Genomic DNA, 72,089 nt, shown 5'->3' on the forward strand with positions numbered 1-72,089 from the left:
ACCATAAATCATTTTTGCAAAGGAAGAGAACAAGAATATAAGAGAGATAATTAAATGTGACATTTTCCACAAATCAAATCCTTCCTGTCGGTAACATCACAGAATAGCAAAGCCTTCCAAATTGCTCTGGTGTTTACACTGATGATCGTCATCTCTCTGAGGCTCATTTGAGGCAGAGTATGATATGCATTGTACGTTACCATAATGTAGAATTGTCACTGCCAACCTAAGAGGTAATTTCACTGTACCTACTCCAAATCCTATCAACAGCTAACACCACTGCCTTGGCTGAAATAAATACTCACTTGAAATTGTTCCCCTCATATGCTGAACTGCAGGTGATGCCTAGAATCTGTTCATAGCCTGGTCTACGCTTTGAGATGCAGGCCGAAAGAGAAATTTTGGCTCTTCCAAAAGCCCATGTATGAGCCAGGTGAGTACATTCATCATAAACTCTAACACAGGACCTAAAAATTGGAGTAAATTGGGCAGAAGCTAAAGTAGTAAAGCATGGACTACTTCCTTTCAAAGCAAGACTAGATTTAACTACAACGTTGATGCTTAGAAGGTTAGAAAATACCCTTCAAAAATTAGATAAATGCTCATAATCCACTTTAAGTAAGAGGTTTAGTTCAGTTACAAATTATTTTAAGGTTTTCAATCTGGTGAAAAATAAAGGCTTTCACTGTGGGGTCCAACATGGAGGATTTTTTGTTATCATTTTCCCAATTTAAACATCAAAATGAAACAAAAACAACTCAGACTTCCCACTGTCCCTCTATAAGCCTAGCTGGAATTTCACCCTGAAGTATCATTTCCTTTAGATTTAACAGGCTTTATCTTTTTAAATCAACTTACAGCAAGTGAAAAATCAAGCATGTGGCTCCATATCAACATATTATTACTCCCCAAATAAATTCTGGTTTGTGGTGCAAACAAGCAAGACAACTCAGACTCTGACTCTGTAAATAGAGACATAGTTTAAGTGCCAGAAGTTAGGTTTGGTTTCACTTTGGGGATGCTGATACAAAAAATCTAGTATTTAAAGAAAGAAAGTCTATTATGATAAAAGAAAGGTCATAAAATGTATGTGCTTGATATTTGAGCTCTACTTCATCAGCTCACAGCATCTGCAGCCTAGGATGAAAATCAGGCTAAAACTAAAGTAAGTTTGCTTCACTGCCCAATTTGACCAGGATTTCAGATGAAAATGAAGAACAGATGAAGAAGGAAAATGAAGTCAACCGGAACAACTATTGACATTTGATTCCCTACTTGAGATTCTTTATGGAAACTCCAAAGATGACTCAGCAGTTTCTAAAAACTGGGGGTATCAAACTGGGCAAAAGCATTACCTTCAATGGCTTATCATAATTTTTACCAAAAAAAAATATTTTAAATCTATCTGTTTTTATTAAAACTAAGATTCTATTTTTAACAAAAATAAATAAAACCAAATGTATCTAATAATAATAGGATTTTTAAAGACTGCTTGCAAACTTCCCCACAGTTTCAAGCCACTCAAACCAAAAACAGTATAATATTTTTGGGGGAGGAGGGAAAGAGGGGAGCAGTGGGAAGGAATGGATATTAAATGTTAACATTTTGGATTCAGCTCTAAGTACATTTACTGACTATACACTAGAACAGCAACGGATGACAAAATTTTAACCTACACTTACTTAGTTATCAGTTCTCCATATGTTGTTGCTCCATCTAGAATTCCTGCAATTTCTACATTGTGAAGAACAGCATTTCTCTCTCTCAAACAACTAAGAAATCTTTAAACACTGGTGTTTTGATAAACATTTGTAGAAAAATAAGGGATAAGTGTAGCTATAGATTAATTTACCCATTCAAATAGGAAGCTATGTTCCAATTCTGAAAGATTCAGAGGATTTTTCATTCAGTTTACCAATCTTCCTTTGTTTCATACCCTGAGCAATTATGTGCGATGCAGTTATATTTTTATCCAGACTTGTGCTGTCCTTGAAAGAGATTATAATCCTCTCTTATTATGGTACTACTGCTGTTTAAATGCTGCAGTAGCCCACAACTATACAAAACAGCATGTTCTTCACAAGTGACCTGAATAAGTCTGCAGAGGATGGCAGATCTAAGCAGGTACAAAGATCCCTTTATGAAACCAAAGAGCAAAATTACTCTTGAACACTCGTTGTGGTTAATAAGATTAATGACTGAATTGGCCAAACCTACAGGATCCCAGCTCCTTCAGAGAAAATTCCACGTTTTTTTTTATGCCCCAAACCAGTATGTGTCTCATCTCAGCAACTCATCAGGTGGGACAGGCATGTGAACATATTCTCTCTGTTCAATGACATTGGGAGGTCTTAGCTAGAGCTGTCAACTGAACGAAAAACATGGTAATACCACATAGCTGTAAAAATTTTATAGGGATTTGTTATCATTATTTTCATTAGAGCCTCTTTGATCACATTGAACCAAACCTGCCTTATATACAGTACACTGAAATAACCGAGAGAATGCTGCAACATTGGTACTTTATACCCCTTCATCTGCTGACTATTTCTAGTGTGCAATGATGAGTGCATTGGCTTTCCTTAGAGGGCTGCTTGGTCCCAAACCTGCCTTCCTGCACACTGCATAGCCCAAAAAGCAAACATGAAAAAGAAATGTTATTTGTTATCCTTCAGAACATTATGGCTTCTCATCTTGCAAATAACAAAGCACAGACTCATTCTGAATCTGCTTGTACTGTATCACTACTGTCTTCTAGGCCGTCTTTGGCCCAGGAGGAGATACATAAAGCAAACTTTACTTACTAAATGACTATCTAGAGAGTTTGCTAGCTCCATGTCCCCCACCAGCAGAGGTGTTTACCATCTGTACACCAGTCATCAGAAGGGACAGAGAAAGCCAGTCTGATCTCTGTACAAGGTCAAATTCTCACAAGCTTCAGGAGAAACATAATCTGTCCAAGAAGCCTGGGTTAAAAACGTGTGCATGAAAGTGCAGAATGCATTAAAATTTCACTTGGAGCCTTATTATCCAAGGCAAAGAGTACAAATCCTTCACCACTTTCCAATAGGCAAAGTGTGAGGAGTTGAACACCACTGAAATCAGGAGTACCTGTGGTACCCCTCATTAGTTGAAAGTCTGTCAGAGTCTACGTTTTCCCATGCTGGATCTCAACATTAATATCCCCTCCACAGAAGCTCCAGGACTGTCAATCATCTTTTGCCAGAGGTGCTGCTCTTCTCCTTGAGAGTCCATCCAGTCAACCTCCTTGCCATTACTTACACCTGGCAATTGCAAAAACACAAACCATTTTGGTGTATTAGTGAGCAGTTACTTAATATCATTGCTCATTCACTCCTACAGTCTACAGAAAGATGGCAAGCACTTTACACCCCTGCCTGTATACAGATTTACTCTCAGAGAGCACCAGTTTGTTATTCAACTCCTTTGTGGTACATGGATAGCTGCACATAAACCTCCCCACTCCGCACCACAAGCAACCTTCTCCTAACTGAGGAGGAACGAATTCACATCTCTTCCAGAGAATACCACTGTCAGTGGAAAGGCTGCTGCTGGTTAAAAGTAGTTTCTTCCTCCTCAACAGGATTCTGAGAAACGCTTCCAAGCTATTCCTCGTTCTTCTAGGCTTCTCAGAAGTGCAATTGGGCACCACATTTTTGTGTCTCACTCAATGAAGGAAAGAACTAAATCATCTGTATAGATGACGTTGCCTTCTCTCCTCCTCCAATTTCCCCAAATTCCCATATACTATCCACACATTCAATAACATTTCTATCCCTCATGTACATGAATCACTTGGGGTGGGAAAAGAAGAGCAAGATAAGAGCAGAATAAGAAAAGCAATCACCAGTTCGATGGGACCTTACCACTTCCAGTGCTCAAACGGACACCTCCCAGAAAAATATTACTGGAGAGCGACTCCTTGTCCCACACAGTTAATTCTAGGCAGACATTATGTATATCCCGGGAATTCAAGCCACTGAAAGCAAATGTATGATTCCACTGGGGGTTCACATTCTTTTTTATTATGGGAGTTTTGTGTTTTGTAGCTTTGCTGTCATCTGGGAGCAGGTATCTGGGACATATAGAAATGGAAAGTTGAATATGTCAATAGGATGTCATATAATATCAACAAAGAATTATAATCACGTAGAGATGTCATATAATATCAACGAAGAATAATTATGTAGAGATCTCAAATAAGATCAAGAGCCCATTTCCCACTGTAATTAAGTGTATACCAGAAGTGCATATGTTGCATTTGTGCTCCATTTGTTCTTAGAGTTACAATGTCAGCTATCAGAAAATGAAATTACGTCTCCTTGTCCCACACCTTTCATTTTTTATAAAAATACTTATTTCAGTGAGACTAAATACAGACAGAATCATAAAATTGTTGGCTAGAAGGAGCCTCTGGAGTCACCTTGTCCAGCTTTCCTCTCAAAGCAGGTCCTCCAGAAAGAAAAAAAAAAGATTGATAAAGAAGGAACTTCAGAAGTTTGGCACCAGTACTTTGAATTGCCTATCACCCTACTGAGCGCAGAAACACTAATACTGTAAAGTCTGACATGCTTTTTCACATCTGATTTTTTAGTGAAGAATTCCCTTAGTGAAACTAAGTAAAAATAATACTCTAGTTTCAAAATCAGAGTTCAGTACAAATTTTCACAGTCTGTACCTTCACATTTTTCAGCAATGTTAATAAAATAACTATGGAGTTGCACATGAATATTAAAGGGTCAGGCATACAAACAAATTATATCACTAGACCTCAATCAGGCTTCCTGTCCAGGCTTTTACTTGAGAACAAACATGAGCTATTTCATTGCAGCAGGCTATTAAATTACTTTAATTTAGTCTCAAAATAGCAGTGTGGATCAGACTACTGCTGTACCTCTATGGGTTCACGGCAACGTTGTTATGCATTTAGCCATGACACGACAGACAACCAATCAATAGTCTCAGGAAAACAGACGCCTGTTTCACCACACTGAATAATCCATGTCAGCAAGAGCAGATGCCACTAACTAAAAATACTCCACAGAATTATTGGCCACACATTGCTACTGCTAATATAAAAAGGCTTTGAAAACATTTTCTCCCTGAAACCTGTTGCAAGCTTCAAGTGGAAAAAAGCCATAGCGAGATCAGACACTCTATTTTTCAATAAAAGGAAATGCCCTCACATGTAACGGAAGAGAGATGGCATAGGAGAACAAATGCATACAAAGAATAGCTCAAACTTTTTCTATATGATGCGTATGAGCTCAGTGATTGTTCGAAGCACAGTAAAGACTAGGACAAACTCTCAGCTCTGCCTACGAGTCAAGGGCAAGATGTTTTGTATGGTCACTGTTTAGTAAACAAGACTCAAACCATTACTGATAAACTGGAGCATATCTAAAAGTCACCAATTTTCAAAACTAGCACCGAGACCAAAAACTGGCAAAGAAAAATGTTTTAAGCTCATTATTTCCTTAAATTATGAAAAATTCAATATGATGAGGTGTGCAGGATTATGCTCATTTTATTCAAATGCAGGTATATCCTATATGTAGCATTTTAAATAGTCTGGATTTTGACTGTCCAACAAAAATGCTGCTTATTGAATAAAAAAGATGCAAATATGTATTTCACATTATATACATATATGTACATACGTGCATATAGGTGTACAAGAGACACAGACCCAACATTATTCAGAAGAATGCATCTTTAAAATCAAACCTAAAAACCATTAGAGCAGACTTTTTAAATGTCTTCTGTCAAATAATATTAAATGTTAACAATGAGAAACAATTAGAGTTAAGACACTGTTTGAAGTCAGTGATAGACTTTCTGGGAACCCTTAGGACTTAAATGTGCTCGTTGACGCGGTACTGCATGACAAAGATCTTCCCCAATTAAACACTAAAGAAAAAAAAAACTACTTACAGTAAAAGAGAGAAAAATCTTCTCATTTAGCATACTTATTTGACTAAGAACAGAATTTCCTCACACGAGTTTTCTCTTTCTGCATGTTTCACAGTTGACATCCACTAGAAAGAACCTCAGTGTGATGGAGCAAGCCATCAAGCTATTTGCAGTTTTATAAGGAATCCCAACAGACTTATTTCTTCCTGAAAACAAGGTTATTTCTCCTAGTCAAAAATATATATATATATATGTATTGTTTCAATTTGCTGGAAACATAAAAGTCACTGTCAGAACAGGTGTCATCTCCAATGTGTGAACCCCAGTTTACATCTTCTTGCCTTCAGGAATAACCAATGTTCACCTACCTTTCTCTGCCAACTCAATGGAAGTGTTTTGTTTATATTCTCTAACAGTGTGCACCTTAGCACACTGAACACGTATGTTTGAATGGAGTCAGTGATACAGATTAAATACTGTTTCTTGACTGAGTCCAGACATGCTGGTATTTAACCACTGGGACAACTCATACCTCTCTGCCCTTAGCCAACAGCATCCTTCGCCATACCATTTCAAGGTGCCAGTTGCTTTTCAGTATTGACATCCAACACATACATATACAGATATATTGAAAAAAATAGGGTCAGACAAAATACTCTTCAGTGGAGGCATTAAAATGCGGAGGAAAAAAAACACTGACCCTTTCACAAAAGTGTCTGATGTGCCTCCTGATTTCACCGCTGTTAAATTCTTAGCTTCTTTGATGAGGACTTCTAATATACCTCCAGATGGCAGATGAGTCTCTCTCTTTTTTCCTTTTTTAAAGCTCTTCTTTCCTACATACACAACAGAGTTGCAACATCATTATCACAATCAGAAACTATACACTGCAAAACTGATTTGGACATCTAAGTTCTCTTGGCTGGATTCTTTCACTCATTTCCTTCAACAGGATTAAAGCATTTCTTATGAGCAGATCCTGATTGTCAAGGGTATAGAAACTGAAAAGTCAAGGGCAGGAAATCACTCCATACTTGATAAAGAACTTGACTGTCTAACCAGGTATCCCTTGCTGGACACAACTGGGTATCCTAACTGAAGTCCTTTCTGAATGTAATCATTGGTGTGGTACTATGCTGAACAGAAAGAACAGCACATCCTGTAAGCCCTGCTCTCTTCTCAGAATCCAATTCCATCACTGATGTTAAAGCAGCCTGACACCACAAGCAAGGTATGTAACATCTGTCCTAAAATTTAAAATGCAGAAATATACTGTGTATATTCCTTTTGTAAGGATAAACTGCTCCTCATAGTCCATGGCAAAGGACACAGTGCTCACTGACACACTACTGCATTTGAATGGCTACATGAGGACGCATACTTGTTGCTGTGGATTCTAAGGGGTATATCATCGGGGATCATGCACATTGTCTGGAAGTGGAAACATCAGAAAAAAAGGATGAGGAGTGATGTTAAAGTGTTACTAATTAAAAAAAAAAAGCGTATATCTGTACTTTTCAGACAGCAATTAGTTTTTGAGAGAAAAAACCTTGGGATTGCTTCAAGCAGAGAGAATATCATTTGTCAAGAAAAGAAAAAAGAAAGAAAAATAAAAAAGTCTAATATACCTATCAAATCCTAATGCTAAACAGCAATGTTGTCACTAAGAAAGAACTCTTCTTGGACTACCTGTACCTGGTACATCTCTCAGGTGCTATCCAGTGACTGCTTTCTCTTCAGATGATTGCTGTTCCTCATGCTACTACAATGCAAGGAGTAAGTAACGGTATTATCCCTTGCTCATTACTAATGAAAATAATGGGTTACCCCAAACAATTCAAATAATATTTTACAGGATTGAATTAGAGATGTAATATGACAAAACTGAACAGAAGTTAAAGAAGCATGAAAAAGACTTAAAATGAGGAGATAAGTAAAGTTATGGACAATTAAGCAAGAGGAACTAAGGGACGTTTGTTACTTTGATCAGCTATACACTGTATATAGCCAGCTGAACAAAGAACACACAGACTACAATTTAGAAGATTTATTTGTATGTGGCTGTCCTTGATCATATTAACTAATGTCTGAGCATTTTTTAATTAGCTAAAATCCATGCACCAGTACTTAACTATGGCACACTCCTCTTTCCCTTCCCTCTCCTTAAGTCCAACGTAATAGAAGAGGATGGAGGAAGAGAAACATACTCATGACTCCAAAGTTACACAGATAAAGACAACTAATATATTTAAGTGCAATTTCAATCTTCTCTAATTCCATTACTTCACACTAGTTGAGGATTTTTAATACTCAGAGGGATGCTATCATAAATTGCCATTAATGTTTGCTTTACCTTGAAACTGCCCTAGAGGAAGCATTAGGTTTCTGTCTGGGGGAATGTAACGTAAAACAACTGTCAGTTCTCCTTTATACTGAAGCCCAACATCTGTTGCAACCTCCACCTGAAAGGAAAAAAAATTAATCAAAAACCATAAATCCAGCTAAGGTTAATCATTCACTTTCTCCATTTGATATTTAATTTTATTGTACCAATGCTGTTTGAAATGTTTCTTAAATATATCAAGACTTACCATCCTCCTTTCACATAATTTAACATTTCAGATTGAATACGATCACATTTTAGAAAACTTTATGAATCAGGGAATGCAAGCTCTCAGAAGAACAAAGCCACATGGCATTAGACACAGTGCAGAAAGGAGAGATCTAGCATGAATGAGTGACGCAAATAGACAAAGAACTTGAACTTATTTCTGAAGAAATTGTAGCTAATTTAAGCTGACATTCTGATGCCCTTATTTACACCAAATAGGTTTTAAATCCATAATTGGTTTCATGTATTTTAGAAGAGTCACTCTCGAGTCACTCTTGAAATAGAGATATGGGGAACTATGGCAGCAGAAGAGAGCAGAGTCCAGCTCTGAAATAGAAAACTGAAAACTAAGGTTATTCTTAGTGTCCTTTTCCACCCAATAATATTTCTGGTTCCTTCTCTTTTGAAATGTTTGAATTTCACCCAGAAACAACACATTCAGTAGTCTTCAGAAGTACCAAGATGGCACCAGTGTCTGATGCCAGTTGCTAAAACGGAGGACAAAATAAAAGCTGTAAATGGCTGTGGAATAATTTTAACAACAAGAAATTATTATTTAAATCTTGCTAGTTAGGCAGTTCACTTAGGGCCTAAACTATGTAGGTTTAGCATCAGATTTCCCATAAAGTCAGCAAGGATTACTTTTTCTGTTTTTCTGGTGGACAAATGACAGCATAAGTTCTTACATCAGGAACAATTTGCAAACCTTCCCCTCTCCAAAACCGCGTATACCGTGACTCTAGACTCTTCCCCCCTCTTCAACCACAGAACTATTTTCTGATTTAACCATGCTCCTCTTGAAAATAGGCCACGCAGTGCTCATAGAAGAAATAGGTCTTAAGTCTCCAACATTTTCATTAAGGCAGCTAAATGATTCATGATAAAACAAAGCAATGTAGTAAAACCCAGGGAACATTTCACTGCCATTCCTTTCTGTATCATGCAATTCATGTGGGAGAACAGCATGTAACTTTTTTGTATGTTAACCTGTACTTTTTTTTAAATTTCAAAATGCAATAATTAATCTTTCAGAAACAATATTATCTTTGCCAGACAACAATCTTAGCAGCATTTTAAGTTCAGAAATATTATTTGTAACAACTTAGGAAGCAGACAAGACCAATTTTGTGTTTGCTTTCTTTGGTAAAAAAGAACTAGTTTAAAAGTCCTTTTAATGGGTTTGGAAATAATCAGACAAGACCTTCCAGCTGGAATGGCTTAAATGCTTAACACATCATTACTATTTTTCCTGAGCAGGACTATCTCAAGACATTTTTTTTCCTGTTAGATTAAAAGAAACCACCCATACCCATACAAAGCCCCCAGAGACTGAACTGAAAAGACAAAGAGATTACTGCATGAAAAGACGCTCAATTTCAGACCAATGTTGCATACAAACTGTAAGTGAAACAAATACAAGATACATCGACCACGGTAGAATGGTTGGTACTAAATAAGAACAACATCTAACACCAGCCAAGGATACAACAGAGGTGCAGCAGACATTTAGTCTACTCCAAGAGTAGACCCAACAAAAGCAAACTACATGATACAAGTTGGGTGAAAGTTCTGCAAGCTTGTAAGAAGGATGGTATAATCCTGGCCTGGACACAGCGCTGACTGGAGTTTGTTTGTCTTCATTGGCCACTTTCTCTTCCTGGTATCTCACGCCCCTTTTGGGCTATGAAGGGAAAGCTGATGGTCACTCTCATTAATAAAGCTAAACAAGGAAACTAGGAATGATCTTCCGTGCCAGTTTTAAAGCGTGAGGTGTCTGAGTGTTAAAAGGAGACCAGTTTCCTTATGTATTTTCTGGCTAATTATTTACTGAAGTATAAATTTGTGATGGCTTAGCACCAAAAAGGGCTATACCAGGAAATTATAAAGCAATCAGACTCATCTGACATTTGAGGGTAAGACACAAATCAAACAGTCCCTCCTAAACCCCAAATATAATATTTCTTTAAATATAATGAACATGGAACAAAGGAGTCACCTGAGTCTATCTCCACGTCATCTGCAATACAGTCCTGGATTTTTCTACAACAAGAAAAATAAACTTTCCGAAATAGCAGTTTAAACCCCTGAAATTCCTAGGGATCCCAGCTGCTGCAGAAGCAAGCAACTGAGAAGCCTTTAATCCTCGAGCTTACAATGGCTCTTTGAATCTCTTCCAAAAATAAACACCTTTGCCAAAGCAGGGGGGTGCCCTAAAGACAGAAGTCATCCTATCCTTAGCTAATTACAGTGAAAGTCCTATTTCATAAACCGACTGATTTGCCTGATGAGAAGCCTCATCTTATACCTTCCTAGTCAAGGTAAATAAGAGATTAATAAGTCATTTTGTTACAGCTGAAAAGTGTGAAGCACACTGAACTGAAACAAAAAGGTCTTTTGCTTTATTGAACTGTTGAGGGTTGGGTAGAGGGGAGCGGCAAAAAAGCCATTTGGTTTATCTTCTATTTTCTGGAAGAAAAAATAAATCAATTTCTTTACTAGGTCATTTTTCCTCTGCAGTTTGTTGCAAGACAAACTTATATATTATTTAAGGTGCTGGGTTTTATTTGTTTAAGTGGCCAACCAGATAAAAAGTTTTCATGAAGATTTCAGGAACGGTGGGTTTTGACTGAATAAAGCACAAAGATACTATTTTTATTGTCACATTAGACAATCACAAAGTCACCATTTTAAAAATGTGTTCCAAAGGAAAAATAACTAAGCCTTGGTAAATTTGCTTCTCAGCAGTTTCATTGGCCCCTGGAAGTCCTTACCTTGGGCTGGAGCACAAACCACTCATCGCCCTGATTTTCAAAGTTCCAGGAATCGAATGGAATTTCCACTTCTCCAAGAAAGCTGTTGCGTCCAAATCTGTCATAGTGCCAGACAGAAAGCTGCAGGGTCCTGGTTTCTAGCTGTGTATGACTGATGACATACTACCAACAGAAAAACAGAAAAAGGAACCCTCAGAATAAGCACAAATAATAGTTTCCATGGAGCCTTTTACAGCAATAGCTAAATTTCATGAAGCCCACAGCAGCTAATAAATGGAGCATGAAAGAGAGATTTGTTTTCATTGCAAATAAGATGTCTATAGCTAGAAATCTCACAGGGAACTGTTAAACTTCTTTTCTTTTTTTCTGTATTACTTATTGGGTATTTATGGCCATAAAGTCAATAATGATGATTAAAACAATCATCCCGTTAATTCCTTACAGCTTATGTAAAAGAAGTAGATTGACACCAAAGTTTATTTTGTAAGAAGAAACCCCACTGGATCTTTCATCCCTAAAGAGAGGCTGCTGTACACTGTTTTCTAGAAGCAGTGTTTTCTTCTCCTATTCAGTTTTATCTTTGTAACTTGTGAAAAATGGTTCTGAAAACAAGTAAAACTATATCTGCAAAGCATTCCCCAAAATGCCTCAGTAGCACTGTTGGTGCAGCTTGGTTGAAAGCTATTAAAAAATTGATTGAAAGCTATTAAAAACTCCTCTGAGGTAGCAACATATCCTAGCAAATATATAGAAAATTATAAACATCTGGAATTCTAGCTCTGCTTTCAGGGAAAGGCCTAATAATTCCATGAAATACACCCTTCTTCTAGTGTTAATTGAGGAGATCCAGATGTCTTCTTTTTTTGTTTGTTCTCAGGAACAATGTCTGGACACAGACGTGTTCTCCAGAAGCTGAAACAGTCAAGTCAGTTGGCTAGCCACACAAGTAGGCTATTAATGCATAGATATGTCTGCAATGCTTATATCTTAGATGCCAACTGTGAGAGCTGCACTGTTCAGCAATACTAGAATAAAAGCCAAAGATGGAAGATATAGATGTATTTTTTTCTTTTTTTTAATGGTAATACCAGTTGCAGCAAATAGATTTAGCTCTCGTTTACCTACCAACAATACAAGTAAGCCCTCTTGGACACAATCTGCATTTTTAGCAAGCTGCTAGGTCCTATTCCTGCAGTTCCCTACTAGCAAACACGTTCAGTGCTAACTACATTCCCTGCTAAAGAGAGTCTAACACCTTTTTTTTTTTTTCCCCTTCAGTTCAGGCAAATCTTAACTTTACTAGAAACCATTTAAAAATGAGGCTGTGCAGGACACTCTTCCTTGGAAAGCAGCCTGGTCAGACCAAGTATGTGTAAGTTTGCAAAATAGTTTTGTAGCCAGGTTAGGTCAAGTATACTGGCCAACGAACATCTATTAGCATCTATTATATGAAACTTATTTAAATTTCTTAATCACTGAATTTCCCCTCAGAATATTTCAGGATAATACAGAAAAGTTTCTCGCTTCATGACAGCTGGCTGGGATGACTCTTGACAGTTGACAGGAAGCAGAATCACCAGGAGCCTGCGGTCCAGGTGCCAGGCAGTGAGCTGGGCACTCACACTCTGCCATTCCGCCCTGCACCACAGAGCCAAGCAGGTAAATAAGCAGCTTGTGAGGAGCACAACATCTTTCCAGCCTCTGTAGGCTGGACATGGGTATGAGAAAAGAATGGAAAGATCCTGGGCACTTGGGCTCCACCAGTCAAGGCAGTAATCTATCATTTTCTTTTGCAACACAAAATACACTTCAGTCAACTTTTTAGGAACACAGTAAAATGGCAACAACAGCTTCACTAGCTATCAAAGAGCTTTTACTGCAAAAGGTTATCTTCTCTGAGAAATCAGTTAGAGAGGATTTTTTAAGCTAGTTCTACCTCAGTACAGTTGCAACTTGGGGCTTGCAAAATCTTTAAGGTGTGCTTAAGAACTCTGAGCTCAGGTTAGATGGGAACATCAACAGTTTTGAAAAAGAACCATGCAAACTAATGTAAGTTTTACCTGTAGAGGGGAGAACCAAACAAAAACAATTCCTCGATGCTGAAAACCAGAAATTAAAACTCATAGGATTCCTAGATGTTTTGCTTAAATACCTTCCCTTTGAGGCATCGCTTCCAAATTCTAATCCCCATACTGGAGCACTTACAGAAAATGCCTGTGAGCACAAGTAGAACATTCATCACAGCCCATGAGAGAGGCAGTGTTCTCACCTTCAGCGTCTCATTAAATTCTGGATTGGTGCTGTTACTTTTAATTTTGGTCTTGCGTTTACTTTGGCGGGACTTATCAGGTAGAAGGTATGCTTTGACATATCTGCAGATCAAGTAGTAAATTATTAGCAAGGAATAGAAATGACCAGTTTGAGCAAGGACTTGCCATTCCAGCATCAGTAACATATATGAGGAAATTAATTTTTGCAGTCTAAAGAACGTACACATGTAAGAGACTTTGTGAAACATGGAAAGGTATGGACTTTATCTAGAAACACTGCGATGTTGTTCTGATAGGCTCAGAGTAACAAAAGGGCTAAATTAATTTACAGAAATAATTTGCAGAAAGCTTTCCTAGCACTTCAGCTTTTGTAGTATATGATTACTGACTGACTACATATGACAACACATACACTGAAAATACAGGAGAATTAAAAACTTTATACCTTACAACAGGATTAGACATGATTAGAGATATAAATTATTAATTCCTAACTATGAGAGAGTTTACATTATATACTGAAAACTAAGAATACACAGAAAGCTAAAAGACTCTCATAAAACACGGTCCTTGAAAAGTGAATCTATGGATTCACAGCACGAAAACCAGAAATCTATTTCCCTCCCTCCCTCCGAAACACCATCATATACTTTAGTGTTGCTTCTAAAAGTAAGAAATCAATTCAGTCTCCCTATGCATTCATATTTTTTGTCATTTTGAAGAGATTGCTAGCAAACAGGTTGATAATGGAAGTAATATTATTGTTTCCCCAGAATATGTCCATGCTGCCCTAAGGAATATATTAGAAATGCATTTCACATAGGGAATCCAAAACCAACCATCACCCAAACGCTGGTTTGTAGCAACTGGATCTTATGAATTCTCAGGTTTGTATCACAACCCCAGGCTACATCACTGATGACTACAGAGAGTGATGTGTTAGAGGACAGCCTTAGCAGGGCCTAAAAAGGAATCTTCTGTGCTTACGGATCAGTCCTTTGCTTTTTCTCATCTGCAACAGCCAGGTTTCTGCAGCTTTTCACCAAGATGTTGAGGGCACCTGTTTTGTAGCTGTAGTTGATTTGGAGCAGGATTTCACCACTGACCTTCACGTTGCCATAGTCACCAGTTTCACTATATACACTCAGCATGCTGTTAATGCTTGTCTGGAGGGAGAGAGAAAGAAGCTTAAACAAATTATATTTCCCGAATCTGCTCTTTCATGCAGCCACAACCCTGCAATACTGTCTCACTTGTTAGGACTTGCTATGAAAAGAGACATAGGATAGAAGAGAAACACTACCCGAGTCTATTTGATGTAAAGGGAGCAGGAACTGCAACTAATAATAGCATAAATGTCTAGACTGTTGATGTTTTTTACACATGGGACTCAAATCTATTTATAAACATGACTAAATCTAAATTACTGCCATTTAATTCATGCATGAGCTGAAGAGCAGTCAGGCTACATAAACCGTAAGCTCACATAAGTTCTAAGCAGATAAAAATGACCTCACTGTCTCAGCTGTCCACCTAATTTTTACTGAGTCTCATGAGATAACTACTGACAGAACCATTAGAAAAAATTATGATTCCTGTAATGAAGATGATAAAAAACATGTTTGGTTAAAGTGACACCCATCCCTCGTTAGTAATTCTAAAAGAATGAGCAAACTTCCAATACCCATTGTTTCTGCAATTTTCCTAACGCCAAAAAAGGTTTAGCAAAAATCCCACAAGATTTTCCACTGTGGCATAATATATCACAACCCAATCTCTTGTCACTGATACCCTATACCATATTGCTATCTGGATATCCTCTTTCAAAAGATTACAATTAGAAAAGAACTAAATGTTTTTAAAGAAAATTGGAGCAATGTGCACGCCCCTGGAACCAAAGGCATTCTAGAAATCTGGCATACATTTTGGTTTGAGTCCTTGAGCAAGATTGCTCAAGAACATACATAACCATATAAATTCTATCACACAGGAAGCTTGCAAGACAGACAGGCACAGTCTTGAACACAGAGGGATAAAAGAGAGAAACCTTCAAAGTTAAGCAGAGGATTGAGGAGAACTCACAGTATCACCATCTGTTTCAGGCACATTTAAGTAGGTCCATTTTCTGTCAGAGGCTTCTGAGAAGTTCTTTAAAGAAGGCAGTGGAAAAGGTCAAGAGAAAAGAGCATTAGGTAGCTGTAATAGGAAAGAGTAAGTGCAGTGAAAAAGCTTTACTGATACATCAGGTAAATAAAGTTTGCATTGCAAAGCCATAGTGAAAGAAAAGGAAAAAGGCATCACCAAATCAGAGAAATGCAAAGTGTTTTCCATATACATCAAGTATTGAAGGGCACTGAAGGTAATAAAATAGAAGTGAAGTATCTGCTGTATCAAAAGAAAAAAAAATGTTTTAGAACACCAACTCGGCAGATTTGGGTTTGTATTGGACTGTATTTGGATGTATAGAATCATAGAATATCCTGAGTTGGAAGGGACCCATAAGGATCATCAAGTCCAACTCCTGGCAATGCACAGGTCTGCCCAAAAGTTTAGACCATGTGACTAAGTGCACAGTCCAATCTCTTCTTAAATTCAGACAGGCTTGGTGCAGTGACTACTTCACTGGGGAGCCTGTTCCAGTGTGCAACCACCCTCTCTGTGAAGAACATCTTCCTGATGTCTAGCCTAATCTTCCCCTGCCTCAGCTTAACACCGCTCCCGCGGGTCCTATCACTGGTGATAACAGAGAATAGGTCATCTGCCTCTCCACTCCCCCTCATGAGGAAGTTGTAGACTGCGATGAGGTCCCCCCTCAGCCTCCTCTTCTCCAGGCTGAACAGGCCAAGTGACCTCAGCCGCTCCTCATATGTCTTCCCCTCTAGGCCTTTCACCACCTTCGTCACCCTCCTCTGGACACTCTCCAACAGTTTAATGTCCTTCTTGTACTGTGGTGCCTCACACAGTACCCGAGGTGAGGCCGCACCAGCGCAGAGTAGAGCAAGACAATCCCTTCCCTCAACTGACTAGCAATGCTAGACTAGCAATGCCGTGCTTGATGCACCCCTCTGCTCTGATTTCTCCCCTCTGCTCATTTGAGCAATTTCTGGCAGTCTAACTAATGAATTCAAGGGAAACTACATCTTGAGCTACCTCGTTCCCTAGCAGCTAGAGGGAGGAAGGAAGAACAGAGTTGAAAGGAAGAGCCACACAAAAAGAACTGGTCTGTGACAAAACGCAAATCTCCAACCATCTTGTCTAAAGGCTCCACAGCAAAGAAAGCTGGAGTGATATGGCTTGTGTCCATATGGTGAACATCAAGAGAGATTAAGAAACTAAACCAGCAATCATTCTTAAAAAAAAATAAAAATCCAAAAAAGTTAATTTTATACATCATGTAAGAATAATAAACAGCAAAAAGTTCATAATTTTTGCATTTATCTTTTTTTTTTTTTTCTAATTTGGGCTAGTTTTCTTTATCCTTTCCTTTAAACAAAAAAAAAAAAAGAAGAAATATAAAGCTTGTCCTTTTATTACCTTGTATGGTTGACTGAGATTCCATGAACAAGACTGCAGGACAATTAGCAACACACACTGACAAATGTGTCATATTTCTTCCTATTCTTAACACACCTCAAGCTAAATTTCAGCATTTACCATTTATGCATTCCCACCTCTAGCATAGATAAAATGGGTATCCTTGGACACTGTTAGTGAACTCAAAGATCCCAGTACATGATACAAAATGCCAACATTATCCCTGTAACAGGAAAATAACAATGCATGTGCCCACCTTAAAAAACTAACAAGGTTACACCAACGTGTGGAGGGAGAATAGTTATTCTTCTGAATCCAAATATTCTTTTTCTTGATCTTTAGGTACATTGGCAGTAAAGGGACAAATGATTGGGAAAACAAACAGTCAAAACAAACAAACAAATAGATGACCTCTGATGCTAGAATTTATGCAAATGCAGTTTCTGAATTGCATTCAGAAAACGAATCCACAAATGAAACAACACATATTCAGTAGAAATATTTGACATATTTGACTTCTTTCCCCACAGACTCTGTTCTGTGGCATTTACAATGGCCTTTATATATGCCAAATGCAATATCCTTAGGAAATCTACTCATTTTCCACTTTCATAAGTAGTGTACAACCACTACATATGGAGGTTGCTGAGCCTCACTTCAGTCCATCACTAAGAATTACATTTGTTTTGCATCTCTTATTAGTGCAGTAAGACACTGGAAAAGCTCAGATTTACTGACGTGATGGACCTTGACAAAAACGCATTAATGTGTTTAGGAGAGGAATCAGTGAAGGATGCAGGGAAAACTCAATACAAAGTTCATGTATTAGCTTTGGGTAAACACAGACAACAATACCCTAATGCTGAGATGCAATTCCTGTTCAGTGTCACCCTTCATTCGCATTTTTGCTCACACATGATACAGGCAGATTTAAGTGTCTTTACCTTCTTGAAATATTTCCTTTAACCTCAAATGCTCATTGTTAGAATACCTACACAGTACTTTAAATTCTCATATTTAATAAAAAAAGATGCAGTCAGAACCTACTTTTCATTAACAAAATTACTTCAATGTGACATAATAATGTAGATAGCCATTTGATGGACAAGCAAAATACAGGAAAAAATTCTGTACAATGCAGAAGGCTCAAAGGCATACAACAAGCAGAGAAAAGGCAAAAATAAGAGAGAGGGAATAACTAGTAACACATACTTAAAGAAAGTCACAAAGAACCTGTAAAACCGACCTGCTCTAGCAGGGAGCAGCAGCTTTGCCATTCAAAACTTCTCCATTAGCATAGCATGCAGGGACAATAACAATCATTTCAGGGTGAATACAAAGAAACAAAAGCATTGAGATCTGAGATTACCTCAAACCTACAGCAGAGGAAAAGCTGTACTCTGCTTAAGAAAAAGGTTGAAGGGAAATCTACAGAAACAGACAAAACCCAATGCACAGACAGAATACAACCTACAGTACACAGATGGAAGGTTCTCTAAATACAGTTCCTCAGTTAATGGGCTAAACTGAGAAAGCACTTCAGCACCTGCAACCCTCATATCAATATTCAAAGGAAAGAAAAATAATTCTGCCTACAAAATCAATGGGGCCAGCAATGATTGGAGACAGTGAGTCACAGTCAACCTCAGGGAAGTGGGTGGTGTTAGACCAATACCAAAAAAGCTACATTTGCTCAGGTCTGATTTGGTGCAAAGTGCCACACATCTCTGTTGCATCTGTTTCTTTGAATTACACAAATTAGAAGGGAAAACAGTCTGAACATGGCTAGATCTAAGATACCAAAATGCTCTGCAATGGCAATTCTCTCAGCTCTTTCTCCTCCCCAGGTAAGCTGAGCTTGGGTTCAGCCAACACCATCTCTTTGGGATCGAGAATTGAAATGAGCATTCCCTGGGTGTTACCTGCATGGAGACTAATGCGGATACAGTCTAGAAAAGGACAGCTCATTGATTAATGTCATGGACCATATTTTCTCTTCCCTTCTAGCATAAGACTCCTCAGGTCCCTTCATCCTCCTGAACTCTCTCATCTTCTCCTTCGTGTTTGTTGCAGCTTACTAGTACTCTATGTGCTCGCCAGAGCTATTCTTAGCACAAGGCATGAAGCATAGTGGCCACAGAGGGCTCCGTGACTTTACTGAAGGTGCTACGAGTTGCTCACATCCTGAGTGTCAGACCCCAGAAATGTGCAACACAGCAGGTATTTATAAGCATGTTAAAGGCTATTTTTATCAACCATTTTCTTTCCCAGCAAATAACAGACTGTAAAAAGAGCTACAGAGGGCTTGTTACACCAATTTTGTTGCATCTCAAGCACCCGTAACAACCTGAAAATGCAACCATCCTTTCAAGACCAACACTAAGCTGCAACAGTTAGATAACCATGAGACTCAAACAGATGATTTGCATTATATAGTTTGTAGGCATGACCAAAAAAAAAAAAAGGTATGGCAGAAAAAAATACAATTATTTCAGGAAATAGAAAAGTTGTCACCAATCCACCCTCCCCTCCCCCCCCCCCCAACATCTCCCTCCTCACTGTAAAGAGAATAATTTTTGAGATGGGGGTGGCATAGCAATCATGTCATGGAGAATGGGAGAAGCTAGGCTGGGGGTGGACAGAAATGGCATGCATGCAAATGCACAAACAATTATTTGTGTCCCAAGAACCTTAAATTTCAGAAAGTGAAATGAGATGAAAGATCACATCACAGCCTTGTTCTCTTCATTTCAAGTGAATTAGGATTAGTATGTGACTACTCAGTTTTGCAGAGGAGCACTTCCTCTGCAAAACTGAGTAGTCACATACTGCAAACATCTATAGTTTGCCTTCCCAAATATCAGCTTGGTAGTAACTTGAATGTGTGGAGAAATCTGCAGATGAGTACACAACATGGTTCTTGCTTTCCATGTGCTCTGCAGAACAGCATCTTAGCTTTGAACAGCCTTAAAAATATAATAGTCAGAAAAACTATCTAAAAGTTAAAGGATGTTTCTCAAGTGCAGGATGAAAAGTGATCAGCTATAAATTGTTAGGAAAACTACTAAAATATGAAACAGAATGCTGATAAGTGGTATGATGTTAAACTCCATTTTGGAAGAAGAATGGTCTTATGTGAGATGAAAAAGCATCTGTTTTCTACTCAGGATCTTACTCTTGATAATGCACTTGTCAGATGTCCATGTTTCCTTGAATAACGAGAGGCCACTATGTCATCAATATCTTCTTCTGTTTCATCCAGGTAATCCTAAATGACAAAAACAAAACAACAACAAAAAAAACAAAACAGGGAATTCAGTCATTGTGTTCTGCTCTATATTTGGTCAACCAAATTGGTTTTGTTTCATGTATTTTCTGCTTCAGGAAGATGGTACATGATGCATTCAAAATTCCAATCTCTAGAGGAATTTTGATTTACATTTTCCACATCTTTGCACATAGCAGAAGGGGAAAAGAAGTCACCAGGATTTCAGGTTTCAATTGCTTAAGAACTGAAAAAAAAAAGTAACACACGTTTCCTGACTTCTTCTGTAGACGTATAACTCTGTATGTCCAATAACTGTATAAATAAACAAAATCCACTTCCACACCTGCTAACAATCCCCTTCAAATTACCTTATTTTACTTAGTACTATTTGCATTCAGGAGTTTGGGTTTGGAAATGTTAAGAGGGACGTAGTCAGCATTTTTCAAATCTTAACAAAAGGAACCAGTAAATTAAGCTCTGATGTCAGTCAGGGGATCACTGATACTGGTTTACCTGAAGCCATTTGTAGTCAGAAGCCACCACCAATAGATGACTGATGTGGTTACAATCCAGGTTCCATGTTTTTATTGGATGTATTTTTACAATCCAGTGATCCAGCTTTCAGATTATTGTCTACATTTATATCAGTCACACTCTCACACACTAACAGACAAGCTTACAGGTAGTATTACACTTGCACCCTTCCACGTTATCTTTGGTGACAGATGACGATTCTACAAACACAATCACAAACATGGACATGCTTTCTAACAGGCAAGGCTGAGAGTCCCAGGTTATTGTCAAATCACACGGAAAGAAACTTGTCCTGACATCATACACACTGAATATATTTGAGGTGTAAACAACAAAAACAAACAAAAAAAAACCAACCAGATGTGTATATTTTTATAATTATTACATTTCTATATTATTTCAATAATAAAAACTGCAGAAAAAACAGTAACTGCACACCTTCATACATATGCTTGAATTTTAATAGCACTGAATTCTAACGCCTCTCGTTTATATTCAGGGAAAAAATATTTTCATTTCTAAAACACAGCAATAAAGTAAAACCCAACATGAGACTTAAAATCCAACTGATAGTCCTAATAGGACTGTTAACTTGAAGTTACAAGAAAAAAATCAGACAGCTATCATCCTATTGAAAGTAGCTTGGTAATTTCAGGTTTCCTTAAGCCTTGCGGCAGGTATTTTGAGGACTGCTTTCAGTTTTAACTGAAATTGAATGTTCAAAGCCCTTATATCTGCTTTGCAGCTATGAAGTCCCATGTGGTGACCTACCTCACTATTGCTCACTCATTCTCTCCCTCCCTTAAACTAAGCAGAGATGTACTGTATTTGAAGTCAAGAGTCTCATACTTCTGTTCTAATCAGGAAAAACAGAACAGAAAAGAAATGCTGCAGGAAAGTTGAACTGTCACAATTTTTGTAAAGATCTGCAGACCATTTACTATTAGTATGACTAAAACTAGCTGTTATTTCTCTTCTCCTTTCCTCCAGTGACTGTACTGAAATAAAACCAGCTGAAAGCAATGTAAAATTTTCTATTACTACTTTCCAATTGCAATTGTGAATATTTAATGTTGAGCAAGGGGAAATGAGGACAAGCCATCACTCTATTTGGGACCAAAATTTACATACTGAAGCAAAAAATCATCTTAGCTTCATGTTTTTGCAATGAGCCTCTTCTGTTGGTCTCTTTCCTTTCTGCTCTGAATACAGCACCCCAAAGAACAAAGAAAAGTCACGGATACTTCATACTCTAAGGAAAAAGTCCATGGAGACGCAGCAAACTATTCTGGGGAGACAGATTGCCAAATCCTTCAAAAGTAAACAAATAAATCAAAACAAAAACAAAACAAAACAAAACAAAACTTCTACTCTCGTTATTGATTTTGTTCCTGCCAATACATCAGGAAGAAGCGATTCTGGTAATACATCCTAAATTTTTTCCTTTACACTGCTGTATATGTATATGTGGACTTAAAAATAAACAATGCTACATTTCGATTGCTGTATAATTAAATACAGAACAAAAAAAAAGTAAGGTAACATCTTCAAGTTGGGGTGTTTCAGGTTTTGACACTCAAATACTGACGGCGCTTCACAGACAGCTAGCTGATCACCGATTTTTGTCTGCAAGCAGATATATAACATTAAGACAAATGGTTAACGTTTAACATAAGCTCTTAAATCATTTTGCACTACAATGATTATGTTTCTCAGGAGGTGTTACAGAACAGCAGTGACATAATCGGTTAGTTATTAGCTTATAAAAGCCTATTAACGTTAGAGCTGGTAGGACATTAATCTCAAGGTCTCCAGCGGGGGTTATAAAATGCACATTATCCAATTATTCCTAATAAAGCAGCTGAGCATGTAATGAACACTACTTGGTCAGAAATTCAGCACACACCTCTCTAGAAAAGGTGCTCGCACTTCAGCGCAGCCCTACATTTAACTGGTTCCCTGTACTCCTTGAAAAACACCTCCCACAGTATGCAGGTTTCTGGAGATTGTCCCTTTTCACTACCAAGAGCAGTTAAAGAAGGAAAATACCCATTCGGTCCTCCAGCTCATCTCTCTGCAAATTTAAGGGGTTTTATTGATAAAACTGGGAGCAAAGAAGCTAAAAGGCTTTTCCAACCCTTTCAGCTGACAAATTCCAGCAATCTGCTTCTCCTATTGACATGTGGCATCTCCCACACCACTGCTGCCAACTCCCATCACCCAGGAGTAAGAGGCTAAAGGATCTCAGCCACATCCACCAGCCAGCCAGGAGAAAGGAAGGCGTAATTTTTCCCAGACTAAAGGAGCTGTCATTATTTTCATCAGACATCCTCCTTTTTGTCTCTTATATCGAGCACCACAACAGCTAAACTCCAGCAGGAGTACAACCTTCATCTCAAAACACAGTACCCACAGTAAGGCAAGACACTGAAGGAGTCCCATGCATCAAGCTACCCTAAAAAAAACATGGTAACACTACAGAAAAAATCTTCTTAGCAAAGAAGTTGAAGAGCTGCTGAGATGCAGTCTGAAATTTCATGTGGAGTCAGCAAAAAAAAACCACTGAATACAAGGAAGACAAAAATCAAAGAACAGAAAACCACTCTGGACTTGGCATTTCTGATGTCTGCTTCAGAGAAATCCCTAAGTGATAACTATCACACCCTGTACAATTAGAGCAGGAAACCAATGTAAGATATTTAAAGTTTTTGTTTTCTTATTGCATGCTTCTCTTCTTCCATCTTTTCCAACTTCTTAATGAAGAACACAAACTTTTACTAAATTACAACTCCAAACATTTATTTTTGAAAGTTTATTTCAACATAAATCTGACACATAGGAATGGCTTTTTCATTTCTTAAGTAATTAATCCAAAGAAAGCAATGCTGCAGGCAAATTCTCTGAGTGGTTACAAACAACAAAAAAAATAGATGGGAATCCCAAAATGTTTTTTTCTAGCAACTTCTAAGTATTGAATGCTACAAGAAAGGGAAACATCCCCCATGGCCAATGCCCCCTTGAAAAGAGCAGATGTTAGGGAAGTACTGTGACAACAGACAAAACATTACTTTTGCAGCAGGTAATTTTTTTCCTCTTCTCTTTCCTTTTAAGTGAAACACACACATTTGGAAGCTTCAAAAAAAAAAGCTATGATTAGATGAAGAAATATTTGAATTACTCCCTTTTTCTCCTCATGCATATTTAACAAGCTGGGATTTTTTTTTTATGGCATTGATGCACATCTGCAACTTGTGTAGCCTGAATACGTGCGTAATAGCACGTATTGAGGGGGAAGTTGATCATCAGTTCAGGAAAGGCAGTCCATACAGAATACATAGAAAAAGGCATGGAGATGTATGGGAGAAAATGATAAACAGGAAGAAGAGATCAGCAACAGTGGTGGAAAAGAAGTATGGAGCTTTGTCTGCTAAAAAAAAAAATAGGGCAAAAACAAGAAACTGATGAAGATTAAAGCCTTTAAAGCATAGCATTTTTCAGCATCAGAATTAAAATTTAGGGAAGTATGAATTAACAGAACTTTGTAGCATGTATAACCTAGTACCTGAAATTTCTTTTCCAGACAGTTTTCATTCACTTAAACTCAAAAAACAGGAAATTAATAGCAGACTGTTATTCACTGAAATCATTCTACAGCCAACATACTAAAAAAAATGAAGCCATTTAAAAATTCATTAAATATCCCCCAAATTAGTTTTTTTTTTTTTTCCTATTACTTATAGTAATATAGTGCTGGTTTTCTAAGTCTGAACAAACAGGATTTCTGCTAGATAAACATTCACATATTTATAAACTCACCAGGTCCTCATCTAAGGCACTAGGTACAGATTTGCTTCTTATGCTCAGGGTATCCTCTTTTCCTTCAGAAAAAGATTCACTCAAATCTATCTCAGATCGGCTACGGTCTAGAAAAATGAAAATAATGAAAATGTTCATTATAATTTGTATTAAAAATTCTTTCTGTTTCACCTTGACACTCTTTTATAAGTGTTGTCTTAAATCTTCTTTTTAAGTAAAAAAAATCAAAACTGTATTTCTGCAAGTATCTGTCACAAACTCTATGGCAACTGAACATCAAAATGAAAAATGGAAAAACATATTTTATGATGCTACTCGGCCTTCTGGACAACACTTTTTACCCTGCACTGTTATCTGACGTAATTGTCTCTTCTGGACAACACTATAAATCAAGCTTTTGACTTTGTCCGTTAGACCTATGAGCTTGGAATATTGCGAAACCTGCAGTCCAAGCATTTGTAGTGATGATCACATCTCCCACCACCACCAAACTCCCTCCACCATCTCCTTCAGAATTAAGCAGCTAGAGATACAGCTGGACATAGAAAGTGCTTCTGCCATCACTGGTGTTTGTTCCCTGTGCAGAAAAGGACAAAGTAAATAAGTCTCAAATCCCACACAAGTTTTTTCAGACCTACAAGTCTCTCATCCCATAGTTAACGGCATAAGAATCATAGAATCATAGAATATCCCGAGTTGGAAGGGACCCATAAGGATCATCAAGCCCAACTCCTGGCACCACACAGGTCTGCCCAAAAGTTTAGACCATGTGACTAAGTGCACAGTCCAATCGCAGAGAGATTTTACATGTCTTGTAGAAATATTTCCTTAGTCTTCCCCATTAAAGTCTTTTGTGGCACTACTCAAGAAATTGAGAAAGAAAGTGAGGAAAAAGAATACTTTTAGATCCTGTAGGTAGGAATTGGTGAAATTTCAACTGTTCATTCTCTACCTGGGCTATAGCTGACATGACAGGAAAGGTCACTCTCCTGAGCTTTATGTCCTTTAAGATCCTCCAGCAAGAAGACAATGAAGACTCTGAGACATGTTCCCAGGATGCCTGCAATTTTGCTCAGCATCTATCCGCTTTGGAAACATGAGGACAGTTCTTAATTACTAAGAAGCCCTTTAATTTATAAGGCAGCAGAAACAGGAGAATCAATATTTTCAAAAAGAAAGTAGCAGTCGGGAAAGCCTCTGTCAGGAGTTGAATAATGCAACATTCTCAAAGAAACCCTGATGCTTTCAAGAAGAAAAAATCTAAGGTGAAGAATGTAACTCCTTTGATTAGCTCTGTGGGATACGCCACTAGGTTTCTGCTTTGGGATAAATTCAGCTGAAACCAAGTAAGCCCTGCTGTCCTTCACAGAGAAAGCTGTAAATGTAAACCCACCTTTTAGGCCTGTAAGAAGATGACTGAGTAAAAAGCAGAAGAGTGCAGGGCACTCCTGCCTCCTATTTCAGGTAGACGAAGGAGGATCTCCATCCACTGTTGCAAAGTGGCTCTGACAGCACCTTCCTGTGCAAGCCTCATTTCCCTAACAGCCTCCAGTGAAATGAGGTAAATCACAGCCGAATCAACTGGTTCAGTGCACCATGTGTAAAAATGAAATGACATGAAGGCTGTAAGGGACTTGTTCTCTGACAGCTCATTGTTTCTCAAGGTGATCTGTTTCTGGGCAAAGTGGGTGTGAAACGTAATTGCAGAAGCATGGCAATATTTTATACAGATTGAACACAGGTAGTATTTTATACAGTTGACCACAAAGGGGATGATTTAACAAAGTGCAACCATGAATTAAATCTTGTAACAAGACTAAGAGTATGTGATTTACTCAAATACTAACTCTATGCTAACATTATCTTCAATTTTTTCAAACACAAAACCTAACAGAGTGGCATAATCTGCGTCAGTAAAAATGAAGAATTTGCAGAAGAAATATCAACAAGTATATGAAACATTTCGTTGTACAATATGAATTAAAAACAGAAATTGCAGAGCCACAAGAATATGAAATATCCTCAGATGATGAAGGGTGGTGGAAAAAAGGAACATTTAATACTTGCCTGATGACAAAGATACTCTAGAAACTGCAATGGAAGGTGTTCCAGATGCTTTCCTCCTATGCTGCTTCTTTACTAAATCTTCAGGTACACTTTCACTTGCTGGAATAACCACGCCATTTTCTAAGCCAGTGTTCTACCCAATAAAAAAAATGCACATCCCATCAATACAAAAAGCGAATTTATTCACCATCAGTCTACAAAAGCATCATTTCTATTAATTCCCAGAACTCCAAAGCTCCTTTAGAACCCAGTCTATTATAGAATATATCTAGATTATGATCTAATCTGTGTTGCTTAGCACAGATCATGAATAAAATTTGTAGAAAGATGCAGTTCATGCATACTTTCTGTGCTTGCAACAGAAGAATCAGAGCAACACATCAGAAGTGACAGAAGGAAAGTAAAACAAATCTTTTCAACATTAACTTAGCCTAGAAACTAAAGAAAACAAAAAGAAGAATAAAAATAAAAACTATTGGCGTTATACTAGCATAGTAATTTCAGTCAGGGTAAAACTAAGTGGACTTGAACTAATTAAATTATGCCAGCATAACTCCTTAAATAAAGCTAATATGCTTGATATCGTTATGGCTTTTTGCCTTCCTGTAAAGGAATAGCTAACAACATAATTGCATCTAAATTAAGTGGATTTGTCTTTTTCAACCAGATCTAATGCATCTGAAATCAAGTCAACCCGTGTGCCAAGAAAAACATAAATAAAACAAGTATTAACATATTTACAGCTCCCAAAGCTGTCCTTCATATATAGCGATTTGTTTTTAGGAAGGATAATGTATTAGAAAAAGCATTTCGAAGCTGGAAAAAATGGATGTGCTCTTTCAATGAGGGTGTGAGCAAAAAGGCTCATCTATTTCTGTCCAAGCATTAATGATAAAAGGCATTACCTCTGACTATAAATTTGACTTTCCTTGTACACTTAGGTCATGGCAACTTGAACAACCCTCTAGAATGATCCTGATTTATTAGGAGCGGTGACTGAAAGAAATTCAGGGTGCCCCACCCAGTGCACAGCCAGGAACAGCTGCCTGGCAAACTGGCAGGCTGTCCGGGAATGAAGACAGCTTCTGCTTCTGGCTGAGGTGAGCCACATCCTTCTGCTTACTATGAATCAGCCAAGGTTGCTGACTCGGACATGGCTATTGACATCCTTAGAGACCTAACAGCCAGTAAGAGGAATCCCATCTTTCAGTTTGATAAAATATATAGTGCACATTAGATGTTATGCCAAAATTTACACAGAGTCCAGTTTCCAAATCCAGAAAAAAAAGCTAAAATTGGTATGGCCTGATTTTCTACAAGTGCTGATCTTCTTCCTTCGGAAGTCAGTGGAAGCATGCTCAACCCTATGTGCTGGAAAGTCACATCCTTAGTCACAGCACTTACTCAAGACCCTGCAGTGCCAAAAATGCTTACTCCCATCCCTTGTGCTTCCCACTTGAAAATCTGTAACTTATTATATAATGCTAGACATTAGCAGCAATTTTTAGACATACGAAAAATGTCTGCCAAACCACAAACCACATCACTGATAGAGCATGACAAATTCTCTTCTAGTAGATAACTTCACTGGACCCAACAGAATTAAGGAAGAAACAAAATCTTCTCTGTTGAGCTTGTCCCTCCTGAGCTACAAATTGATCTAACAGGGCAGATACCAGCCAGACCATCTTGTTTGGCGCCAGCTGTATAGCTGTATTTGGTGTCAGTCCTACATCAGTGAACTTACCCTGCTATAATCTGCAGTCATGCTGCGTGTGCTCAGTGCTGGAGACCTCGGAAGGGAAGGTATGGAAACACTGCTTCTGTTTGCAGGGCCCACAGCCCCTTTCAGATGGCCTGCAGCAGCTTCTGTATCGCTGCTGTTCAGCGAAAGAGTGCTCCCTCTGGGAAGGAGGTAAGAGTAATAAAGCATTATTGCTTTTAGCAGACCATGCAATGAAACAGCGATTAAAACAGTTTACTAGAATTACATTGCCCTGGATGAACTGTGATCCACTGCAAGGAAATGGTCACCTGGAAAGACAAACACAAGCAAGGGTGAATTAATTACTTTATACCTACAACTATTGTCAGCACTTCTGCCAGACATGTAAATAGCCTGTGCAGGCATCTCTTGTCCAGGCTGCCCTCTGGGCTGCAGAAGCTACATTCCTGCGTGTTCGTTTCATACTATATTCACATCCCAACAGTAGGTACAAGGCCTCCTGTGTGACACTTCCCACCAAGCTGCTCCTCATTTTGAAGGAAAACTACCAGACCATGATAGTTCTGGCCATGTCTGCAGCTGATGGTATTGCCTGAACTAACCCTACAGAGTCTAAATTCCTCAGCTGTACACTCTCCTTCCTCTACAGAAAAACAACTGTCCTCACTCCTGCTTAGAAGAGCACTGTCCTGTTTGTATTGTGATAATGACTCTTGACCTAAACTGGCTGATTATTTCAACTAGCTTGGAAAGCTTGGAAAGCTGTATGACTCTCTTTGCCAGGTTTCCTGTTAGTCAGTAAAAGTGACAAAAAAGAATCTATCATCAGCATACCAGAATCCATTTGCTGTCTAACACCATAACAGGCAGATTTTTTTTCCATGGGACATTTTCTATTAGAAAATATCGATTACTCTATGTGAACAATCAGTGCTAGAAAGGATAGGCTGCTGGTTTTTTTGTTTGTAAGTTTTGCCTCTTGAAAAAATGAACATTATTTTAAAGTGTATTTTAATGTTTCCAGTGGAAGTTCTATTTTCATTTCAAATTTGATTTGCAGCAAAAGTAGAACTTCCTGGCTAATCCACTTTTCTCTCTTTCTCTGCAAACATCAGTTCAGCCATTTTCATTTTTCTTCCTAATTTAGAGAACTCTCAAAGAGTCTTGCAAGACAGTAACAGTTCTGCATAAACTCCTACTTACTACTTCAAACAATTACTGGTCAATAGCAACTGAGGCAGGAACTGCAGTCTTTACCACATGGAAAATATAGCATCAGAGGACAGGGGTACTGCAGTTTTGCTGGAAAAAAAAATGCTATTGAAACTTAAAGCACATTTTCAGCAAAAATAAGCTTGCTTAATAAATATTTCAGATCTGCAGGCATCTTCATTGTGCTAGACGACATCTGAATTTCATGTTCACTTGGCTTACCCTGTCATATCATGTTTAGGGTAATTGCAGTAAAAATCTTCTCTACCACAATGGAAATTTTTATCAGAACTATTGCTGAACTGAGAAAATATGTTCAACTCTCACCACTACACTAAGCAGTGAACACAGATGCTGAATGTGCTGAATTCACATCAGTGGAGTTACTGAAAAAAAAGAAATACAGAGGAAAACCCCAAACACCAGGACTGTCTATTGATGTTGCACAACCATATTTTGTCCCTTAGTGAACATACAGTAACCTTTTAAGCAATTGCTATTCAATTTATTGCATTAACAATAGTAGATTATGCATAATAAACACACTCCTACGCATGTGCACTTCACATACATGCACTGCTACTTTTTAATCTGATGAATCAGTGATCAACAAACCCTAAAGAATGTGTTTTGGTTGAATTTTAGTCCTATCTGCTCACATAAAGATGTGTTTTCAGTGCCGTGAAGTCAGAAAATCAAGGCTACTGACTGTCATCTGTATTTTGTCAAAGCTCCTGTATTTGGCTGCACACTAAATTAATTTCTAAACCTGCCAGTGCATGACAAGTAGCCAAAATGTTGAAAACATGAGTTTTATTGCATGTCACACCACTTTTGATGGATTGTTTTGACTTTCTGTTATGAAAGCTGCTGTTACAGATTTTTTCCTCACTCTGTAAACTAACGTAAATCAACAGAAGTGTTCAGAAGTCATACTGGACTGGGATAAAAAAGCTTTCAAAATGTGTTACAAGGGATTCTGTAGTTATCAGTCAGACTGAGCGCTTGAGCATCAAATCTACTGTGCAGACCTCTCTAGTCTTTTGTTCTTGTTCCAGTCTACTATTAGAGAGAGGCTCAACGTATTTTATGCACATATTAAGTAGACAACAAAAGAAAGAACCTGTTATAAGGTGACTACACCATGCATTTCCATGTGGTAGTCAAGACCTCAGTATGATAGATGGGGCAGTGTGCTTGTGTAGATGAGTCTAAAATTCCTATACTATTCCTCCAAGAAGTATCCCGATAAAACCACCTAGTTCATTCAGTTCCAAAACCAGTAAACATTATTGCTGGATCAGAAATAAACCAGTCCAGGAGATGAACTCATGGCCAAAGCCTCCCTGTTCCCAGCTCAGTACAGCTTCGCTTAAATCAAAATGTTAGGAAAGAATAAAAATTCTCTCTCAGTCTCCCTGATGGTAGGTGAAATACTTCAGTTTTGGCAATGCTAAAAGATGAGGGCAATTACAAAAATCAAAAATATGCAAGAAAATCCAAGACAGCTGCAGCGTCACAACATACTGTTATATTCCTTTAATTTGCAACTCAAAACAGTTAAAGAGGTTAGCCTGGGAATGTTTGTTGTTATTTTTAATAATTACTACCCGGCTCTATAAATTAACAATGGAAGAACTAAAGCAAGCATCTTTGTGTATCTAATTAAGTATTTAACCACACTTATACAAGGTGGGAATTTTCATCCCTCTGCAGAAATCCAGATTGTAAAATTTCTAGGTGTGTGCACCTCAGCAATATATATAGGTCTATATTCTGTACAGATTATCCAAATGAACAAGAAGAGAGTGAGTCATTTTTTGCCTTCATTTTGGAAGTGGGACATGAGAGAAATACTGCATGTAGCATTTTATAATGCAGTTGACAGAGGCAATAACATAGATTAGGCCCATGATAAATGGAATTCTATTTGAAATAACTGTGACAAAAATTTTAGAAAGAGAAGGGCAAACAGAGCCCTTGAAAAAGAAAATATAAATTATAATCAATTAACATGTCATTACAAAAGCAAAACTTTGGAACAAAGGGCCTCAGTTCTGTACCATGAGCACAGCTTGCTGAATTAAACAACAGAAAACAAAACCCAAGACACTGACAGCAATCAACATGCAAATGCAAAGCATGAAAAAAATGCAAAGAAAAGGGGAATGGACAGAAGTTTTTTTTTTTCCTTTTTTTTTTTTTTTTTATTAGCATAAACTCTGCTTCTCAGGTAGCGCTCATGCTGGGCATTCAAAGGCAAAGCAAGTCTGGAGACTGGCACACCCCCTTAGGTCAACCCCAGCATAAACTAACAGATTTCTGCTGCTTACCTCTCAGAACAAGGTGTTGACTTGCCACTGCACAGACTTTGGCTTTCAGCTTCTGGGCCTATGTTCCTTCCACTTTCATCTTTTGTATACGTAATTTCTCCTTTGGTAACTGCCCTAATTAGCTTCCTGATGAAAACAGGGGATAAAAAAAATAATGTTTTACATGTCACAAGATCTTTCCCAGAAACTGCAAACTGGCTGAAATATCACCAAGTACACTTTCTATTCATTTCACGTCTGAACTATGAACAACTCTGGATATAATGGTCAATAAAGTACCCAATCTAGATATCAAGCCGATTCCTACAAACAAAAGCAATATCATATTTACAATAAACTACTTTAAGACACAGGACATCAAAACATGGTGACTTCCAGCCTTGAACCAAAAGTACCTTTTGTGAAAATTCTCATATTTTTACAGTATATACACATCAAAGGATTTTTGATCAAATGTGCGTATTTTCTTGTAGGAAATTACACTATGTGTATTTTCCCTTAAAGATCTCTTTGCGGTTCCTACAATTATACACAGCAATGCCTCAAACACACTATTTTCCAGAAACATAACATCGCCCCCTTACACTGCACTGTGTGGTCTAAAAAGCCAGAAATGAAATGAGGTGTTGCAAAGTAACACTGTTTCACAGACTTTGAAACAACAACAGTGTGGTAGGGTTTCTCATGACACTAAATTTCAGAAGGAGTTGGCCCCAAACTGGCTTCGCTAAAGCAAATCCACTCACGTGATATATGAGCATGGAACTTGAGTGAGGAAGAAGGAGCAAGGAAGGAAGAGAAGTAATTAGTTACTTCTAAGAGAAGCGGCCCATATCTTGTAGGATTACTTTTATGGGGAATGTCACCACTGCAAAACATTTCAGGCTGCAAACTAAAAAAAAATGCTGAAAACCACTAAAATAAATAGCAGACAATAAAAAATACTTTGTTTCTCATAGGTAAATACGACTAAAAGATCTGTACAATGAAGAGGATTAGAAAAGTAAATTTTAATGCACTCTCACTATAGCTACCAATTAGCATGATTTAGAGCAACATCAAGGTTCCACTACAATAGATTCCCTAAACCAGCTCCTTCTTCACCTTCACTTGAGAAGGCAGAGGTTTTCTGATGCTCTTTTTCCCACTATTAAAGAGAGAAAAATTACTTGTGCAGATTTCCTAAATGACTAGAGCAAGGAACTTCATACCCAGAACTCCTCAAAAATCAAAAAGGTGTAGAAAGCTGTCTACCTACTCTGTGTCTGGGAGGATCCATAGTTCCAGCCATGACAGAAACATTCATCCGACCTTTCTTTCCACTCACCCAAAAGCCTCAAGTTATGTCCAGACACCACCCACACAACCATATATTCACTGCATCTGTCCCTGTGCATATATTCACTGCATCTGTTATGTCCTCTAAGGGCATACCCTACCTGGGGTTACACACATCATAGTCTGTAAAATGACCAGCAACATATCTACTTATTCAAAATAAAGGAGCACTGCTTGATTTTTAGACTAAATTTGCACATATGGAAGCCAAAGGAAAACATAACTTGTAAACCAAATCAGTCAGTCAAAACAGGCCTTCCAAATACTGTTTCTTGCATTTGCTTCCTCAGCAAAACTGCTTTTAGAGACCCACTGTTACTTCAAAGTATAAACAGGAAAAATCCCAGAGTAAAATTGCCTTCTTTCTGCTACCTCTATAGCTGAAGGGTAATTACGGCTGCATTTCCTAGGAGACAGCAGTTTACTTATAGTAAGCAGATTTTAAATGAAGATTGTTTCTAACCGCAAAATTTGGGACTGATGTGGAATGCTGGAGAGACTCAAAAGAAAATCCATCCAACATATGCAGCTGTTATCTGATTTATCAGTTTAAAAAAAAAAAAAGGCTTTACCCTATCTTTCTAGGTCCGCCAAAGACTGATTTATGCCCAGTTACGGAAGAGGTTGATATATCTGGCCCTTTTTCTTCATTCTCTTGGGGTTGATCTGTGAATGTTCTTTCTTCATCCTTACTGGAAACTGTATCTTCAGTGGAGGGGGAAAGAAAAAATAAAATCAATGTTTGCACAAATAAAGGCAGCACATGTCAAACAACCTGCAAAAATAGGCTTTCCATTTTTCAATACTAAATAAAACCATATTATAAACCATCATACAAAAACAGCTGGGGAGGGCTTTGGTTTCCCTTTTTAATAAAGGAAAATTAAATTTTAAGTAGTTTGAAATGTTTTTCCACTATCAGCTTTACTGTTGAACTATGCTTCTGAATTTACCACTGACAACGTAGTTAAAAACCAAAGGACCCAAAATACAATTTTGCAGTGTAAAGCATTTTCTGTGTTAAATGAAAGAAAGTTTTCTTAATTAAAATGTATGTTCATCTGGAAACAAAATGTGGGAAAAAATGGCTTATTTTTTCCAAATATGTACATCAAATGCAAACATATAGTAAAAAATCACAAAATACCCAATTTGACAGGTTGCATAGTATCAAAAAAAACAAGAACATTAGACACATGCCAGTTTGACAGTTTCTGAAGAACACTGATAATAGAAAGATGAGCATTTTGCCAATCAGTATATTTGCACCAGAATTTTTTCCAAGAGCAGTAAACCTGTCCTTCCCCTAAAAACTTCCAGTAACTACCACATTCCTGCTGAAACTGATGAATGATACCTCTGAAAATAGACTACCTAAATACCAGCTTCTGTGTTCAGAGTGAAGTAGTTACATGAAGAGAAAAGCATCAGGATTCAGAAAAAACTCCCATTTATTAAACCAGTGGTCCTGTGATACTAGGCAAGGTACCACAGCAGCTCATAGCCATGGTATGCTTGCTTCACTAAGAACCATGGACTTTTTTCTGTTCCTTAATTTGCAGGTGCAATTTATTGGATATATCTTGGTAAAAGGTATCTCTTCATTCTCACTTGGCTTTCCAAGTAGTCTGGATGTAGCCCATGCTGCAGCATACAGCACGGGAGTTAACATTTATCTTTCCTATTCAGAGTTAAAAAAAGAAAAATGGAATCATACTTTTTACATATCACCATTACAAATAAGAGAGGCAAAGACAAAAAACGGTTGGTTTTAGATCTTTGCATACAGCCAAGCTTCCTGGCAAGAACTGAGAATGAACATTTAGAGTCTTTGCTTCTGGCTTTGCAGCTGAACAATGATGTCCACCTGTTAGGAGTGTTACATTCTGAGCAGCCCTCTAGCCCCACTGAGATACTTCTTCATTCATCTATAGCTTACCTCTCCTATATACTAATCACTCACAAACCAGTGCATAGTTATACCCAAATGTGAAATTAAGATTAAAATATTTATTATACTTATACCTTCTACAGCAAAGAATGAAATATAACACAAGTACGACACTCTGAAAACAAGGTTTGAATGTATTAAACATACACGACAAATCTCTCTCTCGAGGTCCCTACCTGGGGATTTGCGTAGGATAGACTGTCTGACAACATCGGTTCCAAGATTTGACTGTCTGAAGCGCTTGGCTCTCTCTTCAAAAAACCATTCTCCTGTCACAATCCTTAGCTGTCTATATGGGGAGAAAAAATAAATAAGCCAGGGAGACGTGCACATTAACAAACTTGGCCAACCAAAACTGCTGTGTAAACCCACGTTTCATCATTCACCCATTATACTCACAAATTCTGGACATCATTTGCACAGTTCAAAATAAGAAGTAAAAAGACTGAGAAGCTCGAGATAGGAGGACAGGTAGCAGAAAAAATAAAATCCTTTTGCTTTGTGAATTAAAAGTAATTTTTGTCACATGGAAATTTACTTAGTAAAAAGCGTTTCAACCACATTTACCAGATTTCCATAGAAAAGATGAAAAGATAGAAAAGATAACACATACTATCTCCCTTGTCCTTTGGATAGGGAGTTACTTAACTTCACAGTTTTCAGCATCTCCAAAAATGTAAGAGCTGTAGAAACAACCACAATGTATAGAGGAAAAAAAATAAAAACCACAACCTGCCACCCAAGTCAACAGTTCATTGACCCAGTCTGGTTATATACAGTTTGCTGCAAGCTCCTCCGTATTTTTCGTGCACTACTCCAAGTTTCACATGCTGCCACAGTATATGCAGTTTCTTCACATGACAGCATTGTTATGAATTAGCTACATGTCTGAGCTTCAGAGCAATGAAATTGTGTCTTTGCTACTGTTTTGGATAATGCTGATTCTACTGGAGGTAACCGGAAAATTTTCAAATTCTTCTGCCTATATTCACAGAAAAAATCTGGTATTGTCACTGCTGATTTCCATAGGTATGTTTTTGATGCTAATTGCTAGCCTTTCCCTGAATGAGTTTCATTATGCTAAAGCATCACTACTTCTATTGCCCCGCTGTGTACAATTGATAGCAAAAAGCTACTACTCATGAATACTAAAAAACAAACAAAAACAAAAACAAACAAACAAACAAAAGCAAACAAACAAACAAAACAAAACAAAAAAACATATTTAGCTCCAAGCATGTTCCTGATTACTTTATGCTCAGTAAGAAAAATTAGTTGCAAACCTATACCAGAAAAGAAATAATCTAGTCTTCTGGGCATAAAAATTACTGCTGATGGATTTATAGCACTGATCAATATCTCCTCTATTAAATTACTTGCTTGAATGAAGAGTTTGACTTGGGAAAATACTAAAAATTACAGAATAGGATTCTGCCACTGCTAAAAAACTACCATTAGATCCTCAATTCTTCCTCAACTATTAATGAATTGTGCACCTTCACATTCCTCTAAAAAAAAATCAAAATACAAAATGAGCACACTACTGAGATAATAGAAGATTGTCTTATCTCGTTGTTGCAGACTTGTAATGACAAAAAGCCATATAATTTGTCATCATCACAATCAGACAGTCATTATGTTAGGCACTAAATAAAATCTCTACATTTGCACTCAGAAATTTTTAAAGACTTTTTTTTTTGAGATCAAACACTGGAAAGGATTCATTGCATTAGAACCTATGCAGTATGAAAAACAGTTTTTTGTTCAATGTGTATTTTCACAATTCATTTACACCACGCACTTCCCTGTGCAGTTATTTTTATGCCAAGGTTTACAGCAAGTTTATTGCTTCATATCCCAACATAAATCTGTCATACCCGTGACTGTGACATCATTCTACTACAATATAAGTGACAGTTTACATGGTCCGAATGGTTCACTCATTTTTCCTCAGTTACTGCCAGGTTTGACCACAAAGCTCCCCAAGTGCCGTTCTCCCCTTGGATACGGATCTTATTTATGTCAAACATCTCACTAGCAGTGCTCAACTTGACAAAGAGTATTCCCCATCCCCTTATCCAGGCAAACGTCTTCACCCTTCTCCATACTCAGAACAACCTATGATCAGGGTTTTTGCAGCATGGGAGTCTGCCCCACATAAAGCCACAGGCTTTTACAAACCGAAACTTGCAATTATTTCCACACCCAGCCCTGAATGGTCCCACCAACCCAGGAGGAATGACTGCGGAGGACTTTCTCTTTCTCTTGCCATCCCCCTGTAAGACTAATGACCGACCCCACAACTGCCTTCCTGGCAGCCTCCAAAAGGCACACCAGAGATAGGTTAGCCTATTTGGGCAACAACAGTTGATTCCTGTGTTTTCTGGCAAAGGATAAATCAGCCAGCTACTCTCAGTAATCTCCCTCTGCAGGCTGTAGCCCACTGCCATCAAATAGCCTCTAATTACGCAGCTGCTGCCCTCTTCTTCCTTAGCCAAGGAAGCTCAAGGCCATTGCTGCCTGTTGTGGTAAACACAAACAGGTCCCTCAAGAAGATGAAGGTGTGAGCCATCCCCTTTGCAGGTCCAAGTGGGCATTAGAGGCTGTGACAGCCAGTACCATGACGGAGCTGGACTATGTGCCGGTTCAGCTAATGATGGTAAATTGAATTACTAACCTCCTTCATCAGGCTGATCTTATTAAGCAGTCAATACTGCACTGTGAACAGAGATGTTCTCCTCCAGATTGCCAGCTCCTCGGCAGGGCTGCCCTGAGGAGGCCTGCACTCCTTCTGCTTCAACCCCACCAGCACAACCAGGTCTGAGGCACAACACAGCTGTGGCATGAAACAGCAAATAAAGGGAGAATTGCCTTGCTCTAGGTAAGAGCTTTACCCAACTTTGTTACCCACAGTGAAGGGGAAAAAAAACATCAATAGCCTTCCACTGTGAGTGTCGCCCGGAGCAAGCCTAGAGGCCTCCACTTTCACATCAGACCTTTTGTCCTTATCATCACCAACATCACTTTCAGTCTCAGGTCCCCAGCTTCTGCTAGCAGTCCATTTTTTTTGTGAAAATGTCCATACCCAAGAGATCACTTCTACAAAAATACCACTTTTAAAGGAATAAGGCGGTGAAGTGTTGTACTTTTGACTTTCTAGCTCGCTAATATTGGTTGGGATACGTGTATATTCTTCATGTATGTTCAACAATTCATAGAAAGCCTAGGGTTTATATCATCTTAATCACTCATATATTTCGGGAATACCTATAAAAATAATTTGTGTTCTACACAAATGGAAATGAAATCAGATTAAATGACTGTCCTAGTTTCTGACGTGAGGTTTGAACTTCATAACTGCATTGACATTCTGCAAAAAAAAAAAAGAAGAATGAGACTTAACCATCTTACATTAATGTTATTTTTATGCATTTATAATTATTACTGTCTTTCCTGCTGAGCAAATCTTTCTCCTGTTTCTGATGCAGAACTTAAACGAACCATTCCCACTGGTTTCAGTGGGAAGAGAATCAAGGGCATATACACAACGTTACATAAAACCAATGTTTGCTGGTTTGTTTTCTGTTGTTTTTAAAGTGGGTTCAAGTTCCATGCTGACTGTAATCATGGTATATATATGCATTTTCTTTCCCTTTTCAGTTAGCATGTAGCATACAAATTAAAAAAAAAAAAAGTGCAAAAAAAAAAAAGCGTTCTAACAAACGGTGTTTAGACCGGTCTTCCTGGGTATACAACAGATGCTAAAGTCAGTAGCTTTAGTAAGAAAGAAAACAATGCTATAAATTGTAATAGCAGTAATTTTTTTCATGATTGCTCTTCCATATATTCAAAACAGCCAGGAAAATTTTAAAGAAAATCATGGACAAGTAGCTACATTTAACACAAAATACCTTAGATACTAGGTGAAGTTATTATATACATAAATTACTGATCAAGCTACTCATATAGATATGTGAGAGGGACTACTTTATGGTTCCATGCTTCTTCTTCCTCTATGATCTCCCAATAAACAGATTAACTTCACCAACACACTGCTCAGTTTCAAAACAGAACATAATCTGTGGCATGAAATACTATAAAATACTTATGAGTTTGGGGCATTCTTAGGATACTTACTAGAAAACAACATTTTTTTTTTTGTTAAATTTATGCAGGAACTCAAACACTTCTATATTTAGGTAAGTTCTCCACAGAGTCTATTTAACTTGTAAGCTAGTATGTTCCTAATGATACTCCAAAGAGCTGGATGACGTCGGGAATTTAGATTAAGTATGGGTAGACCTTAGACTCTGGAGAAGAGCTAATTAATGCAAATTCTTTAACTGTTTTCCGGAAGCACAATTTAAGAAAAATATTGGCTTGTACAAGTACCTTGTACTACAGAAAAGTTGCTTGCAGCATGTGCTGACTGACCGTCCACTAGGTAGAGATATGCCTAATGCAAGCCAATGGTAGAGCTTTTATAAACTGAATATGTCTATTTAAGCTGAAAGTACTATTTGGCATTTATATCCATTAGTCTATATCCATTCAGCCGATAGCTCTTACTCTGGCTATCAGGTAGGGTTACAGCATGGATGATTACATGGGTATTCATTTTCAGTAGTAAATGGTCTCGATAGTTGAGCTGTAGTAGGAAAGCTCTCAGTGCAGCATATCATGAACATAGTAACGTGGATGCATCTCTGTATGCTTTCTGCTGTTTTAAAACAAAGTGGAAAATGATGGTTGGACCAGATGATCTTGAAGGTCTCTTCCAACCTTAATGATTCTATGATTCTATGATTCTGTGTCCTTGCCAACAACTCAGCTTGTGATTTTGCACTCTCAATTTTGCAAGACACTTTATCGTTAAACGTCCAATTATAAAAATTCCACTTAAGATGGGAAGTCCCAATTTTTACCTTTAATCTTTTTTTTTTTCTGGAGAAAAAAAAAAAAACATTGGTAGAACAGTCTGACTGAACATCCAACCACTTGCAGTAGAGGAAAGAGATTCATTCCAGATTCCTTGTCCTCTCCCATTGTCCAAGTATTTCACTTCTTCTTTGGGAAGAAAAATTTGGAAAAAATGGCAAGACCAGAGGCTGGATAAAGTGTAGCCTATAAATAAATACACCAAAACATACACACCCATCTTTGCATGCATTCAATTGAATGGAATATTTTCTATAACAGTAATTAATTTCAGAGTATTTTCAATAAGCAGGGGGGCTTATTTAATAAATAGAAATCTGTGACCCTATTAAAAGAAGGTAAACTTGCCTGTAAGTTTTTGTTTTGTTTTGCTGGGGGGAAAGGGGAGAATCTGAAGAACACTTGTATTCTAAAATAATTGAAGTATCTATTTTCAGGCTCCTAATGTGCAAAAATGTTACTAAGATACTGATGAATTTTCATGACGCTTTGAAACAACATAATGATTTCAAAGATGAAGACAAATTTCCCATTACTGCTTAGTTCTGCTGTAATAACTCAGGCCACCTAGGCATTTTTATCTTGCTGAGTAACTCAAAAATAAAGGCATTGTTTGTAGATATCTAGACACATTCATAATGAAAAATACAGACAGCATCAAGATGCAAAATTGGTTTGCCAGCAGACTGCTTGAAGAACACGATTTCCCTCAATCTATCACTGACCATTTTTCATGCTAAATTTAAAACACCAACCAATCACATTTTAAGAAGTTGTAGGGAAAAAAAAAAGTGACCTTGATGGCAAGTTTCTATTTTAGCACCTATGTTTGAAAGCTACTGATGACCACCTTTGTTTCTCATATGCAGGGAATGGAGTAGAAAACTTTCTTTTTCATCAACTGCATCACTGCATACAGGCTCGATTTGCCTCATTAAATACTACAACACTACAACATCTCATCTCATCTTGTTAATAAAGACTATCTTGTTCTCTCAGTGACAGCAGACCTTAGAATTTGGGAGAAGACTTAGCTCTAACCCTTCATGACCTTTAAATGATTCATCTTGCAACTTTATATTCTATTAATATCTCTCCTGGGAAAAAATAAAAACAAAACAGTAATTTTCTCTTTATGTACAGTCAAGGGGAATATCCTTCTTCAGTAACTGGAAATTGTAAGTCAATTTATATACAAACCTCAGTCCATTATCCTTAAAAATCCTGAGAAACATCTCTCACTTTCCATGTTCCAATTTCTTTCCTCAAATTCACTAAATCTCTTTTTGAAAGTGTTTTAGAATGTAATTAATCATAGAATATCCTGAGTTGGAAGGGTCCCCTAAGGATCATCAAGTCCAACTCCTGGCACCACACAGGTCTACCCAAAAATTCAGACCATGTGACTAAGCACGCAGTCCAAATGCCTCTTAAACTCCAACAGGCTTGGTGCAGCGACTACTTCCCTGGGGAGCCTGTTCCAGTGTGTGACAACCCTCTCAGTGAAGAACCTCTTCCTGATGTCTAGCCTAAACCTCCCCTGCCTCAGCTTGACACCATTCCTGCGGGTCCTATCACTGGTCACTAAAGAGAATAGATCGGCACCTTCCCCTCCACTCCCCCTCGTGAGGAAGCTGTAGACCGCGATGAGGTCTCCCCTCAGCCTCCTCTTTTCCAGGCTGAACAGGCCAAGTGACCTCAGCCGCTCCTCATACTGTGTTGCAATGAACTTCTCCATCACCATAAGCTGTTCTTCAAGCAACTATGACTTTAGTGGAACAGCAGATAAAAGGCTTTAAATTTTTTTGGTAGCTGGACATAAACCTACCAATGTTAAAGCAATGATAACACTTCATCACAGGCCATGTTACAGAACATGCTGTACTACAGGTATCCTGAACTCCTGTCCTGTGAGTGGGTAGGCAGGACTCAAGATGCTCAGAGAGAAGGAAAGGTCAAAATGCACTAAATGAAGCAACTGACAGAAGCTGGCTGATATTACCCACACTTTCCTTTATTACCACATGATATTCTTTGTTTCAGCAACAATTTTGGATTATTATTTGTGTAATTCAAGGGATTTCTCCAGTAAACTCTGCAGTACTTGTCAATGTCTCTTTTGTTAAATACACTCAATACCCAGTATCCAAATTTCTTCACTGACACCAGATGTAACACAGCAGGCTTCCCAAGAGCTCAGAAATGTTCTGAATGTATTCCTGCAGGTAGAAGAGATGACTGTATACTGTATTGTACCGGTTACTGCTACCACCATCACCTTCAGTGGAAGTTAATAAGACATTCTTGGGAACAATTTTGGCAGAACAACCAAGAACTAGCACAGCACTAAAACCAGAAAAAGTTCATCAAGGCCATGAATCCTTCCCAGTGTCTTTTAAGGGTCTCAGCATGGACAACAACATACATACGTTATATCAGGTGCTAGTGTCTATGCTGGTATTGACGTAAACCTCATTCATCAAGGTTGCTAAAGAAAGGCCAGAGTTAAAAAAAAAAAAAAATAAATAAAAAGGAAAAATTCTTAGTACATATTCACGTTTTGCAAAGCCACTAGTATAGTAAAACAACTCAGTTTAACAGACTCACTGTATGCAAATAAATGCTAAATAGCTACGTTTTTTTTCCTTCCTGTCTTTCGTTTCCTACTCATGCAGCATAACTAAGCATCTCTTAACACGATTCCCATTTTCTTTTCCTTGCTTTCTGCCTTTCAATCTTGCTACAGGCCCTCTTTCTATTAACTTAATCAACTCCTCTTTCAAATGTAATTCAAAAAGCCTAAAAATCCCATTTTTCCTTGCATTTCTCACTTAAGTGAGACAGAGGAAAGCAGAAATGAAAGAATTTAAACTAGAATTACGCACAGTGATTGGATTTAACTGAAATACCTGTCTCCAGCATTCACCTCTACACTGTCCACACAGAAGATACTCTCTTTGTGTTCTCCTAGCAGCATAAAAAGCATTTTAGAGATCATTAACTTCCATTATAGCCCTGCAAAAGCACTAGATATGAAAGAAAAGAAAGGACGGGAATAGATTTCAATTTAGTATTGATATGAAACACTAATGATACCTTAGCACTTTAAACAAATTACACCACAGTTTGTAATAACTTAGATGCAGGCTTGTAATGGAATTCGTTTCCAACATGATTGCTAGGACCATTGCTTGGCATACAGAATGCAACACAATCACGAGAAACAGGTGTGGCATACATTTTGAGAAGTTTCCCCATCCATTTTTCAGCCAAAAAACAGGACGTACTTTACTGATGTCATCATTCCTGAGAAACATTTAACCAACATGTTTTTAAAACCAGATTCTGCAACCTCTCCGAATTATATCAATAATTTTTTTTCATACCACCTAATCTAATCCTTTTCACTGCAATTTAAGTATCTCACTGCTTTTCGTAACCAAAGTCAGTATATAGAACAGCCTATATGCATCCACAATGCAGCTGCCTTTGTACATTCAAAACTCAGTTATTTTCACTTTTTGCTTGCCTAGGCCAAACATTTCTGAATCCATTCATTACTCTGTACAAACCATGCCCTAGGCTTGTGATCTTTATTTTCTACTGAAACTTCTCCAGCTGACCAGTATGATGTGCGCTACTGTGCTGGGTCTGTCTGGGATGGAGTTAACTTTCCCTGCAGCAGCCCACACAGTGCTGTGCTCTGCACTCGTAGCTAGAGCAGCACTGGTAGCACTCCAGCGTTGTGCCTATTGCTGCACAATACTGGCACCGCATCAGGACTCCCTCCAAGCCCCCAAGAGCCAGCAGGCTGGGGGTGGGCAAGTGATGGGGAGGGGATATCACCAGGGCAGCTGACCTAAACCGACCAAAGGGATATTCCATACCATGTGGTGTCACACTCAGCAATAATAAGGGGGGCTCTCCTGGTGGAAGGGCCTGTCCTCCCGAACAGCCGTTACGTGTATTGAGGCCCTGCTTCCCAGGACATGGCCATTTCCTCTCTCTCTGTGCTTCCGCGTGGCCTTTTGTTTGTTTGTTTGTTTTTTCCTTTCCCCTCTCCCTTTTCCCTTTAATTAAATCATCCTTATCTCAAACCTTGAGCTCTTTGTGTCATATTTTCTCCCCCTTCCTCTTCGAGGAGGGGGAGTGAGACAGCGGCCGTGGTGGAACTCAGCTGCCCACCCGAGTAAAACCACCACAGCTACACAAAATGGGGCAGGGTACTCTATACAAAACAGGTATTATCATGTATTTTGTAGACCATAATTCTGTTTTACATCCTGTGTGATGCAGGACTTTTCCACAGTGGCAGAAAACTGTTGATCTATATGCAGCTTTTCATTCAGTACAACATGCAGATTCATTCTTAAGGAACAGCTGCATAAGCTATTTTTATTTTTCTCATTCTGTGTTGCTGCAGCTGTCTTTGCCCAAGTGGTACTTGCACTTGCCCACAGGGAGCCACCATTTACTTTTACTTCAAACATCTTCTCTAAGCTGTATCACTTTGAACCCCAAGCCTGTCCTTCAACATGTCTGCAACACCTCGCAGTTTCACAGCACCAGCAAATGTAATTGGTAAACTCATGTGCTGCATCATCTAAGTTCTAAACTAAAACACCGACCAGTAAAAACCCAGTGAAAATTCTGCTCTATACCACTGTTATTTTGATAGTGAAACACTCTGAGAACAGAGCTTTGTAGTTCTCCTGGCAGGTCTGCAATCACACAGACACCATTTATTTTGGGGCACAGTCCCCCTTGTTTATAAGCTTTTGAGAACAGTATGAGAACCTATCAATAGGTTCACTAAAGTCAAGTTATAAGACATCTACAGATCCTCCTCTATCCATGAGGTCTGTCATCCTACCAAAGAAGGAAATTAAATTGCTTTTGACATTATTTGTTTTTGAGCCAGCTCTTACTCATCGTCCTGTCAGCTTCTCTCAGCTTTTAGACAGTACCATGATCATTTGTTTCAGTATTTTTAGAGAAGTTAAAGGTAATCTGACAGGGCCAACAAATCCCTTGTTCTTCCTTTCTTTGTTTTTTAAAGAGCAGCATTATATTTGCCATTCTCCACTCTGTCGTCTTACCTGAACCCCATCATTTCTGAAAGGCACAGTACTCAGGTCACCTCAGGAACTGGCTGAAGCAAACCACAAGGAGTAGTTTGTCAACATTTCACAAAATCAAGTACTTGAACATGGTTCATCTTAAAAGAGGTGAAACATTATTCTCTGGTTGCATCCCCCACTGAATGCAAGAGAAGGTTAAGGCATCTAACTAATAACCCTTAGAGGTTAGCCTCCTAAAGCTGAAGTTAGAAGACACAAACACTAAACTCCATGTCCTGCTGCATTAATTCTTCATTAACTGTCTAGGTATCCAAAGTCTGACATAACTACCATTTTGGATTCACTTTTTGATACAGCTTACGAAAGCTTTATCTTCCTGATATTAGTTTGATAGTCTTCAAAAAATGAACAAACAACAACAAAAAACCCACTCCCTCTGTGAAATTACTGATTCTTCCTCCCTTTTACGTAATTATTTTATCACATCTTTTCCTTATGTGTGTATGTAATTCCCTTATGGATGTAACAACATCCAGTTCTTATATCACGATACTTAACCAAGTTTTATTGCATAATACACCTCTCCTTTCCTTTGTGGTTATCTTGCTGAGTCAAGCCACGAAATTCCATATTACTATCCCAATCGAGGGCACTATTCCTTCAAAAATATATGAACTAAATACACGTATTTTTGAACATATAACGTCTCTTTTTTTATTCACTTGATATTCTGTGTTAAAATACCAATTCTCTGCTTTTCAGCACTGTGTTCTTCTATCCTCCTCCATTCTCCATACTTAACATTCTAACAGTGAGAAATGTGAAGATTAATCTACCTCCTTTTGTTTTACCTCCCACCATGGCACAGCTTACTTTAGAACTCTCTCTAATTCTAAATATCCAGGGGAAAAAATATTGTAAATACACCCTTCTCCTTTTATGCAGAAATGCTCAGTTACTGTAAACATAGGAAAAAGCAAGGATAAAACCATGCCTTGAAATGCTTGGACTCACAATTTTTACATCTCTTTCTTTACAAATCCACCTACCACATCAGTCAGAATGTACCGTCCTCGCTTGTTCTTGATTTTGTTTTGTTAATTTTCAATTACTTGATTCTTACATTTATGTCTTACTGTGAATAGACTGTCACTGTTTTGTAACTGATTTTCAGAGCATTGCGCACCAATGACCTAGTATCTGTGATGCTTGCAGCTTTCTTTAGAAAGCAAGCTAGTTGAAACTAGCTTGGAACTGGAAAAAAAAGATACTGCAAAATACTGCAGCAAATCAAAACAGCAGAAAGCCTCTTACCTTGTTTATCTGCTATGCATATACTTTTGTGCTAAGAGGAGATAAAACTAACACCAGCATAAAATTACTTACGGAGAATTAATCTCTAAATGTATCCATAAAAGCTGCACAACTTACGCAATCTTAGCACACACCGAGCATTTCCACTGCCCATCAGCTCCCACGACACGACACTTAGTGCAAACTCTAAGCTTGCAGGTTTGGCACAGGTCTCCTCTGTCAAAGATTAAGCCCAGGCTTTTCTGACAGCGAATACAGACTCTGCTGTTGTCCTGTTGACAGTGTCGGTTTCCACCTTTCCTTCTCACTTCCAGAAGCTCATTTTTCAATTTCCTAGAAGGAAGAAAATAAAAGGCTTGAATTTGGAGATACAACTGATTTTTGCATGTTATTAGGATGAAACCTTTTGGAGATCAAGCAACATTTCCATCTTCCTGTGATTTGTATAAACTTTCTAACAGATTAAGATTTAGCACTATAAACTACAAGACACAAATAAGGACAATATAAGTGTGTTTTATATATTAACTGCATTTCTGACACATACATGGCAAAGAAGAACACATCTATACCCAACCTCTCAGACATAAAGCCAAGAAGAAAATCTGCAGCCTTGTGGTTGGTGTGCAGACAGCTGAGCAGTTCTGGACCACTGGCAAACTATCTTTGCCTGTCCCTCATCAATAATTCAAGTCATGCTGAGCCCAGGTTGACTGCAGCTCAAAACTGGGACTATTCTGTGCTTCCACATTAGAAAAAGAAAATCTTTCCTGTAACTAGTGTGCATTTAATAACTATGCCAGGGTAGAGTTAGCTAGGAAAACAAATGCAATTCTGCACTGGCCTCTCAAATCTTGAAACAAAACAAAAGCAAACACCTAAATAGATGTGGCATCATGGCATAACACCACTAATTTTTAAAAAAATGGAGAATATCAGTTTAAATAACATAACCTGAATGTTACCAGTTCCACCGCTGACCCTGAAGGATAAAGGTATCTGCATCTAATACCTACTTTAAAGACTGCAATTTCAAGGTTGCATGAGTCAAGTCCTTAAGGGAAAAATAACCTTATGTGAGAAGTAATTATTACTACTACTACATTCCCAAAGAGAAAAAAACAATAATATTAAAAAATCTAGGGACTCGAGCAGGACTCTGTCATAACCCAAACCTCTCACTAAGAGCTCCTTGTACCTTTGTTCCTGACCTCTACTCCAGAGCTTTCCCTCCCACACCAGAGCCTCACGCTCTCATCCCTCACACCCCAACCCACAGAACCATCTAGGCTGGAGGCAATGTTGGAGGTCACATAGCTTAAACTGGTGCCCAGAGCAGGGCCAACCAGAACAGGTTGCTTAAGGCCTTATTCAATTGAACCTTGAATAACTCCAAGTAAAGAAAGCCCACAATGTCTCTGGGCACCAGTCTCACAAACCAACCAACCTTATTCTTTTTTTAATGAAACAAACAAAAAGAGTGGAATAAAAAAGCTTCCATAATATCTAATCAGAATCTCCCATATTCCAGATTGTTCACAATGCTTCTTGTTCTTTTACTGTCGTGGAGACTGGAACAATTTTGTTCCACGACAGGCTTGAGAGCAGCAGCAGTTGAAGACAGCCACCAGGTCTCCCCTTTGCTTTCTCTTAATGCTGAGCAAACCCATTTCCCTCAGCCTACAAGACGTAGAAGGGGCTCCAACCATCCTTATGGCCCTCCATTGAACACGCTCCAGGATGTCAGCGTTTCCCTTGTACCAAGGAGCGCCCAGCTGGAAACTCTATTCCAGATACGGTCTCACAAATGCTCAGCAGAGGAGATAATCACTAGCCTCAACTGCTAACGTAAGCCCTGTATGCAGTCAAATTTGCAATGCCCTCTCAATGTGCCTCAGCAGAAGCTCTGTCCACTCAACCCCCAGGCTCCTATCATCCTCTCAGCTTTCTCAATAAACAACCTACAGTGCCCCCGCCCACTCCAGGCTCTGTCCTTACTTTCCCCCTGCCAAAACTTCTCCCATTCCAAGCTCCTGTACCTTTTCAAATCCTTTCCACACTCCAATCTACCCCAGAACATCCCCGTTTCCAGGGCCCCGGTTCAACAGTGCTCAGTTCCCTCAGCTTTAGGCAGCTGGGTATTGCTGTCTCCCCATCCCATTCCTCCCCTACACTTTCACGCACTGCCACCAGCCTCCGGGGCCCCTCTGCCATGAAGCACTGCAGCTAACTGGACTCACCATCTCCACACATACCTCAAGAGAGACTTAAAACACCTGGTTACCAGTTTCACTTAAGGATCAGTGAAAAGATCAGGAAGGAAAAGACTCTGTGAGCACAAAACCAATAAAAGATTATGGGTTGCAGCCCCAGTGAAGGAGGCAGAGAACATTGTGTAGGTCGCCAGGGGCTAAGCTTTGACAGCAGTAGGTTATTTGTGGCTACGTGGCCTTGTTACAGGGATGGCCGGCATTTTGCTTCCCACTGGGGTATCCAGGAAAGAGAGCAGCTCTGCAGCCACCTGGTCTGGAGATGCTCAGCTTTTGAAAAGGGCACGTCCCATCACTCCGGGTAGCAACTATAAACCCTGGAAGGCATTTTGCTCTGCTGGTCTCTACTCAGAAGTGATTTCTTCTTCATACAAGGTTCTGCTTTGGATTCTTCTTTTGCCACGTTAAATCCAGACAGCTCTTCTCCCATGCCATAGACTTCAAGAGTCTGTCCAGGCTTCCTGAGCTTTCTTGGTACTTTTCTAGCTGTTCTTGCAGTTCATTGATTGCATCTCACATCCATCTACCTCCTGCAGAGATACAGATAGCTACAGGTCCGTGTCCAATTTCTTCTAAGTACAACCAACAGCCACTACGGCATATTCAGTTTCACTCATCTTCCCCCCCCCAAAAAAAAACTTCCTCTGCATCAATACTGAGTTTACGTGGCAAGGTGTTGGAAGCAAGGGACCATTTGAGCTAAAAAACAAACAAACAAACCACCAGTGGCTCACTGCATTTCAGGAACTCTGTGGACACTGATGTTATCTTTTTAGTACCTATCAGTGTGTCCTGCAGGCTGGATCCTAGCATATAATGTTAAAACAAAACCTTTACTGAACTCCTTCCATTCTGGCCTCCCTGCCTACCTTCCACCCCAGCTTTCAGGTCCCTCCTTAACAAGAAGCATCGCTGAGCACAACATATGTGTTTTAAGTAGTTACAATTTTAAATATGGAAATCTCTCTCTCCCCAAACCAATAAGCACTGATTTTTAAACAAGAGCTTTCTTTGAGAGCAACATGTTGAGAAAAACTTATCAATGTTTCAGTGTTTCTTTGACATTACAAAGGCATTGTTCCTATTATCCTGTTATTATTAATGGTGGTCACAACAGTATTTTCCTCTCTTCATATGATACAAAATCTTGAATCCTTATCAGATGCTGGTTGATCTACCAACACCATGAATTTTGAAAAGTGTGATTTGTTGGTTTTTGAATACAGGTCTACATTCAAGGACTATCAGGAAACCGAAATAAAATAAATCAATCCACAGCTTCCCTGCTCACTGAAACATATAAAATACAAACATTAAAAAGCAAGCAAACAAGGTATGGACAGATATACCGAATCTGAACTTTGGGATTCCCTAAACCACTTGCTGAATTGAACTACTGATTGACTGTAACAAATATGTTTGTATCTTATGAAAATAAAGAACGAAAATGTCTTGAGGGCCAGAAAGATTAGAAGGAGGTAGGTGAGTCATCTGAAAAAAAAAAAATCCATCATCATAACAGCCACAGCGTAGTTGCACCAGCTTCGTAATACTGAACAGGGATAACATGTGTGGCACGTAGCTGGCCTGACTTACCAATGGCCTTTATCTCCCCAGCATGGGAACCAGCTGTATCGTAAACATTCAATTTCCTTTTGCCATTCCAACATTTGAGCTCTCCTTATTTTTAAAGGAATCTAATTAATCATGCGGTTAGACATTTTTAATCTCAAACATTAAACAACAATTTATCTATATTGATCCTCTCCTAGTAACATCATAAAATCATAGAATCCTGGAATGGGTTGGGTTGGAAGGGACCTTCAAGACCACCCAGTTCCAACTCCTTGCCATGGGCAGGGACACTTCCCACCAGACCAGGTTGCCCAAAGCCCCATCCAGCCTGGCCTTGAGCACCTCCAGGGATGGGGCATCCACAGCTTCTCTGGGCAACCTGTGCCAGTGCTTCACCATCCTCTGAGTGAAGAATTTCTTCCGAATATCTAATCATAGAATCATTCAGGTTGGAAAAGATCTCTAAGGTCATCTAGTCCAACCTTTAACCTAGTAAAGTAATCTAAATCTACCCTTTTTTAGTATAAAGCCATTCCCCCTTGTCCTATCACTGCATTCCTTGACAAAAAGTCCCTCCCCAGCTTTCCTGTAGGCCCCCTTTAGGTTTTGTAAAGTAGCTGTAAGGTCTCCCCCGAGCCTTCTCTTCTCCAGGCTGAACAACCACAGCTTTCCCAGCCTTTCTTCACAGGAGAGGTGCTCCAGCCCTCTGAGCATCCTTGTGGCCCTCCTCTGGACTGGTTCTAATAGGTCGATGCCCATAGTAAACAGAAAATAAACTCTGCAGAAGCCAATTTAATAAGCTATTGGAGAAAGAATCCTATAATACACTGAAGTTTCTAAACCATCTATAATAATAGCTGTTTGATGGATGATAGATATTAAGAAGAAAATTGTTACTGGCAACAATAGGAGAATATTTTGCCATTCCTCTAATTGTGAATTTATATTAAGATCTCTCTCCTGTTTGACAAAATACAGAAGTGCATTGGAGAGGAGTTTTGTTGTAACTAGTATTCCAGGTAGCACTGAATGACTTAATCTGAACCCTTCCATATTGGGCCTAAAATACCTTATAGAGTATCAAAGCAGAAGACAAAGAAGACAACATACAGCAAATTTAAGAAATGGCTCATATCCTAGATTAGGTCCATCGAAAAAGTAAACATGAAAAGGTGAGGCCTTGAAAACCTGAGGAAAAAACACGCAGGCAGCATAGCCAAGGAATGACCAGCAGTCACAGCTCCAGGCTCTGTCACCCACCGCCTGCAAGAAGCACAAAACAGCCCCTGAAGGAGCCTAGCCCTTCCCTACCGACTGCCTCCTGGCTCCATGCATCAAAGGTGCTCGTTCCCTTGCAATTGCAGCCTCCAGAGATGGAACATCACAAACCCTTATCATCTTGCACAGACCAAGAAGCGAAGAGTAGCCTTAAGAGAGACATTTTTCTTAATGCGCTTTACCTAAGAGAACATTTATTCCCCAAGTTTAGAAAAGTTGAATAGTTATACTGCTCCAAGAGGCAGGCAGGCACCGCTCAAGCCATTCACTTAAACAAATGTCATCACTGTAACCATGATCTACTTGCTTTGACTCAGGTAACTCATTTCTTCCAAGGCCCTCCCCTCCCACCGCCCCCTCTTTTTTTTTTTTTAATTTCGATAGGATTTTGGCAAACACTTATTTTGGAAAAAATAAATCTTCCTCATTTCCACTCTCTTTTTTGATAAGCACTATAGAAAGCATGGTATATGTGATCCCTCAGTTTGATTTTTCAAATTGCTTCTGCATCTTCCTTCTCCCCCTTGTTTTTAAAGACTTTTTCATCTTAAAAGATGTAGAACAACAGAACTCAAGTATTCCTAATTTTATTTTGCTATTCTAAATTTTCCAGAGTTCAAACAGTTGTAAAAAAAATCATTAAAAAAAAAAACAGTGTTCTCACCCAACTACAATTGAAGACCTAAGCAGAGAAAAAAAAAAAAAAAAGTTTAAACATATGAAATTGCTTCAGTCTTTGTAATGGCTTTAAACTAGAAGACGGTTTAGATTAGATATAAGGAAGAAATTCTTTACTCTGAGAATGGCGAGGCCCTGGCACAGGCTGCCCAGAGAAGCTGTGGACGCCCCATTCCTGGAGGTGTTGAAGGCCAGGCTGGATGGGGCTTTGAGCAATCTTGTCCTAGTGGGAGGTGTCCCTGCCCATGGCAGGGGGTTGGAACTGGGTGGTCTTGAAGGTCCCTTCCAACCCAACCCATTCTGGGATTCTATGATTCTATGAATCTTGCAGCTGTTCGTCAGAAAGTGAGTTCCCACATTCTCCATCTAGAGCTGGGCAACTGCTAACTCAGATACATGACAATTTTTTTTTCTGAGCAGAAAATGGTAAAAACAATTCCTGGAGCTGTGGGAGAAAGGAAGTTTCTTCACCAGACTGATTCTAAATGCCTTCTGTAAATGCAGCCAGATTCCCTCCACTGTCTGACATGATATCTGGAAAGTAACAGTAAATATTGACAATTCACAAAATGATGAGCTATTACCAATTTACATTGGCATCTCCTTGCATTGTAAAAATATAGCCATTTGAGTATCGAAAATGTGTTAGGCACTTGTTTTACAAGCAAAGATTTTCACATTTTGCTTATAGAACAGGGATTTTTTTAATAATAAAAACTGTCTTAAGAATATCTGAGTATGGAGGTGTACTGGTGACAATGAAAAGGGGATGACAAAGAGTGAATTTGCAAAGAAAAAGAACTGGAGTGATGAATAGCAGAATGGAAAGGAGGCATGGGAACTGAAGTTATATTGTAGAGGAATAACAACACCTTCAACAGATGAACCTTTTCATGACCTACTCCTTCATCCTCTCCACTAAAAGCTATTACCAAGATTAAAAAAAAAACACAACATACAACAACACACCACACCACCCAAAATGCACAAATTGTCTGTTGGTTTCTTACTTACCTTCGATAAAGTCAACTGTAATCAAAGTATAAGAATATCAGAGTTAACCACCATCAGAAATTCTTTCACCAATAGAAGAAAGAACAATGGAGAGCAAAACAGGCACCTCTACCCTTAGAGTACCAGCAATAGGAACTACTTTATTTTGAAAAGTCTCTGGTTCAAAGAGTAACAGTGTGTTAAAAGAAATAATTCACTTTTCGAAAGTCACAGATGCCAGACACACAACTTCCCTTCTTCTCATACTTCCCATATGGATGAACAACATGCTTTAACATATGAACTCTTCCCTTAAGATATTATTTATAGTCAGTGTTGCAAAAAACAAAGACCATATACCATACCATATACTGATTTATAATCATTTTGTGCTCACAAACAAGTCCAAATATATAATCAGCAGGTAAGTCACTTACAACTCTTGTTACTCAGACTTAAAAATAAAATAAAATTGCTGGAGTATTTGCCTGTAGTTACCACAGGGTGGTATCCATGCTAAGTTTCTCCTATACCATAATGGAGTTAATACATTAAATTGCTTCTGACTGATAAGGGGATGCCATTTTAGTAATGTGAAGAGACAGGAATGCCAACTTTCTTTGGCAATACAGAACTGAGGTTGATGCAATCCTTGTACACCTTCTGGAAACCTAAACACTGGGGGAATGATTTAGGTAATTACTCAATAAGGCCTTACTCTTGGAAGAAATTGGCATGTTCCTTCTTTGTTTTCTCAGTTCAGCAACTATTAGACTGCTGTCTCCTCTTCTAAAAGCCTGGCAGCTCACAACTTGGCTTTGTAAACAGTGACATGAACCTTTGTATTTTACAAGCTGTCTAGGAACACAGTCAAGGTGAGAAAGCAGTGTACATTAGCAGCAAGCGTGTCATGCGTGTTTGCTCTGTGGTAGCATATTCATATTGAGGTGAAGTGCTAGCTCCAAGTGCTCCAAATGTCACAGCCATCAGACCCAGTTGCTTCCATAACACCACAGCTGGGGAGGATGCAGCAGGGCACATAAGCAAACCAGGAATGAGATGAAACGCACCTGCTACAGGGCACACTTCCCTTTCAGCACATAGATCCTTCTAATGGTTTAGTTTTCATTTCATGATGTTATATGGGTTTGGATGAAAAGGGTCTTAAAAGAATAAAACTTCAAAACCAGTAAAACGATAGGAAAAAATAAACATTTCAGTCAAGAATATTAAGTTCAGAGTGTATTCACTGACATACTCTGGATGCAAATTTCACACTGGATGCAAATTTCTCCCAGCAAGTCAGATGTTCAACCCTACATTTCCCCCCCCCCCATACTCATTTTCACTATTTGTAGCTATTTTAGCTCTGTGTGATTGAATGATTTGACCCTAACAATCTTGTCCTTTAAAAACCATCATGATGACTACTCAGCTGATATCAAATGCATAGTAGAGCATTATTTAAGACACTGTAGGCTATTTTCACAAGTAATCTGCAACTTTAAATCCATATTCAAACAAAATTTCCAGTGACATACAACACACACTTTAAGAACATAACTAAATCCTAGTATTTATTAAAATTGGTTACTTTTTTATTACATTTTTTTATAGTATCAAAACTAGACCACAGAAAGCATACATGTTGCCTTCTGTGTTTTTCTCACATGTAGGTGAAATATTTATACATCTTATCAAAATATCAGAACAGCCACCTGCATTCCAGAACACCAGTATGAACAGAGTGAATATAACTCTTAACAATTTCATTACTAGGACATCCTCCTACACTTACTATTGCTTTCACACTGAATAAAGACTCGTAAAGAAAGACACTGTCAGAAGTTGATACCACTTTTTGTTTGTTTTAAGAGGAATCAAGGTATTATTGTGTTTTGTTTTGTTTTTCTGATGACTTTTGAAGACATAGAAGGAAAAAAAAAGAAAAAAACTGTTATCAACACAGATTCAGAGTACGAGAGACAAATAAAAATTCTTCTGTGTAGACCAGAAGCAAGTATCTTGCCAGAATGAAAAAATGCATTAAAAAAAATACAAAAGGACTTGTTCTTCTGCGAAGTACTTCAATAAAACATGTAACAGATTGCACCAAATGGAATTTCAAAGACAACACATGTTCCTCTGAAGTATACTTATGAGACATAATTAAAGATATCCTTGCCAAGTTGTATTCAGAAAGAAAAATTATGAAGCCTCCCAGGAAGCAGTTACCCACCCAGCTTTTTATAGTTTGCATATCTTGGAAGTCATTTACAGACTACATTCCACCCGTATCAGACACAATATGTTCCAGTGACAATACTCCAAAAATGCCCTTAATCTAAAACCAACTGGTTAGTATAGGTGCCAGAAGTATGTATGAGCCTAATATCACAACCTAGTTATCCTAATTAGCATCACATTTCAGATTAACTGCATTTCCAACCTTTTCTTGAGGTGCCCTTTGCATTTGCACCAAAATACAGATAACCCTAATGCCACTGGTTCCTTAGCTGAACCACGTCCTCCAGAGGTGCCTTCGCTTCTCAGTAGGTTTGGCAGAGTGATTTTCAGTACCACAGAAAGAACAGGTAAGTAGCATTTTTTAAGACATCATAAAGAACAAGAAAAAACAACAACAAAAAAAACACACACACAAAACTTTTAACTCACCTATTACTGCCACGTCCCACTTGAGACTGGTACACAGCAATAATAGGAAAGAAAGGTTTGGGAGGTTTGGGAAAGCTAGTGACTTCACAGAATCACAGAATCATCTAGGTTGGAAGAGACCTCCAAGATCACCTAGTCCAACCTCTGACCTAACACTAACAAGACCTCCACTAAACCATATCACTAAGGGCTACATCTAAACATCTTTTAAAGACCTCCAGGGATGGCGACTCAACCACTTCCCTGGGCAGCCCATTCCAATGCCTAACAACCCTTTCAGTAAAGAAGTTCTTCCTAATATCCAACCTAAACCTCCCCTGTCGCAACTTTCGCCCATTCCCCCTCGTCCTGTCACCAGGCACGTGGGAGAACAGACCAACCCCCACCTCACTACAGCCTCCTTTAAGGTAACTGTAGAGAGCGATGAGGTCTCCCCTGAGCCTCCTCTTCTCCAGGCTGAACAAGCCCAGCTCCCTCAGCCGCTCCTCGTAAGACTTGTTCTCCAGACCCCTCACCAGCTTGGTCGCCCTTCTCTGGACTCGCTCGAGCACGTCCATGTCCTTCCTGTAGCGAGGGGCCCAAAACTGAACACAGTACTCAAGGTGCGGCCTCACCAGAGCCGAGTACAGGGGGACAATCACCTCCCTAGACCTGCTGGCCACACTTGTTACACTCTTGCTCTTAATACTAAAGGCTTTGATAGATGACTGATACACGGCATACATTTCTGAGGCCAGAGCTTTCTAAAACAAAATACTTACTTTGAAATGCTTATCCTATTAAAAAACAGAGCACAATGCCTGGAACAAACAGTGCTCCATCTGTTTTCTTGTGTTCTGTTTTCTTCTTCATCTGACAAACGATGAAGGAGGTTAAACAACTAATTTGCCCACTCCATCATAAAGAAATTCCCTTTCTTGCCACTCCTGTACCAAGACAGGCACGCCAGTTTTAGCCCACTCCATTTAGATGAACCACTGTGCTTGCCCAGTTAAAAGGGCTGCACACCAGCAAGGGCACTGCACTTAGACTTGGTTATCTCAAGAGAAGAAGCCTTCCAAAGCCAGTGGCTAACTCTGCATGGTTTCCCAAATAATAGTTTTGTACAAAAGAAGCTTCAGCAGCACATGTCTAAAAGGCTTTTTAGGAAATCAAAGGGAAGAACAATGTAGCCTGGCCTTGGAGTTCATGGACAGAAACCAGCAAATGCTGGAAATCTTCCCTTTGTAATCCATTATGCTTGGCAGCCTCGAGTGCGACACCGAGTGCTGCACATTATCCACACTGAGCCTGTTTCTCAGAACCGACACTAGATAAAAGGACAGCAGCGAGAAGTGATGGGAAGCAGCAACAACATACTGGAAAAGCATTTGAACTTTTGCAGAACTGGTACTTCGCTGAACTAACTGAATTTGAGTCATCATCTGAAATAACTGGATCTCAGACTGCCTCCACACGGTGTTCTCTCAACTCTGATTTTACCTTTTTTCTTTTTTTAGAACACGTGAGCTCTATTAACACCCCCTGAACTCTCTATGTCACCCATCAGTTTGTTCTGAGCCACACCTGAGACCTTCAGTTTTATTCTTCGATTTATTAGTAAATCTAAGCCATGTGAAAAATGAAGTGTCCCTCCTCCTCCCTGCTCTGTAAATACTGCAAGAGAAAGAAAAAGGTTGTTATCACACATTTCCCCTGTGTTGTATGGACTCCTGTATACAGCCCCCCCCACACACACATATCCTCTCCGTGTGACACCTCCCAGCATCCCCCTCCCACACAAAGACACAAGGCATACAGTTGCTCTCAGAGGACAAAGCTTCAAGAGCCTGACTAAAACCTTCCATTCACGTGGGATAAATTTAGCCAAACCGGGCAAAATCTACAGAATCTGAAATTCAAAAACCATCGCTGTATATTCTCGCACTTGTTGCCAGCATGAGTGTTAAGCTCTCAAGGACACTCTGAACATGTCTACCAGAAAATAAAGTATTTCATTTCTAAGAAAATTAAACCATCTTTTATTTTAGTGAAACGCATTTTCAGTATTTGAAAGATGTTCCTGAATTCAGGGCATCCATGCAGAAACCCAGCTTATATATTCATTTCCTTGAGGCTAATTGAACATTTGAGAGAATGAAAAAGAATTCTAGGATTTTAAATGTAGTACTAAAATCAACCAAGAGAATTTGGATGTACTTTTAGAGTAAGCACTCAGATTTCATTACGCCGTATTTCCATTACATTTTAAGCTTTCTACAAGCTTATGAAAATCGAATGGCAGCTTTCCAAGAAATACTGTAGTTGTAAATGTTATTAAATTTGAACTATGAATAGGCAATACATTGCAAATTAGACTTATATGAAATGATTACCAGAACAAAATCACTAGCCTTCTTGCAGTTCCCTACATCAATACATGGCCTGGGATTGAAGTTTGAGGTCCATTAGCTTTCTTACTCTTTTGCTTTGAAGCAATGGACACATCACAATCTTCCATTTATAGAAGGCCACGCTAGCAAGCAATTTTCTTTCTTTCAACACATTTTGACTTGTAATTAACTGTGCCACCTCACAAAACTTATCATTCTCCCAAAGCATTTCGAAAATCTTCACTGGGAGCCATATAAATATCTACACCAGAGAATTATTTTTTAAAGAAGAATAATAAAAAGGGTTACCTTATCCTTTTATCTTCAACTTTTTTCAGATATTCATCTCTCTTCAATACTCCCAATATCATTTCCCTTTCATGTTCCAACAAAAATGACAGATTGATGATCTCCAAGTGCTTTGCCATGATTTTTCAATGAGTCCTTTGTCCAAGCAATTCTTCCAATGAATTATTTGCTCAAGTCCCAAGGCACTTTTGTGTCCGAGTTACAAGATTCACAGTCGAGGTATGCTGAAAAATGCTTCTTGAAGTTAACCAGGTGTCAAAGCTGTATTGCTCTGCCTTCCAATTACACGAGAAATAAAGGTTTCCTCTTTGCTTCTTCCTCAAAAAAGCCAGTAATTTTCCTGGTTGCTGAATGCCCTCGTGTCCTGGCCGATGCTCTCTGGCACGCCGCAGGCCTTCAGTCTGTGTTCAGAAACACCTGCAGAATCAACTTCCTGGCAAAACTGTAGTTCAGAGCCACAAAATAGCTGGGCATAATTATTTCAAACTATCTGAAAGTCAAAAGAAACAAATGGAAATCATCTTGACGTTACCATTGTGGTCTGATTTAAGGCTTAATCAAATACCAGTTTAAAAACCACCAAAGAATGAATGCCTACTTGCACTGTCAGGTTATCTCAGGGAATACATATATCTCATATTTTCTATGTTGTTGTTTACTTACTCTAATGGATGATTATCATACTCCCACGAGGGCTCTGTCTAGTGCAATACAATTTGCAATTACTTCCCTACTGCAATACACTTAAATGACTGTATTCACCTTGTAATACTTCCATCCTAATAGTAATAAGCATCGGGGTGGGGATGGGGGGGGGGAGTCTATTCATTTTTCTGAAATCACTTTAAGAGAAAAGTAACAATTAAGAAGTGGAGAGACTTCAAAAGGCAGCACTGAAGGTAAGACTCACCCAATAACATGTATTTATCTGCGTCTCAGCAAGTCACCCATCACGCTCAATTCACAGTCAATTCACAGAAACAGGAAGGAGTGATTTATTTACACTCTTAAGGAGTGATTTATCCACCTACTGTAGACATTTAGTTTCAGATTACAAGTCCTAGAAGAGCCCACTAAATACAACAAAACCCAAGAACGACTTGCTAACGTGTCGCCACCCTGAAGTAAGATAAACTTCACTCTGTATGTTTTGTCATTTCTAAGCAGAAATCAACTTCCAAGCAGAAACGGAAGAGGCACCCTAGCCTGCAGTGGAGCATTGAACTTGACCCTCTTTGGAAAAAGTCACCAGGAAGCTGCTTGAAAATGTACCTGAAACTTCTGGTCAACTGGTTGGAACATCCAGCCCTCACAGTCTTGTAAGTAAACATCAAGTTTCATACTGAAACAATGCATGACCTCCAAGATACTTTAATAAAAAGAAGTTACGCGAATAGATACTCACTGTACTTTGAAAAGTACACACACATTACATGTAATATATGAACATAAACCACATTTACACTCAAAGAAGTGCACCTACATTATCATAAGTGCAAATACATCTGTGTGCATATATAGGTGCACGTGTGCTATGGATAATGCAGATTTATTTTCTATTACGAATGCTGAAAGAACTAAAAGAGCTTTTAAGAATTTTGACATTTACAGGAGAGTGCCCAACCACAATGCTCAATGCTGTTACAAAACCTGTTAGCTTTCTTCCTCATTTTCCAGTACATATTTTTTTTAATAGCAGCCCTTGCTTCGTTAGCTTTCAACAGTTTGGAAAGCTTTTGACAAAGATAAATAGCACAGAGAATTGGAGAAACAGTGCTCACATTCTAAAAGGACTACGGGTATTTGACAAAATATCCTTCAGTTTTCATTCATAACAACTGCTAAAGAAGCAAATGCTGTTGCCAATGGCATCAAATGAAATTCTTGTGTTGTTTTTCATTAATATACCTCAGAATCTTGGTTTTGATTAACTTTATTCTTCAAGTTAGCCGACTACTTATTAGCAAAGGATACAGAAGTCACAATTTAAGTTTAAATGAGATTCTTCCTTAGAGTATTCTTGCATGGGAATTTCTTCTGATATTTCCTAACCTCTATTTCAATTAATCTTAAATTTTTTCAAATGAATGAAGATGATGATAAATTATACACAAGTGGCAATATATGTATCTTCATCTAGTTTTTCTTTTATTTTTTCCCCAGTACAACATTAATATAAATCTCCGGATTATTTCAGCAATACAGATCCATATTGCTGTCACTTCTATCAGGGAAAAAAACGGGACAGAAAAGTCACACAACAAACAGCACACAGTCAATGCAAGTCAGAAATACAACTCAGGACTGCCAATTATGTACTAACTGTCATTGAAAAATGGGAAACAAACATAAACGACAGAGTGCTAACTCTGGCTAGATTGTAATATTAAACATATAAATGTCAAGGAATGAACAACACATGGAAAATTTTCACTTTGTTTCTCTGCATTTAAGAGAGAAAAAAGAAGAAAAAAAAAAAAGCACGGGACCACTATGCTAATTCTTAGATTCTTGAAAATAGTGTTTCTTGCAATACCATCCCTAAGGCCAAGTTATTTATAAGCAAAGGAAGAAATCCAATATGTAACTTACACTTATCTATAAGGGTAAATTCTTTCTTGAACTGCCTAGGAAAAAGGCCTGGTGAAAGCTGTACTTTCAACCCAGTCAGGTCTCAACATCACAGTGGTCTAGGGAGCATCGGGCTCTGGCACAGAACAGAGACCCAAGCTCAGCAGTGAGAGAACAAGCTAAGTTGTTTGATGGGTCAGGGTGCTCTGAACTTTTGTTTGCAAGTTTGCCTTGCAGCAGTAGAGTAGGTGGCATATAGCATAATTCCGAGAAATTTTTTTTTGATGGAGAAAAACAAGTTCTATTGGAAAATGGAAAACCAAAAGGTTAAGGGTAAGGAATGAGCAATGCAATTAGAAACTGAGTGCAACAAAAGTGTTAAAAATTGCTCCTGATAGCACCATTTCTATCATGATGATACCCTGCAGGTAACTGTTTTTGTTTTTTTTTTTCAGGAAAACTATGCAGTGGTATGACAAGCAGGCTGATAAGAACAGCGTATCTTGTAAGACATATTGTGGTATTGGGAATTCAGGGTTGAGAAAAAACACTCCAGAAGACCCTTCTAACTGCATCTTACCTTGACATCTGGACATATTCTCTGAGCTTTTTTGTTTAACTCTAAAGAAGCTGGAACTCTTAGCAGAATATCTGGAAGCCTCCAAAATTCCCTTTGGCTACGCATAATGCCTATCCTTGGATATCCTGGGTGATTTTGCCCTCAACAGGGGGAGGCAGGTTTTTCCAAAACATGAGGTCCAAAATTACTAAGGTGACATGCCACAACTGTGTATTGGGCTTACGCAGCAAGGCTTTGGTAGCGGATGGGCTGCAGGGGCAGCCTCTGTGAGAAGAGATAAGGACAATAATTGGTAGAGGTAACAGGGAAAACATGAAATGGACATTGTTAGAGAATATCATAATGGTGAGGAATTTGTGTTGTAATGTGGTGAAGGGATCATGAGTGGAATGTGTGTAAATCTTTCACCTTTATCAGTGTTTTGATGATGCTACGTTCATTTTGGCGTGGGGATTGTGTTGTTGTTGATATAAGCAAAATTTGTGAAGACTGTGAGGAATGTCAATGAATGTATATTTAAATGATAATTCTTAAATATGTTTTTCACAGAAGTGAGGGGTGGATTGTACAGTGCTTACATGGCAAGAATTTTGTAGCAGGGGGGCTGCAGGAGTGGCCTCTGTGAGCAGAGCCCAGCAGCTGCCCCATGTCAGACCAGAGCCAGCTCCAAAGGGACTCACCGCTGGCCACCGCTGGCCAGAGCTGAGCCAGGGAGCGATGCTGGGTGGGCCTCTGGGAGAGCAGATTTAGGAAAGGGAAAAAACATGCAACAGCAGCTGGGGGAGTGAGGAGTGAGAAGCAGCCCTGCAGCCCCCCAGGCCAGTGCAGCAGGAGGTGCTCCAGGCAGGCAGCAGCAGTTCCCCTGCGGCCTGTGCAGGGAGAGGCCCCTGGTGGAGCAGGCTGTCCCCCTGCAGCCCATGGGTCCCACACGGAGCAGATCTCCACGCTGCAGCCTCCCCGTGGAGGAGCCCACGGGGAGCAGGTGGATGTGGCCTGGAGGAGGCTGCGGCCCATGGAGAGCCCCCGCAGGAGCAGGCCCCGGGCCGGAGCTGCAGCCCGTGGAGAGGAGCCCACGCAGGAGCAGGGGGTCTGGGGGGAGCTGCCGCCCACCCGTGGGGGACCCGTGCTGGAGCAGTTTGCTCCTGGGGGATGGATGGACCCCGTGGTACGGAGCCGTGTGGGAGCAGTGCTTGAAGAGCTGCTGCCGGTGGGCAGCCCCCGCAGGCTCAGTTCGGGAAGGACGGCATCCCGTGGGAGGGACCCCGCGTGGAGCAGGGGCAGGGAGTGACCGTGAGGGAGCGGCGGACACGAAGCGTCAGGGGCTGACCAAAGCCCCCATTCCCCTGCAATGCTCAGGGGGCAGAAGTAGGAGAGGGTGGATGGGGGGGGGGAAGGTGGCTTTAGTTTGCTCTTAATTTTCACTGCTCTAGTCTGTTAGTGAAAGGTAATAAATTAATCTCCCTATGTTGAGTCTGTTTTGCCCCTGATGGTAATTGGACTGTGATCTCCATGTCCTTATCTCCATACTTGAACCCCTTTTTCATCATATTTTCTCTCGTCCCGTTCCTTTGAGGAGGGGGAGTGAGAGAGTGGTGTCCTGGAGTTTAGTTAGCCATCAGTGTGAAAACACCACAAACTTAGAATCCAGAATTAGTTCACTTGTCACTTGGAGCAAGGATGTAGACTTTGGAGCAGAACTAAGTACCAGTAAGGGCAATGAAAACAAACAGATTTAATGGACTTAAAATTTAAGAGATAACTACTCTATCCTGAGCCAGATGTACATCAGCTGACAGGTCATTTCATTAATTGTCTTACAACTTTTGCCAATGAGGAAATCTTGAACTGCAGAACATGTACCACCAGCAGCAGAGAAAGCAGTTGCTAGCAGAAAAAGCTGGTAGGATCTGATGTCCATGTGAATGGAGACACTTCAGAGCCACAGATCAACAGACAGTCACTGCAAACCCCAGCCATGGTAAGGAACAGGAGGGGAAGTGGCTGGAAGTGCCAGTGGTTTGTAGTCATGGAGCACAGAAACACACAACAAGAGGGCAGGGAAGGAGAGACAGGAAGAATGACGGCTATTGCCCCCAGCCACGACATACCATTGCAGCTGTTCTCAAGAGTACCACTGCCTGCCATGCCAAATGAGATTGGCTTAGAAACTCTAGAGCAGACTCAATCGACAGCAGCCTAGTCAACAAAATCCTGGTATCTGGAAATAGATCCTTCAGTCCCATTTATGACAAAAATCTCATTGATGTTTTCATCACATAATTATGGGATTTTGCAACTGTTAGAAAATATGTCTTTACCTGCTTGTATGTTCAACCAAGTCTACGTAGGTTACAATATCTTGTGAATTAGCAAAGATATTCTCTTATACAGAGCCAGAATGGCAGCCAACTGTTTAATGATTTTGCACTCAGCACTAGCAAGCCAACACTTACCAATGACAGTCTTAGAAACCAGCATCTTCAAATTTTTCTTTTCCAGATTTTCTTCTCCACTGTGAAATTGCCACGTCACTTGGGGTGAAAAAATAATTGGATGATCCTAACCAGTCTCTACCTAGCTACCGAAGTTTCAGCAAATATCTTAAGAGAAACTCATACTTGTTCAGACCAGATTGCTTCTAAAGTCATTACACCATTAACTCTGCTTAAGCAATATTCTCTACCCCAAGCCTGCTGAAGTGCTAGGAGCAGTTAAACTGCATAAGCTAAGTTTTCCCACTTCTTAGTTAATGCTACTATGGCAAGGATATCATTTAAAAAATTGTGTTGAATTTCAAACACTGTCTTCCTTGCTCCATGGACTGTTGCACGAGGTGCCACACACAGGTACACACAAAACATCACCTACTTTATAGCAGCAGACTGTGTTTTAGCTCCCATGCCTTCTGCGGTAAGCATTTTGTTTAACAAATATACGTGTAACAGAAAAGAATAGCAATTATGAAAACAACAGGGACACTTTCTCCATAAAAACAGGAAGCTAGTAAGTAAATGAGATACTGTTTCTAACAAACTAGCACTTAAGACTTCCCTGCTTCACACAACACAGGATTGGAGACCAGGCCTGTGGTTCACATTAAGATTTAACCAAAAAAAATGGCTCCTCTCCTGCACTGCCTTTTGTTCTCTCTCCAGAATAAATCAGCTGACAAAAGCTGAATATATGAACCAACCAACTTAGGGCTTGAAAGCTTGAAAACAGAACAAACCAGCTAACTTTTAGAAACTGACAATGTCTAAGTAAGTCCTCCTTTTAACAGACCTTCGATGTTTTATTAAGCAGCCCTGTGGATAGTCGGGAATCGTCATTGTTTTCATCCTAAACTGAATGAAGATCTCACACAGCAGAGCATTTGGTGAACGCTAAATCACAAATTAGGGCACATGGAAAAATGCAAAGCCCCCTAATAGGATGGGGTTAATATTAATCTACATTCAATTTGGGCCAAAGCATTAATTTCTTCATTCAGGGTAAGGCAACGATCCACCACTGGACTTGCAGTAGAACTAGTGAAGGATTAGGAAGGAATGAAGTGACACAATGGCAAGACCATATATAAGTGAGCCTTTTGAGTACGGGTTTTCCCTTGCCTCATGGAAAAGAGGTAAAGAAACCCTCATGGGGACTATTTATGTACTTTTCCCACTTCTGTGATCCCTGTGGAAATGGTATTTCCAGAATAGATCCTCCCTTTCTGAAGCTGTTGTTGAGGGAAAATGCACTAGAAATAATACTTGTTAGCACAACGATTGCAAAGTTAGACACAGCTGAACAATAAGGTGCGCTTTATTCTCCTGTATCCTATGTATCCACTGTATACGGGTACCCAGTCTATCCGGAGAGCATTCGCTCACTCTCCCAAAGGGAAAGAACTGGTTAAGGCTTCTTTAAAAAGAGGAGAAACCCCAGTGTTGCTGCGTGGAAGAACATGCCATTTCCTCTTGCTAATTGTTAGCGCAGCTGCTTGTGACAACTAGAAACCCGGCACCCCTAAAACTGAGTCTCTGTGAGGGATGCTGATAAAACCAGAGGAAATACAGTGAACCCACTGCAGCCTGCTACACCGCTTGTCACCACAGGTGCAGTGACCGCTACTGTCCCTGCTGCACGTGCCCTGAATGCAGCAGGTCGGCAGCTCCCAGACACCTTCCCCATCTCTCCCATCTCCGCAGGAAGGAGGGGAAGCATCCTGTCCCGGGGAGCGAGGCAGAGCTGGGAGGCAGCGAGACGAAGGGTGAGGAGTCATCTTCTTTTCTTCAATGGTGCTATTATCAAGAGGCTTGCTGCAGGAAATTACTCCCGCCACCAAGCCATTATGTTTACTTAGTCAGAAGCTGGTACGAGGAACCATTTCGTGACTCAGCAACAGGGGCTGCGTTTTCCATGCGTGCTGCAGCAGCAGGGGGACCATGGCATCGCCTCACGATGCTCCACTGAGGCAGCATCACCTACTGCTGGCTGGTGGGGATTCCTTTGCCAGCAGAGAAAGGTGGTCTGTGCTGCACATATTTACTAGCACAGGAGTATCTGGGACAAGCACAAGCAGGATTTCTGTACCTGCACAGAAACTCTTACCAACAGCAGCCAAACCCAGCACGGTGTGGTGGGCCGTAACTGACCAGATGAGAAGTTGAGATGTGTTGTTTCTCAAAAAGGCGCTGACCACGAATTGAGTCACAGCTGCCCAAAGCACGATGGCAAAGCTGGAGCAGGCATGATGGCACTGCTGCCTCTTGCACGTGCTCCAAGAGGCCACAACTCCAAACCCAGTGCTGGCGCGATGTAACACAACGTGATGGACTCTGATCTGATGTACCCAGCTTTGGCAATCAAATGAAAAGAGAAACATTTCATATGTGCTGCTTAAAGCACTCCAGTCCTACATATCCTGAGGTCATTCACACGGGGGTCTGAAATGAAATACAAAACTAAGATGGCATTACTAGGTAGCCATCAAAACATGCTCGGTGTCCATTTATCTTTTCTGAGGCCCACAGCTGTATACAAATCTCTGATGGGAGAAGGATGGGAAGGACTGTTACCAACAAGTCTAAAGAACGTCAGAAAGACATAAAAGGCATTTCATATCAAGAACCTTCAGCAAATGTAAAACTTACCACCTTCAGAGGGTAATGCCCAACTCACCTCTCTTCCTGCTTTAACAAAAGCAGACTGCTTCTAGCATGCCATATACAGGAGCAAGAAAAACCAGCTACCCTTCTCAACAGTCTGTTTGCACAGCACACACGCCCAAGTATGCTAACTAACCAGCAGGTATTGAAACACCAGGAAATCTTTGTTGCACCAAATGAATCAATATGCAAGGTAAGGAAAAGCAACTCTTCCTTCTCTGGCAGATGCTAAAGTCAAGTGGCAAGAAAAGAAAAACAAATTTGATCTCAGTTAACGGTACACAGATTAGCCTGAGAGCTTTACTCAGTATCATAATGCAAGTAGTAGGCAAATGGATTTTTTTTTTTTTTTTTGACAGTGACCAAACTTCAAAGATCTTTAGATATGAAAGCTGTCAGATTTATGAACTGGCAGGTCAGATATTGCATTAAAGAAAGGGTCATGCATGTGTGGCTGCAGCATTGTCTGACAAGACAATACCACCGTACAAATCTGGCATCTGTGCACGAGAATGAATGTAAGCTGAGAGAAAGGCCAAAACATCTGACTTTAAGTCTCAGCCTCCTTAACTCATATAGTCTAAGTGTGTTTGATTTCATAGTAATAAAGATTCAAACAAAAACAATGGATTCAGAAGCAGGCTTTTTTTTTTTTTTTTTTTTTTAGGTCAGGCACCATTCCAGCTTTCTCATAATGTCTTGGCAAAGTTCTTATTTAGATACAAGACTGCAGTTTTTTTCTCCAGCCACAGTCAATGCCTTCAAGTTGCATCTAGTTTCCAGCACTGTTGTAATAAAATCTCAAAATCAAAACCCTAAGTTTTTAAAGTCTAAAGCCATAATGTTAATGCTTATTAAGCCCATGAAGCATTCTACCTTATCATGAAAGAAATCAGTAAATTAAAATGCCTAACTTGTACAAGAAGAGAGTGATGAGGAAGGCTCAGCACTGCCGGTGATTCATTCAAACCGTGCTCCTAACAAGAGGTGTCCATGTGTTTATTTTTCAGCCCTTAAAATAAATAAAAAGTCTTCAGGTAACATGGGAAAGCATTTATATATAAGTAAATGTGTCACATTTTTTGTTTCCTTGACATAGAACTTGAGGCTCACCTTGACATAGAACTTGAGGCTCACCGTGCTCCCCAAACGGTCAGGCTACATACTGCATGCAACAAGTAGCCTGATTGCCCAGTGAAAACTCCCTGAAGGACACACAGCTTGGCCACCCAACAACTTTGTGCTATTTTCTTGGAGTACGTTATGCCAGGAGAAAGACATGCGCAGAGGAGCAAGTGCGGATCTGGCCCACAGGTTGAGAGTTCACTGGCCAGCAGTCATTTCTGAATACAAGCCCACACTTCCTAGAGATCCTACAAACAATAAAATTGAGTTTAACCCTTTAGATGAAGCTTTGGGATACACAAGTCTCTAGTAATCTTCCACATACTACACTGCTTTAGCTAATATACTTACAAGTCAAACACAAGGAGGGGGAACAGGGTGGCAATCTTTTCCTTTTGCTTTGCTCATCCTTCAGTAAATGCATTTCACTATCCTGGCTGAGTGTTTAAACAAGAAAAGACAATAGCTCCCGGGGTAAGAATAGAAACAAAATCCAGTATGTCAACTTGCAAAATTAAGCAAACAAAAAAACAGATACAAACCAAGGAATGAAGGAAGTAGAAATATATTTCTATTGTTAAGCAAAAACATCTGTGCAGTATTAAATCACCCACGAAGATATGACTTAAGGCTTGAGTCATCTCAATCTTATCGCTTACTCACAGTTTGTATGAAAGCAGTATTCAAACAGTACGGAATTTCACATTTATGTTATTCCTTGTGCCTACACTTTCTGTGATGAAATGGAAAATAAAGCAATGAACTGTGGTCTAGAACAGAACAACTTTATACACAGCTGTAAAGCAAGTTCTAATATGTACCTTACATGTGCCTTCTTCGGCAATTGGGTAAGTTATAAATATAAATTCCATAAATGTGAGTTTTGGTTAACTAAGACAAGTTGAAGAAAGTCCATCAACTGCTTACTTTAAAAAATTTATAACATCCTTTTCCAAGGCATGACCTTTGAGAGCAAGAAATCTCTTCTTGATGTGAAGTTCTCTTACATGGCAAAAACAATGCCAGCAGATCTCCCAACCCTTCTTTCTAACCACCAGCATCTCTTACAACATACCCCTCCAGCCACCAAACACAATGAGTTTAGAAGTTAAATTAATACATATGATATGACACGATTGCATTTGACACCAGGGCACCTGAAAGGCACCGACACCTCTTACAGGCCAGCAGCTGCTGCTTCATGGTCTAGTCTTGACACATGTCCATCCTCTCTCCTCCTTCAGTGCCCTCTCTGCTGTTCACTGGGACTTGAGGCTGCTCTGGCAGCAACCACCATGTGTGAGATCTCTGGGGTGCTGGTCTGTGCCACAGCATGTCAGTTGAAGCTTCTGTAGTAATGAGGTAGAAGATGCATGGTAAAACAACAAGATACTCTGACAAACAAGCCTATTAGGTATGAAAAGAAGGCTTGTTTCGTTGTGATGCAGCAAGAGACTGACTGAAATATCAATAGATTTGCCTGATTTTTTTCCTCCAACAGAAAAGCTCCTCGACAGAAAATCACAGATTCTGCAGAATCTTATGAGGATTCTTCAGAGATTTCAACAGAAGCTTGTTCATATTATAAAGCTCAAATGTTTTTGCTAGTTTGCTGAATTAAGAATACTCCAAAGCTGGTGCTTTGACTTTATCAGATAAAACGTTTTATTTTGCAGATAAACTCAGGACTATCAATCTCAGGTCTAGTCCACATGATAAAATTCTGTCAACGACTTCTCCTTCTCCATAAAGGAAAACGAGGTGATCTCTGAGCTTTGCAGTAGGGCAGAGCTGCACTAAGACTGCTGAGGGGCTGCAGCCAAGCTACAGAGCCAGAGAAGCAGGAACCAGCATTTGGAAGAGAATCCACCAGAGAAGCTGGGGAATCCCTCTCTTGGTTTTGGGGTGATGGAGAAGGGAACCACGGACCTTGCATAGGAGTGCTCTGAAGGAGGAAACGTGTGGGTGGGTGTGCAGGAGACGAAAAATCCAGCCCTCCACTATTTCAGCCTGTTAGATGCTAAGCACTCACCTTTCTGCAACATCCATAAAGTATGGTAACACTCAGCCATTATCACGTGCAGTGGGTAATATTTGATTTAGTAAAGCAACTGGATTCAGGTTTTAATGAAATGAAATAAATTTGTTTTCACACACAGCAAAGATAGTGAACATAACCATAGGTTACACAAGTTATCTCTGTAGAGGCATGAAAAGATCTTGAAGAGATTCATCTCTCCTATTGACTCTGACCTAGTCATCCCCGGCTCACTCCCCAGGCAAATGAGACAAACAAACAGGCATTTCTGGGGCATGACTCACCTCATCATGAGAAGATTTTAAAAAGGTCAGAGGAGCCCCTGTCTAGTAGCATCCCTCTCTCTCCACTGACTGCGAAGGAGATGCAGCATGACTACCTCAAATGCAGGCATACAAAACACATGAGCAAATGTACTCATTAGCAGCGTAAAACATGACAGAGCTGTTCAAAAGGACACTTGTCCAGAAACCTACCAGAGGATACAACAGCTTAATCATAAAGTGGGAAGAGCTTAGACTGTTGCCTTGTTTTGTTTTCCTCTATACACAATGCCACAATGTTTTGTTTTTCTCTATATACAATGCTCTCCTAAGCAGAGAGCAAATAAAGCTGGTCATGAAATGCATCAGGGCATTGTCCCACTGCATCCACCTCGAAGTGAGCATGGGTGGGAAGTCTGGACTTGAAAACCTATCAGTTAATCCAATAAACAACTTCAGTAAAAGGCTACCTAGTCTGCCTGACAGAAGCTTACAGGATCAGCGTCTTTTTTATACACTGTGTAAGAAGCCAATGAAAGTGACAGAGTCCTCCAAAAATACTGCTCATCAAATGAACGGAGCATTTGAGATCATTATTTGTTGGACGTTTTCAAGCTCTTTGCCCTCTCAGCACAGCCAGTGCCTCAGTTGTACCTCTCCATGCAGCTGAAGCTGCCAGAGCTGAACAGACTGCCTGCCTTCAGTCTAGTTTGCACAAAAAGCAACAGCGGAGATTCAGCAGCACAGTTTTTGACACCGGCCAGCAAGCAGCAGTCAGACACAGGGCTGGAAGAGTAAAGTTCAAAGCAGGTCAGTGGATCGTTGTGTGCGAAGTGCTCCGAAGTAGAAGGAAGCAGATGACTTTATAGGACACGACGGAAGACACAGATTTCCACTGCAGAAATATTTTTGAGACCTGAGGCCTCAACCCCTCGTTGTTAGCATCCACATTTTTCAAATGTAAAAGCTACCTAAAGTACACTGCACTCTGATACTTCATGCTGACTGCAGGGGAGAACACAAATAAATAAATCATGAGCCGTTTCATATATCTTCCTGGCCACGACCCATCAAGCCAATTCCACAATCTAATACCAGCGGGTGCTGTACAAACAGCAGGAAGGCACAGAACACCTCAAGAAGCTGCTCCTGCTCTGACACAGCACAAAACCCACCCTTATTCAGTTATCTTCACATTCCATATATTACCATAGCTTACACTTCTCTCCTTTCCAGCAAGCTGTGTAATTCCAGCAGCACTACAAATGAAAAGCTCAGGAACGTGGAGGTGGGCTTCCAGAGTTTTTTCTGGTCCTAGAACTACTCTTATAACATTTTGGGAAAACAAACAAACACACACACACGGTGGGCACAGGCACCGTATTCCTGGGATGCTAGATTTTAGGAGAAATGGCAACAGAGAAATTATTCAGAACGATGGTGCAAAGCTGTGCTCGCAGGATATTAATCATTACTTGACCTTTCCGTAGCAGCTTTCTGCTGCCTTTTG

At 39.4% G+C, this 72,089-nt stretch overlaps 1 protein-coding gene across 1 annotated transcript; it reads right to left on the minus strand.

Moving 5' to 3' along the window:
* Positions 1 to 3,141: 3,141 nt before the first annotated feature.
* On the minus strand, positions 3,142 to 58,968 carry SYTL5 (synaptotagmin like 5). The gene is made up of 17 exons (XM_035542162.1): positions 58,850 to 58,968; positions 46,816 to 47,031; positions 35,542 to 35,654; positions 33,987 to 34,119; positions 32,077 to 32,202; positions 28,553 to 28,709; positions 26,806 to 26,938; positions 24,739 to 24,845; positions 20,296 to 20,388; positions 15,669 to 15,734; positions 14,574 to 14,752; positions 13,586 to 13,688; positions 11,317 to 11,478; positions 8,288 to 8,396; positions 6,635 to 6,770; positions 3,888 to 4,096; positions 3,142 to 3,284 (listed from the first exon to the last, which is right to left on the minus strand). The coding sequence occupies exons 1-17, from the start codon at positions 58,966 to 58,968 to the stop codon at positions 3,142 to 3,144; spliced, it is 2,304 nt and encodes a 767-aa protein (XP_035398055.1).
* Between the last annotated feature and the right edge of the window lie 13,121 nt (positions 58,969 to 72,089).

Source organism: Cygnus atratus, chromosome 1 (assembly GCF_013377495.2).
Source record: "Cygnus atratus isolate AKBS03 ecotype Queensland, Australia chromosome 1, CAtr_DNAZoo_HiC_assembly, whole genome shotgun sequence".
Lineage (NCBI taxonomy): Eukaryota > Metazoa > Chordata > Aves > Anseriformes > Anatidae > Cygnus > Cygnus atratus.

What these genes read in the sequence shown, in the direction of transcription:
- SYTL5 (XM_035542162.1), bottom strand. Translation starts at nt 58,968, where the DNA reads ATGGCAAAGCACTTGGAGATCATCAATCTGTCATTTTTGTTGGAACAT. An exon ending in AAAAAGCAAAGGACTGATCC is followed by an intron (nt 13,689 to 14,573) that starts GTAAGCACAGAA and finishes CTTGATCTGCAG; the next exon opens with ATATGTCAAAGCATACCTTC. An exon ending in TCCTCTAGGGCAGTTTCAAG is followed by an intron (nt 6,771 to 8,287) that starts GTAAAGCAAACA and finishes TTGTGTATGTAG; the next exon opens with GAAAGAAGAGCTTTAAAAAA.